At 39.5% G+C, this 72,089-nt stretch overlaps 1 protein-coding gene across 3 annotated transcripts; it reads left to right on the forward strand.

Moving 5' to 3' along the window:
- The first annotated feature begins 7,856 nt into the window (after positions 1–7,856).
- On the forward strand, positions 7,857–28,273 carry LOC102685164 (tyrosine-protein kinase STYK1). Of its 3 annotated transcripts, XM_015336767.2 has the most exons (11): positions 7,857–7,982; positions 9,466–9,584; positions 11,936–12,024; positions 14,249–14,389; positions 15,835–16,053; positions 16,627–16,808; positions 20,878–20,961; positions 22,180–22,397; positions 23,837–23,877; positions 25,978–26,074; positions 27,036–28,273. In XM_015336767.2, exons 3-11 carry the CDS (start codon positions 11,973–11,975, stop codon positions 27,205–27,207), a joined length of 1,206 nt encoding a protein of 401 aa, XP_015192253.1. In that variant the 5' UTR covers positions 7,857–7,982; positions 9,466–9,584; positions 11,936–11,972; the 3' UTR covers positions 27,208–28,273. The 3 variants fall into 3 exon arrangements, with proteins under 3 accessions (XP_015192253.1, XP_069040020.1, XP_015192254.1); XM_069183919.1 differs by lacking the exon at positions 23,837–23,877 and having other exon boundaries at positions 27,036–27,126; XM_015336768.2 differs by lacking the exons at positions 7,857–7,982; positions 9,466–9,584 and adding an exon at positions 11,805–11,836.
- The last annotated feature ends 43,816 nt before the right edge of the window (positions 28,274–72,089 follow it).

Below are 72,089 nucleotides of genomic sequence, written 5' to 3' on the forward strand. Positions count from 1 at the left end.
CTTGGCACGCGGAGTCTTGATCCTGGCACAGACCAGGCAAGCTCGGACATACAGTGCCTTGCGAAAGTATTCGGCCCCCTTGAACTTTTCAACCTTTTGCCACATTTCAGGCTTCAAACATAAAGATATAAAATTTTTATTTTATGTGAAGAATCACCAACAAGTGGGACACAATTGTGAAGTGGAACGAAATCTATTGGATTTTTTAAACTTTTTTAACTAATAAAAAAATGAAAAGTGGGGCGTGCAAAATTATTCGGCCCCCTTGCGTTAATACTTTGTAGAGCCACCTTTTGCTGCGATTACAGCTGCAAGTCGCTTGGGGTATGTCTCTATCAGTTTTGCACATCGAGAGACTGAAATTCTTGCCCATTCTTCCTTGCAAAACAGCTCGAGCTCAGTGAGGTTGGATGGAGAGCGTTTGTGAACAGCAGTTTTCAGCTCTTTCCACAGATTCTCGATTCCACAGATTCTTGCGATTTGTATCGCAAGTTGTCCGATACAAAAAGCTTATCCGGGGGGCAGCACAAAGGAACTATAGCTCTTTTGAGGGCACGTCTGATCTGATCTTCAATAGAGCAGTGGATTGCCCCGAGGATTCTGTTAGATGAAATGATTGGTTCCGGTGTGTAGTCCAGATCCGGGGGATCATGGAGCCGAGAGAGAGCATCAGCCCTCCCATTCTTCGAGCCAGGCGTATAGGTGATAACAAAATTAAATCGAGAAAAGAAAAGAGACCAACGGGCCTGACGGGAATTGAGGCGTTTGGCCGACTGAATGTAGGCCAGGTTCTTATGGTCCGTGATAATTACAAAGGGGTGATGAGCCCCCTCCAACCAGTGTCTCCATTCCTCCAGGGCCTGCTTGATAGCTAAGAGTTCACGATTACCGACATCATAATTAACCTCGGCAGGGGAGAGCTTCCTCGAAAAGAAGGCACAGGGATGTGGAATGTGCTTATCCCCGTGGCGCTGGGAGAGGACTGCCCCAACCCCATAGGCTGAGGCGTCAACCTCCACAATGAATGGCTGAGAGGGATCCAGGTGTCGTAGAAGTGGTGCCGAACTGAAGAGTTGTTTTAAGCGTAAAAAAGCCTGGTTAGCCTCTCGGTTCCATTTACCCAAGCCTGGTCGATTGCGGGTTAGTGCTGTGATAGGCGCCACGACGGAGCTAAAGTTCCAGATGAAACATCTATAGAAGTTGGCAAAACCTAAAAAACGTTGAATTTGCTTTAAGTTACGAGGGGCTGGCCGGTCATTGATGGCCGCCACCTTAGCAGAGTCCATCTCTACACCAAATGGGGAAATGATGTAACCCAGAAAGTGAATTTTAGAGGCGTGGAAAACGCACTTCTCAAGCTTGGCGTAGAGTTTGTTTTTAATGAGTCTAGTCAGGACCTCCTGGACGTGGTGGACATGATCCCTAGGGTTGGCAGAAAAGATGAGGATATCATCCAGGTAAACCAAAACAAAATTCCCAATAATGTCCCTAAAGATGTCATTCATGAAAGACTGGAAGACAGCCGGGGCATTAACAAGACCAAAAGGCATCACCTGATATTCATAATGTCCATGGGTGGTCATAAAGGCCGTCTTCCACTCATCCCCTTCACGTATCCTGATTAGATTGTAAGCCCCCCATAGATCTAATTTCGAGAAGATGGAGGCTCCCCGTACGGACTCCAAAGCAGCTGGAATTAAAGGCAGAGGGTAACGATGTTTGACCATAATGGAGTTCAGTCCTCTGTAATCAATACACGGCCGCAAGGAGCCGTCCTTCTTCCCAATAAAAAAAAACCTGCACAGGCTGGAGAAGAGGAGGGACGAATGAATCCTGACTCCAGAGCCTCCTTAATATAATCTTGCAAAGCCTGATTCTCTGCCAGCAAAGGCTTGTTTCAGATGCCTGTATTGTGGTGGGATGGTAGAGTGCTCCTCCAAAGAGGTTACTGCAGCAGCAACCTTAACCGGCTGACGACAACAGTTGACATGACAGGAGTGGCTCCAGGCAATGAGCTTGTTCTTGTCCCAGGAGATGTGGGGATCGTGCTTCTTGAGCCAGGGAAGACCCAGGATTACCGGGTAGGCAGGCGAGTCCAGGAGAAGGAGTGAAATTTCCTCAACATGAGTAGCACCAACTGTTAGAGAGAGAGGGACGGTCTGCCAGGTAATCTGTCCAGGTGCAATCGGAGATCCATCCAGAGCTTGAATACAGATCGGGGGTGAGACCGGAGCCAGGAGAATATCCCACTTCTTAGCAAAAGTGACGTCTCTAAAGTTCCCCGCTGCCCCCGAGTCAACAAAAACCAAAAGGGGAAGTTGCACGTCAGTCCAAGAAATTTCAGCTGGGAATAAAGGGCCAGACGAGGTTTGAGAAAAAACAGTACTACTGACTCTAACAGTAGGCTGTGGAAGGGTTCGAGAGGGATAAGGGGGTCTCAAGGGACAAGCAGAGAGAAGGTGATCAGGTGCAGAGCAATAGAGACACAGTCCCTCCCGACGGCGCCTTTCCTTTTCCTCCGAGGAAAGGGGTGCATGATGCAGAGTGGGCACCGTGGGGGTAGTACCTTCAGGACGGCCAGGACTGCTTCCATCAGGACTCTCTGCTCTCCGCAGCCGAATGCGGGTGTCCAGTTCAACTACCTGAGCGATTGCTGATTCGAGAGAGTGGTTGTGAAGTGGTAAGAGCACCAGGTGGTCCTTTAGATCTTCAGAGAGACCCTTATAAAAAAGGCAAATCAGGGCTTCGGGGTTCCAGTCAGACTCTGTGGAGAGGGCTTGGAAGTCAGCCACATAATCATTCAGAGATCCATCACCCTGACGAAGCGAGGCGAGCCGGAGATGAGTCAGGTCCGGGTTGACTGGAGAAAAACGAGCCTGGAGCCGGTCAGCAAAAAGCTGGAAATCAGCAAACTGAAAATCTCCCCTAGCAAGCAACACAGCTGCCCAGTCCAGAGCCTTGCCAGTGAGCAAGGAAAAGGCGAAACCGATCTGCTCCCGGGGAGAAAAAAAATGCTCAGGATGCAACTGGAAAGCCAAGGAGCATTGCGCAATAAAACCCCTTCAGCCCGCTGTGTTGCCGTCATATCTTTCCGCGAGAACAAATGGTGAGGTTACGGGAGTGGTGGGCGGGGTAACAGGGATCAGAGGAGTGGTCCGTGCTGGAGGCGAAGGGACAGGGGAGGGCGGAAGGCTAGCGACGTGATTGGAGAGAATGTGGAGCGAAGATTGAAGCTGGCTGAGAGCTTGGGAATGGTGATTGAAAAGTGAGCGAAAAGCTTGTGCGTCCGCGGGATCCATCTTTTGGCTCGGTATTCTGTTAGGAATCCCTGGTGGGAAGATACTAGGATCCTGTGCAGACGCAGGCATGGGTAAACGATGAGACAGGCGAACAAACCAAAACGAGAGGCAAGGTCGTGGTCAAAAGGCAAAAGGCAAATCGTAATCCAGGAAGATCTTCGGTAGTAAACAGTCTGAGGCGAGAGGCGAGGTGCAAAGTCGAAAAGGATGAAGGGGAATCCAAAAACCAGAATAAACAAGGTATGGGGGAAAAACGCCAAGCAGAGATCTCAAGGAGTAGACTCAATACCGAGCAGAAGGAAGCAGGTGAAGATGGTATAAATAGCACTGCGCACCGCACGGTGAGTGTGAGCAGGTGGTTTAACTCGTGTGGCAGCATTTGTTAATAATCACCCGCTGCTGGGGCTGATTAGCTCGCTTACGAGTTGGTCTTGACTGCCTGGTGGTCGTGACACCTGTAGGTGTTAAGAACTTGTGGATCCAAATTTGGCTTCTTAAGGAGTGGTTTAACAATCACTACTTTAAATTGATCAGGTACAACGTCTGATACAAGTGACATATTCATCATACTAATTATACTGTAGGTCCTGCTTATTTACTTTGAGGGAATCTTTGACTAACTGAGTGGGGATTGGATCTAGGGGACATGTGGTTGACTTTGTCTTAATAATAAATTTCTTGAGTTCTTGTTCATTAACTAATTAAAAAACACTAAAGAGGTGCTCATATTGTTTCTGTACCAGACTTCTTTGCGGCTTATTCGATTGTGTTTGAAGTCTGATGGTGTTAATTTTGTCATTAAATAAGTTCATGAAATCGTCACTACTAAAGTTAGATGGTGCTATAGAATCGGCCTTATTTGTTAGATTAGCTATTGTCTTAAATAGGTAGTGAGGGTTGTTTTTATTGCTTTCTATAAATTCAGAGTAGTAAGCTGAACCAGCTCTATATACTGGAAGTGTTTCTTATATTGTTGCAGGGTATCAGTCCATGCCGACTTGAATACTTGCAAACCAGTAGACCTGCATTTGCGCTCTAGTTTATGGCACTCCTGTTTAAGGGATCGTGTGTGATCATTATACCATGGAGAGTGTCTAGTGGTTTTGACTACCTTAGTCTTCAAATTTCATCATGTGCCTGTCTGACCACTGTATTATAATTATGTGTGATTTCATGAACTTTACTGGAGATGAAGCTAGCATTATTCATCATGTTCATGACATTTAATGAAGTACTCCCATTGATGTCTCCTGTTGTAATAGTCTTCTCCTTGGCAGCTATCAAGGGCATCAAGGGCATCAGCTATCAAGTCAAATCTAAAAAGTAATTAAAGAGTGGCCAGAAAAAGAGTTAAGAGTTAAGAGTATCGGATGGACTAGTACATGATGAATATCAGCTCTATGAGTGATAATAAAGTCTAGTGTATGATTGTATACAGTATGTGTGTTGGTCCTTTTATATGCTACAACCTAGAGTCAAGGAGAGACTGTCTGTATGTCCATATGTAAGTTAAAGTCACCTAATATTACAACTTTGTCTAAATTAACAACTAAATCAGAGAGCAGTTCACTATATTCGGCAAGAAACAGTCTTGGGGATCTGTACACTAAAAGAATGTATGTAGATGATTCGGGTGCTGTTTTAAGAAGCATTGCTTCAATTTTGTGAAAGTCATTAATAGGTTTTAATTCAATTTTCAGAGACTCACTGAAGATGACTGCTAGGCCACCTCCACGCCCTGAGCAACAAGCTTTCTATTAAAAAGTATAGCTATTAGGTAAGGCTACAACTAAAGGAATAGTCTCAGTGGGTCTGAGCCAGGTTTCTGTTAGTAGGCACAGGTCAGAGTTTGTGTCAAGCACCATATGTCACGCCCGACATCCCTCCCTAGAGGGCGCTTCACTGCTCTCATTATTGTTCGTGTCATTTAGCTCTCCAGGTGTACCCTTTTAGTGTTATTATTTAAAGACCAGCTCTTCCAGTCCTCGGGGCTCATCATTAGGGAAAGATGTCACGAGGCCCGCCTAGCACCAGGAAACCCTACGTCCGTCTCCTGAGGGCATAGGCCTCATCCCCGACACCTCCCGTTTCCTGAGCCTGGGGTCTGGAGGATCTCGCCCCATCACCCTTGGACCTCCATGTTTCGTTTGTCTGTGTGCTCCCCCCTCCCGGGGATTTTAACTTTGTCGCGTTCCAGGATGGATTTCCAGTTTATGGACTTTCGGACCGTGCTTTGACCTGCCCTTGGAACCGTTTGGATTTGGATGCCGTTTTGTCTTCCCCGTACACTGTCTCACGGACGGTCACTATTATTTTGTGCACTATTAAACCCCTGTGTGTTCCCTTTTACCACGCCTCCTGTTTCCTCCAGCTCTTACCGCATCGCATAGGGTCTTCTATAAGATCTGACACGGATTCCAGTCCGTGTCCGTTACACCATATCATTAACCAGAACTGATTTGTTGCCTAGTGAGTGAACATTTAACAGATTGATTTAGGTTTACCAGTGGAATGGAGATTAAATTGTCAACACAGGAGCCCCTAAAGGAACGTCTGAATTCTAATCAAGGTCTAGTGAAAGTTGCAATACTCTGTCTATTCACAATCATAACTGGTTCTGAATAGTAATGTGATTGATGGGATGCCGTGTGGCAGAGAATCAGGCACTATAGTTACAGAAAATAAGCTAGATTAATCTTCAAATGCATTCGCACCCTACTCGGGAGTTGGAGCCTCTGGTGTGAATTCCTTCTCAAAATAAACTTCTCAGCCACTTATTTCTTAAACTGTTTTTTCTCTGTTTCTTTTTATTTCTTGTCCTGCACATCAATGTAAGATTTGGTATAATTAATGGTGTATCATAGTCTGGAGCTGCTTTGCTGCCTCAGGACCTGGAGAGCTTGCCATCATTGACAGAACCATGGATCTGGAGTGTCATAAAATTCTGGAGGAAAATGTCAGGTGATCCATTTTCACAGGAGTCGAAAATGGGTCATGAAGCAAGACCACGATCCTAAATACAAAAGAAGATCTATAACACCATGGCAAAGAAGAAAACATTTCAAATACTGAATTGGACATGTTGAAGACTGGACCTAAACACTGTTGAAATGTTATGTCAGGACCTGAAGTGAATTGCTCAAGCAAGAAAAACCCTCAAATACCACCAACCTGAAGCAGTTCTTTTAAGGAAGAACAAGCCAAAATTCCTAAAGGCCAGTCTAAGACTTATCTTTGAGAGAACGAATGGAGCAGCTACGGGAAATGTCTGTCTGAGATCATAGCTGCTCAATGAGGTATCAAATAGATATGGGTATTTATTGATTTCCAAACAATGCATTTATGAATTTTCACTACAACAAAGCAAACAAATGTATACCCATTTTCTGAGTATCCTACTGAAGGCAGAGAAATACACTTCAGTACGTTGCATAGGTCCAAGCATCCTTACATCATCACCACATTCATATTATGAATTTTGCTACAACAAGCCTGAGAATTTATATACAGGATTTTATTAAATACAGACCTGTTTTTTTAGGTTAACAAGGCTTCAATGGTCTGTAATTAACATTTTGTCACTTTCGGTACAGGTTTTGTACTACAGAAGAGTAAGTCAGAAAATTATTGTGTGATTTTTATGGAATTTGGAAACCAGTTGGAGGAATTTGCCTACTGTATATTCTTAAGGAAATTAATTTTTAATTTTCAAATTATAAACTTTTTCCACCTTAAAACAATTTTCATGGAATAAATTACATTTGTAAAGGTATACAGTATCTGTATATACAGTAATTATTATTTTTATATTTATTCACATGAGGATATTTATGAAGATCTAATTACAAATGAGATGTCTAATGTCTAAAATGTACGAGAATATGTGCCAACCTTTAGGGTGCACAAACCTTTTCTCTACACTGTCTTTGGTGACTGTTTCTCAGAAATATTGGCTTTATGTTCTCAAAATTGAAAAAGAGGATCCTACAGTTTCCCTTGGGATGATCATCCATAGAGCTTGATAGAATGTCTTCAGGGAATTGTCACTATGGAAAGAAAGATTATCTTTAGATTTGCTGCATATGGGACAGTCCTTTATTCTACTCTATATTTTCTTCAACAAATATTCTGCTTTAGCTACTAATACCACTTTTCAATCAGTTCAAGAAAAATCACCTGTAAAATTACAAAGTATGAAATAATTAAATGCAGTAAGTTACTAAGCTGCAGTCAGAGAACTCACTTCAGAACTTCAGAACACTTCAGAACAAGGTTTTTCCTGTAGTTGGCTAGTTTTCTACCATGGCTGCCCTTTCAGATTCAATTTAAGGGGAAAGAAATGTGGTCTAATTGATTGTGTGCAAATGGGACACAAACAGTATTCAGCACAGTTTCAGGTTATTCCTGCTACTTTCCCATATGATTAACTATTAACTACTGAACTGTATATGTTAGATTAGCCACTCCACACAGCTCTTTGGTTAAAGTGTAACGTCAGCATCAGGCAGGGAAATGATAATAAGGCAGTTATTTTCAGCACAAGAAAAGCAGCTTTGCTTCTGTGAACACCTCACAGCACTGTGCTGAGATAAGGTTTCTTAGCAACTATTGCGATCAGGAGCTCGTTTTTAATCATTTTGTTTCCTTTTCTATTTCACAGTCTTGTTTCCTTTTCAGTTCCAGGTAGGATATATTTTTCTTTGTGTTTTTTTTAATGTGTTTTCTTTTATTTTGAGGGTGAAGTGTATTTTTCTTTTCCCATGCATCAGTAATAATATTGTCTAAGCACAGCAGTGACAGCTGCTTGTAGCTGCCTTGTTCCTCATTAGACTTGTTAACAGTTCCTATAATTCAGCCTGATTTATGATAAAAAGGCAAAAGTGCTGTTGATTTCCAGCTGACACCTGAAAGTGCTGATAAGGCCTCCCATAAGTCATGTTCAATTTGTCTTTTTACTGTTAGATTCCTAGTTGGTATATACTAACCATGTAAACTCCCTTCTCCTTTTTAGATCTGTAGCAAGCATTTTAAAATGAGCCATTTTGTAAGATGTAAATGCCAGTGTTTTTTATGGTTAATTATTTCTATTTTTGATTTTATAAATATGAAAAAAAAGGAGTCATGACTTCATATCTAAACAGATGCCAGACTCCACTGCATCATTTTCTAGCTAAAACTAGAGCATATAGCAGACAAGCTAGGTTTCAAGCTAGGTGCTGTGAGGTGAGTCCAGAGCTTGATAAGGACTCTAGACTCTAAATCAGAGGGTCATAGGATTAAAAGTGACAGTATAAATGGGTCTTCAGGCTATAATTATAAATGAAAATCTGTTCCCAACTGACTAACCCGGTAAATAAAATAATGAAACATCATTGTGGAGAGTTTGTTTTGGAATTATATTATTCATAGCAACTTAGAATAAACAAATACTGTACATACTGTAGTTGACTGCTACACAGAGTCTTATAGTGCAAAAAAAGAATGTAGTAAAGTAATGTTATGACAACTGTGTACACTACCAAGCTGAAAACAAACTACAAGAATTATCACAAGGTTGTAATAAACTATGAAAAACAGACATATTTAGCTTCTTACCATACAGTTGTTACTATATTATAATCTAAATGTGAATAACTGTAATTACTACTAAAAATAATAATCTGTATCTTACTTTTGAAAAAAATCTTGCTACTACCAATAATAATACTAAAACTACTATATATAATATTACTTATTTTAGTATACTAATAATAATGTATTATTACTGGTAATAATAATTATTCAGTGATTATTACCACGCTTTTCTCATAATACTTTTTTCACCTGGACTTAAACAAGAAGTGTAAATTGGCAAGTAAGTATTCTAATGGATAAATCTAAACAGGAGAACAAAAATGTCTGTTCCACGTTGGTCTGTTAGTTTTATCATCATTATTTTAAATAATTTAAAATTAAAAATTATCTTTATTGAAGGCAAGATACATTCAAAAACAGGTATTTATCACATAGTTCTAAAGTTGCAACATTTTAAAAAAGAATGCAACATGAGAGAGTATATAGTACAGTTCTTATAGAACAGGAGATACAGCAATGTACTGTAAAGCACATGAATAGTAAATATACTGGAACCTACTAACTGATTTTCCATGATCCATTTTTTTCACAGCACAAACTCAAGATGCCTAATGTGTGAAGTCAAAGACTGGTGTCTACTTTGCAGCTCCTGCAGTTTTTCTGGTTTCCTTCTGGCATTTTTTCGGTTGCAGTGCCACCAAAGGTCTAAAGGTAGATACTGCATGCTGGAGTACACACAAATAGAAAACAAGCAAATGATAATCTTAAATGCACACGCTAATTCTCCTGGAACATCTCCAACATTTCTCTACATCTGCAAAAACTATCCACCACACTTACATGCAGGTTTTCACTAGTATTACTTAAATTACTGTCAGCCACTGTTTTCAGCTGCTGTTGAACTGGAGCACATAAGGCAAATAATGTTTAAAAACAGTGATATTGAGAAAGTTTGATTAATAATCTTTACCTGTCTTTTCATAGCATTACAGTATATATGCATTGTAAGCAGTAAGTTCCTAGATAAAACTGAAAATCACAAAATGCAAAATGTCTCACCTGACTGCAGCTTCATTTCTCTTGAATTTAATGAATGGAAAAAAAGGTATTACTTTGTCATTTTCTGTTTAAACTGTTTGAAGCATTGGTCTTAACAGAACCCTATTCTTAATGAAATATTAAAAATGTTATTGATATTTTAGGTATTAAGTGTTTTAATAAACTATAAATAAAGCATAAGTTGGGCTGAGGATATTTTATAAAATACTGTATATAAACGTATACAGAATTTCTATTTAAAAAATACACACTTACAAGTGCCTTACAAATGTATTCTGACCCTTCCTATATGTCCCATGTTATAAAATTACAAAATTATGCTGGCACATTTATCAAACTTTGAAGCCTGAATCGTCTTGGGTTGAAGAGTTGGTGTCAGTCAGGATTTTTTGTATCAAAAGTAACGCCTTGCATTTAGACCAGAATGTTCCAGTTTTGTCTTATTTGACCACAGAACTTTCTGCCACAAGTCTGCAGTATCACTTAAAGTTTTGTCTCACATGTTTTTGTGTGGAGTGACTAGGATATTGTCCCATTTCAGCCAATAAACTATGTAACTTTGTCAGAGTTGCTATTGGCTATATGGTTTTGGCTATATTTACATATTTTTTTGTAAATCCATTGATTTTGGTTAAATTGTGAATAAATGTATTTGAATATATACATATATCTTGTAAATATGTATCGAGGATGTTTCTTTCAGCAAGGTTACCACAGGATTCAGTTCTTTATTTCTTTTAAACACCATATGAATAAATTAATCTGCATACAATTATAAACATGACCTTTTGGGAACTTGACTCTTATTATTATTAAAAATAATAAATACATTCAGGTTTGACAGCCGGACAGAATCACAGAATACACTGGAGGGGGTAAAAGTACATATGGGGTGGAGCGGTGGCACTGTGGCTAAGGATCTGCACCTGTGGCTGGAAGATTGTCAGTTCAAATCCTGTGGCTGGCAGAGGAATCCTACTCTGTTGGGCTCCTGAGCAAGGCCCTTGACCCCACCTGCTCCAGGGGTGCTGTACATTGGTGACCCTGCACTCTGACCGCAAGGTTCTCTCCCTGTCTGTGCGCCTCATGGAGAGCAAGTTGGGGCATGTGAAAAGACAAATTCCTAATACAAGAAATTGTATATGGCTAATAAGTGATCTTATCTTATATAGAGAAAAGGCAGCCACGATATCCAGTAACAGGACAAGTGGCGCCAGAGAGAAGACATTGAGGACCTGTGCTGCTTTTCCAAAATGTCGTTATATTTGCTGAACTAGTATGAAAGCTAGGTTTTGCTGACACTTTCTGTTCAAACATTTTTCAGCCCCCTTAACGCAAAAAAGTAGTTTGCATTAAAATCTGCCAGGCCTTTCTTTGTTCGTTATATATTGTTACAGTACTTGGTAATGAGGACATATGAATTCTATAATTAATGAAAGTGCTCAAAGCTCAAAGATTGTCTTTAAAGTAATCTAAGTAAGCTAGTCATGGTTTAGTAATGAGCTACGTCAGCTAGGATGAAAGTGTTCACTATCTCCCGTTATTTTCAAATAATATCGTTGATATTATCGTTATTATTGATCCTATGTTAGAGGGAACTTCAATACCCTCGTCTGCTTCAGCCGTAAAACGCCCGCAGAGATAATGCGAGTACGACAGCATTCAAAGCCCACTGCTTACTGTATGTGTATTTTGCCGCGGAGCTGCTCCAGCATATATTAATCACTGCAGGTGGCCTAACAGTTTCATACAACGTAAAAGACAAAAGTAATAATTATTCAACCTAAATTGGAGCACTTCAGTCCTGCATTAGTGGTAATTAAAGTCTGGTGTTGATATACGAAAGATCAGTTTGATGCATTTGAAAAATGCAGCTCGCAGTTTTCTGAAGCTAGTTTAATGAGGTTTGTTTCCCTTCTCTAAATGAAACTTTGCTTTGCATGGCACTAACCCTGACAATGGCTGGAAACCTTTAACTGTGTGCTCTCTGGTGTGTTCCCCAGATATGAATGCAGATGACACATACAGTAGCATTTCCAAATGGACGACCTGACTCCACAGTGTAACAGCTCCAGTCAAGAATATCCCTGCAGTAAGTTCAGTCGCCTTTGGATTTTACATGTGTGGCTAAAGGCCATGGACTAGATACAATTTGATTCAATCTGGACCCTGCCTGTGTCTGCATTATAATATCCAGGCAAAGCAATGCTAAATGTTTAATTTCATAGGATTTCAAAACCCTGATTATAAAACTCAGATCCTGTGGAATGTCTTCATACCAGTAACGATTTTTAAATGGGTGTAATTAGGGTTGTCATCCTTCAGCCCTAGACTCCCGGAACATGAACAGGTTTCCTAAATTACTAATAATTAGTGTATGAGGTGAGGCACATGATACTTTAATTGGAATTCTCAATAGTATTTCTTCCTTTAAACATGCTTTAAGCAATGGTTCACCAAATGGTCCTGAGACCACTTATTTGATTAGTCTTATAGGCCTTAAAGATCTTGTTCCTCAACCACTTCTAAACATTTAGCATTGTTTTTTTGTTCTCTAAATTACCTAACATCTGGTTTGGTATATGTTATATATGGGCTATTTATAAAGTGGTAATTCCGGTGCGATTGGCTGACGCTTTCGAAACCGTGCTATATTCTCTGATATACGCACACCCCGGAAGAAATTCTGAGTTTTTACTGTGTGATAAAGAAACATCAATGCGCTGACTGATAAATAACGGTCAAATCAAATCAATCGCATAGGCTTTTAAAGATTACTCAGGTATTTGATACATGTATCTTCTTCTACTTTATTTGTTGCGCTGGTGAGTTTTTGTGCTCTCATTGAATGATAGAGTCGCGTAGTTTAAATCATTTTCATTCTTAGAAATTATCAAACGCTCGATTAAAAGCAAGGGAGATTATGTCTTTTATAGATATAGCGAGAGTTCGCTACGGCATTACTGGAAACCCAATTTTAACGACAAAGCGCTGGAGTGATATCCTGACAGGCACCGAGGCCAGCACCGGTGGGAGCACTCCCGCAGCGAAAAAAAAATGCCTGACGAACTAGGGATTGGACAGTTTTTCAGTGCTTGTATGATCAATGGAAATGTTCAAATAAATTTGCTAAAGAAATAAATAAAAAACAAGTCATTTATTCCTTTATCATATTGGCTAGGGCTGAAAAGCATTGTTAATGTCCCCTCTTTAATAGTTAATGTTATTTATGGCTGTGTTTCTGCGTTACGTAGCAACGAGGGACTATATTCTCAGGCGGAGGAACGTAAAAGCTTAATTTTTTATTTTTTTTTTAATTAAAGTTCATTCTATACAGCAATCGCATATTTTGGGACAGTTTATAAAAGCAATAAGGCACTCGAGGCCTGTGTTATATCGTGAATATAGCCACAGTTAAAAGGGGTAACGCCTTTTAACTATGACTATATTCACGATATAGCACGGCCTCCCGTGCCTTATGGCTTAAATATCTTTACCCACTCTCTTGTTAAGCTGTTATTCACTTTGAATGTAGTTGATTTTAGTGTAGCTCGCTGATAATGGAAGTATTGTCAGCCAATCAGTAACAATCACTTATGTTTTCCACCAAATAGGATACTGTATGTAACTGCTCATTGGTCCATGTACTCTATACTGCCACTAAATGAAATGGATTTACCCCACAGTAGGTCATGTTGATGAAATATGAAGTCCTGTACCCCTCAACAGTGTTTGGATAACAAAGTCAAAACTATTTCATAATGCAGTCAAAATCTGCATTTGTGATTACAGAATTAATATGAACAAGTAAAATACAAACTTTTTATTTCATTTTTTATTTCAAAATTTCATTTTTGGGGTGATTCTACGCAGACACTTATTGTAACTGTATGAGGACAAAAAATACTTAATGTTCAACCAGTGGTTTCATGTTAGTTTTAGATGCATTCACTTAATGTAAATTTGAGAATTAAAAGTGAGGTTGACTTTTTTTTTAAACCACACTTTCCTTCACTTTTGTCAAGATTTGTCATGGTCTCTGTCCATTACACATTATTATTAAAAAACTTTCCTGGCTCATCTTTGTGCTAACAGGGACATTCTAAAGTGTTGGACACACATATCCATCTTTGAAACTGGCTTACTTGTCTTTAATTAAACTTCCTGAGACAAAAAGTGAACCGCACAGTATTTTGTTTTGGTCTTCATGTTGATATGATTGGATGAACTTTTAATTTTGTAATTAAAAAAAATACATGTTCCTCTAATTGATGTGGTATTAATAATATAGTTTTGCTTTGTTTATGGAAATCCAGATGACCAAGGCACTCAATATGCATTGATCATCATCCCAGTATTCTTGGGAGTGACTACTGTCCTCACCATCACTCTGATTCTCTGGAAGACATGCTGCAGGAAATGGGAGCAGGAGAGAGCTCCTATTGCTTCCCTGCAAGGTACGTCAAACTGTAATATTTGTTTATGACTTAAACTAGGAACATGCTTATATTCTGCTCCCAGATGGTAAATACTTACTGTTTATATTACTTTAGCTAATGTGAATAGAGTATCACATTAGCTAAAGTAATATAATGTGATATTACACAGTACTATAGGAAAGTCTCTGCACTGAACTGGCTAGCTGTGGGTTCAAGTCCCTACTGCAAAGTGAGATACTTTACTCCAGTTGCTCCAGTCCACTCATCTGTATAAGTGGCAACCAGCATTGATGGAGGGTATTACCTTAGAGTTGAGACTAGGGTCTCATCTCTAAACATCATGGTAAACACCATGGAAACCAGGATGTGTTCTGTGGTTCAGGTATGGAAATTCCTTACCTATCAATTTAGAATTCCAACTGATGTCACTGGGAGAGTTGACTTTTCTTTGATTCTCTAAGTTCCAGTATTGTTACAGTGTTATTCTATATTGTGAACTCAAATCACTGCATTTAGATGGGATCATACATCCATGTTACATTTTCAAAATCACTTTTGTAAAAAACTGAAACTCTGCTGAATGTTATTCACTGGGTTAAGCTCTAAGTTGATGCAACCAACTGCTCCACTAAGATAATGTGAAAAAAATAACAAGTAGAAATTAATTCCAAAAAATAATAATGCTTTAACTATTGATATGTCCTAATGTGTGTGAAGAAGAGGAAGACAAGGTGGGAATAAGAGAAAGATAAATGGATAATGTAAAACAGCATTTACAGTACTACAACTCATCAGAGGCAAAAACCTGAATCATTTCTTTATATAACCTTGATTTCTCTGAAAGTTAGGTCACTAACTTGTTTGATTGCTAGTAGCTGTTTCTTGTAGGAAGTCAGAGCATTAAGTTGATAATACATCTGTCTGATTTATTAAAACATTTAAAGATAGGTTAATTATTCCTTTGAGAAAAGGAAATGAGCTGCACAACACAATCTTGATGCATTTTATAAGGTAGTGATAAAGTGATAATGGTTACCACCAGCTTTTATATTAACATTTGTGGATGTGCTCAATAATATGGTAGGGCCAATACCAGAGTGCAGCCAGGCTCTGCCCATAATTTCAATAGCTTATTTAGCTGCTGGGAGTGTTCAATAGGTTCAATAGGTGGCAGCTCCTGTTAACTGTAAACAGATTCACCACTATCATCATTATTTTATTCACTCCTACTACACCAGGTTTTCTGTGATTTAATAATTTGATTGCTTCCTGTTGGTAAAATCTAGCCACATAATGATTAGTATTTAATACTAACTTGACATTCACTCCTGTGGTTTGTACCCTTTTGCCTGTTCTGTTGAGCAAGTCTGTAATACTAAAAGGCCTTTGAAGCACCAAAGGGAGTGATGATGACATCCAGCACTTCCTCTCTTTACAAGCTTCTTTGTTGCCTGCTATTGTAGACAAACCAGTCAGTTCAGAGAGTGGGTATGTGGCCATGGCCGCTGTAGAACACACCCTGCTGCCTGTCAGAGACCCCGGGCTGCGGCAGTGGGAGATACCAGGGGACACTGCCATCGAGGACCTGGAGTTCCTCCGCAGCGGGAGATTTGGGCCTGTTTGCAGAGCGAAGTTAACCCAAGGGGGCAGCTCTACTGCCGTGGTTATTAAGACTCTGAGGGGTATGTTTGATTTCCTATGTGGGCAGAAAGAGCACTGTTTGTATCAGGAGTCTCAAATTTCTTGACTATGAAGGATTTTTGGATGTTCATTCTAGCTTTTGTCAGAATAGCTCATTATTTGAAATGTTTTTTTTACCCTCCTTCTCTTATGAAGCCTTAAAGAGAATGATATTTTAATTACAGCTAATCCTACCCGGTTAAATACCTTTAAAGTGCATTTATCTGCATTTATTCACAGAAATTGATCTTATGGAAAGAAGTACAGGTAAACGACTGTACATTTTACTAGTGCAAAATGCTACTTTTTCCCTCAAAAGCTATTTCATTTGTTTGGCCAGTGAGCGCCTGTTTTGTTTTTTCTTACGTGATTTTTTTCATTTAGTGAACAATAAATTATATGGATTACATAAAAACATTCTGAAGATTATTCTAAAGACTGGGAAACTGACTTTATTCATAGATCAAGGATAATATTCACCCCCTTACATTCCATGAAAATATCTAAATGAATCCAAATTTATCTTGAATTTCTACTGAGGTTATTTTTCTTGACTTTTGTCCCTGTTGTTTCAGACAACAGTACCACCAGTAAAGCCAAAGAATTTGTAAACTGGATCCGTTTCTGTGCTAGAGTGTGTTGCCACGACAACCTGGTGAAGATGATGTTCTGCCAGACAGAGCTCTGGCCGATGTACCTGATCATGGAGGCCTGCAGCCCAGGGAACCTGCTGCACCTCCTCTGGGAGCTGAGGAAGGTAAGGGTAGAGGAGCAGAAGGCCTAGTGCTGCAACACCTGCCCTAGCTCCAGCCTCTGGAGGGAATATGACAGCTGCAAAGTAGTTAATTCTTTTCTTTGAGAAGTATTGACATTCAAAGTCCTAGGAAATCAAAATTGTGTAAAGCAGTAAAATTCCTTGTTTGTGTCTTTTAATTAAATCTAACTGAGTTAGAACCACAAATACACAAAGTCTACAAAGAGTCTTGAATTAATGAAAGCTGGCGGTTTGAGATTTATAATTAGTACAATAAATTACAATTGTTTTTTATAATTATTGGGGTGGGGTCTGGAAATTAACTGTGGAAAATTGATTGTATTTATCTCTTTGTGGGGGCTTTGCCAACAACTCTTATTCTATTGTATTTACTATTTCAAACTCCACTCAAATTAAACGTCATTGAGGGTGAAAAGAGACATGAAACAAATATATGTCACGCCCTCTGCAGCCAGAGGGCGCTCCTTCTCTGTCCTGTCTCTCATTTCCGGTTCTTTGCTGTCCTTCCGGTGTTTCTCTCTCTCTGGGGCTATATATTTCTGGGTCTTTCATTCTGCCTTCACTCAGCATTGACGTTCAGATGTCCTGAGACCCGCTTAACACCAGGTCACCCCACGTCCGCTACCTGAGGGCATAGGTTTTTATACGGCATTCCGTGAACAGCTGAACCTGGGCTAACCCCCGTCTCGCCACTACGCATAGGGTCTTTTCGCTCTCCTGTCATTCTACGGTTCGTCCCTTCCGACATCCGTGACAATATATTGGCATTTTTAGATTGAAAAGAAGATTCAATTTTCTTGATGTACTATAAATCGCTTTTATATGGTCTCATTGTCTGCTTGTCAGGAGATCCTATGTTTGTGGGAATGCAATCCCAAATTTTGTACCTATATTGATGATGATAATATACAATATACACACACTCACATATAAGATTGTTTTCATGAAGAAGCAAGTAATATAATGAAAAGAACAACACATGATTGAAGATATTATTTAAAAAATGAGATACTACTTTCCTTGACTAACTTCACTATAAAAAAAGATAAACTCTATTAGCTGAAACTTTGGTATATTGTATGTCATGTTATATTGTGATAATTTATAGCCATAATATGAAATCAAGGAAAAAACTACTTTTATATTAACATCCATCCATTTGCAAACCACTTCATCCCATTTAAGGTTGTGGGGAAGCTGCAGTTGATCCCAGCAAGCAACAGGCACAAGGCAGATCACACGCTGGACAAGATGCTAGTCCATCCCAGCACAGACACACAGATAGACACACACGCGGGCACAAGGTAGGGTACATCTTGGACAGGATGACAGTCCATGACAGAGCACACACTGACATAAAAACAGACACTCACTCATGGCCAGTTTTCCTAGATTGGATTATGGCAGGGAACCGTTGTACCTGGAGGAAACCTAAGGGAACACTAAGAGAACATACATATGGCTCTGTGGCTAAGGATCTGTACCTGTAGCTATAAGGTTGCTGGTTCGTATCCCGTGGCTGGCAGAGGAATCCTGCTGTACTCTGTTGGGCCCCTGAGCAAGGCCCTTAACCCCATCTGCACCATATAAATGGCTGACCCTGTGCTCTGATGCCCAGCTTCTCTCCCTATGTGTCTCATGGAGTTGGGGTATGAGAAAAAGAGACAAATTCCTAATATAAGAAATTGTATAAGGCCAATAAAGTGATCTTATCTTATCCAAACTCCACATAGATAGCACCCCATGTCCAGAATTGAACCCAGGGCCCTAGTGCAGCAGTGTAGGCCTTCAATTAACATAAAATTGTTAAAAACTGCCAGGTCAGTAAAGATGGCTAGAATTCATCTGACTTTACATGATTTATTTATTTAATTTATGTGTCACCCCACCTGAACCCTAACTTTATATAAAAAGTATACTTTGTATACTCATTATACTTATACATTTCAGTGGAGGATGTGGAGTTTCAGAAAAGTACTGCAAAACACTCTTTCGGTTACTTAACTGAATTGTCATACTTGATTTCATATATGACAAAGAAGCAGTTTAGAAAACATTTTCAAACTTCAATTACTGATGTTTTTCAGTAGCCATTTTTAAAATGATGATCTGGTTTAGTTTATCCAAGTTGTTGAAACATGAGATGAGGCTTTTTAAATCCTTTATCCACAGGGAGTTTAAAAAACTGAAAATGTTGCCTTACTCATGTGATTGAGTCTTTCTGTGCCAAATTCAGATTCAAAGAGCTTTATTGTAATAACCAATGAATTACAGTGCTGCAAAGATTATGCAAATAACACAATGTTTACAGATGCTGGAAGTACAAACGTTACATAAGTACAAACAGTACATATGTCACAGGCTCACAGTCTGTTTCTAATGCAGTGACAGGAGATCACATACTGAGCTGTGGCTCTATTGAGGCTCCTTCCCAGCAGGATTGGAAGCTGTCCTGATTCTGGAAAGTGTGGAAATTATGGAATTAGATTTGTTTTTTTATTCCAGCTGGCTCATCTAAAAATAAGGTGTCTTTCAGGAATCTTCAGTCCTGTTTTAATCCCAGAGGAGAGCTTGTGGAAGCAATGTGGAAAGAGTTTCATTATGTGTGTGATGAAGAAAGGCGTTACATGTGTGTCATGATGAGAGAATAGAGATTTATCATAATGAAGCATGTTGTACAATGTTAGAGACTAGTGTCTCTCTAAGACAGCTGGTAGTCCTACACCCAGTCTTTAGAAAAGTATTGTCATCAAGTAATGAAATATAAGTTCTGAAATATTTTCAGCTCAGTTCCATCCCATTCTCTAACAGGGTTGTGATGAGAGTATGGTGTGTGGGATTAAACTACAGTACATATGATCCACTGGTCCCACTAGTTTCAGTTAGTATTGTGATGTAAGGAATTTTCCACGCCAGGGAAGATGATACAGTAGAAGGTGTACTGTACTGGTGATCCCAAATATTTTGACCAGAGAACACCATTAAATTGATTCTTCATGCATGTCAAGATGTACAGTATATAATTAAAAAGATTTAAATTTAATTATGAGCTCAATTCTAGGCTCAATTAGGCAAAAACAATAACTTGAACTGCACAGTGTGAGATTCTTTCCTTTTAACCATGTTTGTATTTTGAATATAAAGAAAATTAATCTCTTGGCTAAGTGTTTATAGAATGCAGTTATTTGCTTAAGTAATATTGTACGTATGCCCAGCTAGTTTTTGTCAAGCTGAATTGTTCAGATTGTTCCAGTATACAGCATATAAAGCTTTAGATTGGAGAAGTATTATCATGATGGTTCTTATTTGTCCATAACAATTACTTGTATGAGGAATAATCAAAAATATTGGTGCAGAATTTTAGATTACCTAAGAAATGTTAAAGCAGGAAAACTACAAGTACAGTATCTTTGCTGATACTTTTAATTATTCATCCATCCATCCATTTTCTGACTCTTTATCCAATACAGGGTAGCAGCAGAGCTGGGGCCTATCCCAGCAACCAACAGGCTCAATACAGGATACACCTTTGATGGGATTGCAGTTCATCGTGTGGCACACAGAGACACAAACACACACACTCACACCAGGACCGGTTTTTCAGAAACCAATTAACCTACAGTACCAGTATGATTTTGGACTATGTGAGGAAACCGGAGCACCTGGAGGAAACTCACATCAACACAGGGAGAACACGCAAACCCCAGAAATTGAAACCAGACCCCTCCTTTGTGAGGTTGCAATGCCAACCACTACACCACCATGTTGCCGTTAATTATTCAAAATTAGCATTATTAAACGAACATGTAGTTTTATGTTTGAGCAACAGTATTAGATCTCCTGCAATTTGTTACACAAGAGTTCCAAAAAAGTTTGTCATTCTATTTGCGTAGTTGGTGTACATTAATATATTCTGTGATTTTTAACCTGTGTTCCCTCATTACTGCAGGATATGGCTATCCCAGATCATACGTGATATGAAGATATCTACCGTACTTCTTGCCACATGATTTAAACCATCTGTCCTCTGGATGTTTTGTATGTTTTCCAGAGTGATGGTGAAAGTGTGGATCAAGTCCATGAATTCTCTGAGACGTCCGTGTATTGCATTGGCAAGCAGGTGTTAGCTGGGCTCGTAAGTTGGACCACTGGTTCTCTACCAGTAACAATTCCAAAAGCCAAAAAAGGTTGAGCTTCCTTTAGGTACTTTATATGGCTATCGGCGATATCACCCTCTAGCTCACAACTGATAACCCACTGCAACTAAGCAGGTGTGATTTTGGCCAGTACCAGGATGGGAGATCTCCTAGGAAGAACTAAGGTTGCTGCATGATGAGGTGTTAGTGGGGCCAGTAGGGGGCGCTCACCCTGTGGTCTGTGTGGGTCCTAATGCTCTAGTATAGTGACCGGGACACTGTACCGCATAAAGGCACCATTCTTTGTATGAGACATTAAACCGAGGTCCTGACTGTCTCTACTCATTAAAAATCCCAGGGTGGTTCTGGGATTCTGGCCAAATTTCCCATTGGCCTTTACCAATCATCAACTCTTAATTCATTCTTAATTTAATTCATTACTCTGTTCTCCTCTCCACTAATAGGTAATGTGTGGTGAGTGTACTTGCGCACTATGACTGCCATCGCATCATCCAGGTGGTGCTGATTGATGGTGGTGGGGAGTCAACATTACCTGTAAAGCACTTTGAGTGGAGTGCCCAGAAGCGAGCTATATAAGTATGAGCAATTATTTTTATAGATGCTGGTTCCATGTCTGTCCTTGACTGTGGTCTCAGTGACAATCCAGGCTGGCCCAGCCACCCATCAGCAACATCTCAATTCTGACACCCTCCCAGCTTCTCATGAAACTGTGAACGATCTAAGATTCATCATCAGGTTTGAGGCTCACATGATGTCTTTAATCAACTTTGGCTACTGGGTCATTTAGGAATGAGTTTGGATGTTAAGATTGTTTAAAAATTCCTTTGTTGATTTCTATTGGAAATCCAAGGATGATGAAGGACAAATCAAAATTGATGTATCACAATATTCAAAATAATAATTTTCTTTCTTTGTGTTATGGGTCTCCTTGGTTTCTTTTTACTAGAAAGGTTTATGTTTGAGACCGAAACAATGTCTAGGAAGATAACTTTATATATCCCATAGAGGATTTCAGTCAGGAACACCTGAATTTTTTGCAGAACTGTATTTAATTTTGCCCACCAGGTGGCAGTACCACCTAGAAAATGCTACTCTAAATAAGTGACATCATGGTTAACATTATAAAAGAGCACCATTTTATATACCATCAAGGGTTTTAACATGGAGGTTAAAGAGGCCTCTTCTGTTGCTTTTAGGACTATTTGGCATCAGAGCAGAAGCTAATACATGGCGATGTTGCAGCGCGTAACGTGCTGATCAACAGCAGGCTTGGTGTGAAGATCTCGGGCCTGAGCCTGGCATTCGAGGTCCAGCAGACTGGTTGTGTGTCAAGCAGGAGCGCAGCAGTGGTGCCCGTGAAATGGCTGGCACCCGAGAGGATTATGAAGCTGCCCATGACGGTAAAAAGTGACATGTAAGAACCTTTCTACTTCTCTGTTAACTAGCAGTGTACATATTTGAAGACATTAGTGATGAGGTTAAACATCAGTCAATTGCAGAAGCTTGTATGGTCACATTTTGCAGTGATGTGAAAAAACAATGTTCTTCAGACATGAGATTTATTACAATTCACCAGTTAAGAAACTTTGCACTTCCTGTATATTGTGACATCATTAACAAACAATTTTACATTACATTATAATATCCCTGAATTTCAATGCATTTAGTACACTTCTCTTCCAAAGCAGGCTCTTCTCCTGAAAATCTTTTGCTTGTGACTTTTCTCAATGCCTCTATGTGATCAATAATAATCATGTTTGGCAAAGGCTCCTCTGCAGATTTTGGTAGTAGTAATTTGATAGTAGTAGGTGGGGATGATGTCCCAAGGTGTAGTTTTCAGAAACTGAAACCCCACCTATTGTGAAGACCAAACTGAGTTCTCATTCCAAAGTTTCAAAGATAAGTGAACTAAATATTTTGAAGTTAAGGGACAATACATAAATTGAAAAATTTCCAGTTTCCAATTTACCAATTCCAATATTTTTCACAATTCCCAAGTACCTTGTAAAAACAGATACAGTATGGATTGTGCAATATCAAATCTTCCAAACACTTCTGAGATTGCACAAATGTGTTCTGAAATTTATATTAAAGGTAGATGATGGAGGATATGTAGTAAGAATTGTAGACAAGCTTTCAGTGTGGCTATGAAGCCCAGTGCTATAGAAACCAAGTATCATGCATGCTGTTACAGTCTATTACTAAGCAGGTCAGTATACAATTCTCCTGAAAATCTCTTAATTGTGACCAGTATAATATTCGGTATAATATTATCTGTACCCTAAATCAAAATAATTGCCATCTTGCCTAATTAACATACAATCCAAGTCACCCAAGTCTAGTGCTAGAACAATGAACAATGAGCAAGTGACTGGTCATTTGGCACAAATTAATTATTGATGCACAATTTGCCCAAGTCCATTTTGTATTTATTGTCTTATTTCCCTATACTGCAGTGTATCTTTTCATAGGTTTGAAAAAAGACCAATTTTTAAATAAACCTGACACCAAAATGTCCTGCGTGCCTTAATTTCTTCCTCTTCAAGAACTCTCTGTCATTGTTTTAGCCTACAGTAGAAAAAATAAGAGACAAGGGATAAAAAAATGAGGTTCTTTAACCATTAGGATGTCTGTTCAGCCAGGCAGCTGAGACATCTTGCAAGTCTTCATTTTGAATGAGAAACTGAGGCTATAAGTCAACCTCTGTCATTCCATAATGGAACACGAATCAAGGATGTGACATTGAAATTCTTACTTGTTAAAATCAGGATTGCCTGTAATGGAAGAACCATCTAATACAGTGTATAATTTTTATGCTTATTTTTTATCGTTTTAATCTTTGCATCTTTCTAGATGGTCATTCGGAATCCTCCTTTATGAACTAATTACTTTAGGTAAGATATGTCTATGTATGTCTGTCTGTCTGTGCCTGTCTTAATTATGTAGCATCCTTCAATTCCAGTGTGCTGATTACTTTCCTTCATTGGAGTATGGTTGCTTTAAGAAACTTTCTCAGTATTTCATACTGTATTTTTACAGTAATACTGTACTTTCATTTCTTTCCTGAAAAGTCTTGTAGTTATCTGAACATGTACACGATTTACATACAAGTAATGTTATTCTTAAAAATATAGCAGTATCATTCACCACATTTATTACAATTATTTACTGTATTATTCCTGTAATTTTTGTTTCTATTCATATTCTAAAGTATTTCACATCATCTGCTTCCTAAATGCCATCTTGCATTCAGTGCAGGAGTGTGCCTTTGAGGCTGCTATCTATCACTCCACAGCTTGAAAAGCACTTACTACACCTGCCTCTATTGTACCCAGCCTTTTCTCCTGTGTGTTGGAAGTAAAGCATAGCTCTAGCGAGAAATATTCATGTTTAACATGGTATTAGTTGATCCAGACATCTGATTACAGTGCTGAAGAATCAGTTCAAGTTACACACAGTATGAAGAGCTGTTGGTCACTTATTTCCTCCTAAGAACAAGATCACAGTAGAGCAGGACACAGACTACAAAGACAAAATAGTGTTTACAGCTTGCCAAGATTGTCTGAATAACAAAAGGTAGTATACTTTTCTCTAGGCATTTATTCACAGAATTTATTTATTTTGCATTCCAAATTTCTTTCTGAAAAAATACTGTAAGGAACTTAAGTTGACAAAGTCATTAGCAATACACTATTTTTGTGTTTCAGCATAAGAATTATTAATGTTTTTTCAGATTTGCTTACTTTTTGTTGTTTTAATTTAATTACCTTACAAAACTAGAAAATTATATTTTCATGCAGTTTTATAAGACCAATTACAATATGAAATGGTAATAAAAACAACTCATAATATTTCTATCACAATATTCTATATACAGTACCACCTTTATGTACCTCAAGTCTCTGGCATTGCTTAGAAACATGCATAGTGTGATGATAAAGAAATTTGTACGTACAGTCATTTTAAGATCATACCAAGAATGAGTGGAGGATTTTCGGTATACCTTGCTTAGGCTTAGTAAATCTATATTTTAACCCAACTGCTTACTGAAGAAGACCAGAGTTTGGATCTCATTACTGTGACTAGGAAACCTGTTCCACACACTCACACTTCTTTGTGAAAAAAAATACTTCCTCTCTTTTTTTATCCTCTACAAATTCAACTAGTTTGCTTACTGCAGGCAGGTCTTAAACAGGTCCCTGCAGAATACTTCTGTATACTACTGCTTGCATTTGCCCATTTAGGGGTTATAATTCTAATATTGATTCTGTTTGTCTATTCATTAACCAGTTTTTGGTCCATGTACATACTGTATATGATCTGGGGACCACAAATATTGATATTTATCAATTTCTGATCTATATCCAATACTTGACGGTTTAAATTGTTTCCTGAAAAACTATCATAGTAATACAATAGTAGTGTGTCTATTGTGATCTCAAATAATCAATTTAATTTTTGAAATAAAGTATTCAAGTAGTTTTCTTAAACTTCAGTTTGAAATGCAGCATCCAACCCAAAACTATCCATCTCTACAGGTACTCTAGAATTAACTCATCTAGGGTTCAAAAACACGTTACAAGTCTAGTAAAGAACACAGTAAATCCAAACTAGAATTTAAAAGGTAACAATTTCGAGTCACCACTGTGGAAGTGGTGAGCACTGTGAACATCAACAGTTTTAAAATGTTTAAATTCTTCTGAAGACCTATGGGATTACGGAAAAAGTTACCCAGCCATTACATTGAAGTCAATACTTTTGCTTCGTTGATGAAACTGGGGTCTTTGGATCAATTTACTAACAAGCTAGATGGGCTAAATAGCCTCCTCACATTTGGAACTGTTCCCTGTTCTCACACACAGCTTCTTCTTATTGTATTGTGAACTTAATCATTTCTAACTCTACTTCAAGTGCACATTTTAGGCAATTTTGATTAGTAGAGACTAACCTGACAACAGACTTTTATCTGCTTCCATGGGATTGTCTTCCCTCAGGGTCCCCACCTTATCCGGAGCTCAAACCCTTGGACACGTTTCCAAAACTACAGCACTATTACAGAATGAAAAGACCAGACCATTGTGGGGCCCCACTGTAAGTCCATAATGAAGGAAAATAAAACACTTTAAACACTAAATCACTTTTTTCTAAATCACCTTTCTGAAAGTTAAGAAAGTTGCATCATCCTTTGTATCCTAGCCTGTTGCACAACTCTCTACATTTGTTTTAATATCTGTCATCATATGTGTAAAATGTCTTTATGTACAGAAAATAAATCACCATAACTACTTAAGGTGGGTCACTCTATACCGCTTTCTTAAATACATCCAATTAACTGCTCCATATCATTCTGTACATACAGTACTGTATGTTGATATCCGTTAATAGAGAAAAACTGAATTTATTGGTCACCTTTCGCTGTTACATCCTTCAAGCCCACTTTAAGAACTGATTCAGCCAGTCCCTCCCTTGCCTGTTTCCTGAGTGCCTGTCATACCATGTCTGTGCTGCATGTGTTTCTTCAAATATCTTAATCAGACATAGTATGGTGTTTTTTATATGAAAAACATAGTATGTCTTCTAGGACAAATGACTCCCCAATAAAAAATAGTTAGAATTCAAATGAGGTTCCATAAAACCTAGGGTTTCCAATATTGATGCACAAATCACCGTTAAGGATGAGAAAAGATACAGTAGGGTTTTAAGAACATAGTCATATCTTAATCTTTATTATTGGTTAATATTTCTCTGTGAAGACACATCTGGCTGTATAACACATCCGTGTCCTTTAGATCTAGTATTTTCGGCTTTTTATACACAAGTAACAAAAAGAATTCTGGGAAAGAAAACACTGATATAATTAAAGTAATTCATTATCCTGAACTACTGTTAGTGACAGGGTAAGTGTAGCACAGAACTGTTATTCTGTTATTGACTGCTTCGTTCTCCCTCACGCTGTAATACTGGTAAGAATAGGTGACGTCTCACAGATACTGAAAGCACTGCACGGTGCCCCTGTCCCTCCTGATTCTGAAGCCCTGCTGCTGTCTTCCAGGTATGACTTAATGAAGCATTGCTGGATGTGGCTTCCTCAGGACCGGCCCTCTTTCTCAGCAGTAATCAAGCATCTGGATTCCTACATGTATCTGGCTGAAACAAAGATGATTTGCAACAAGGAAAGCATGAATATGAACCAGTACAGTCTGATTGCAGGAGTGGTACTGTGAATTCTCAGACTGATAACTAACCACCAGGATCTGTACAACAATAAAGAGGTTCTTAGGAAAGTGTATTGGTATAAATTATGTTTTTGCACATTATAAGAACCAAAATAAATTGCTGTGGACGTTAATGCCTTGGGGAAAAGGTTGAATAATAATACATTACTTTCTCATGTGTAATGTCACACTACCTGTCTGCAAAATGTTGTTCTAAGTGGCAAAAAGAGAAAAAAATACTTATAATGTGTCTTTCCTGACAACTATATTCGATCTCAGAGACCCCCTTAAAAATACTTATGAAAATACAAAGCATCCCTGATACTTCTGGGCTTTGGTGTCAGAGACTGAGTACAGTACTAGTGTACAGCAGTTCCTGAACAATGAAGGCCAGAGCAGTAGTGAGTACAAGGAATACACAGCTTTCACCTGATAATGCCTCCAAGTAGAGACATGTGAGGGTTATGCTGCCTGAAGCAGGTATTCGTACATTTACACGTCGTTTCTGCTGCTTCAAAAACATACAGTATGAAGGAAGTGATGTAAAAAGTATTTGTTCTGTAAACATTACATAATATTAAAGCACATTTTAAAGCTTTCAAGAATGTATACTCAGAGATAATAAAAATGTAAATATTGGAATCAATAGCATTTCTGTAATGATTTTTAAAAGCGTTTAGGTATATTAGTATTATTTTAACTAAAGTGTATAGTATAGCCATTTTCCTAGAAAATAGAAGAGTAGAAGAGTTTATGTCTCATGCTTGATCTCATTTCAGTAAATGTCTGCATCTGTGATTGGGTGTGCAATAAACTGGTGAAGTTCATTCTTTAATCTTGGTCTAAAATCAGAGGTTCAGAATGTTCAATGTAATGTTTAAGGATTTGATGTATTTAAAAAAAATGTGTTGTCTTCTGAACAGCATGACTGCAAAGTCTTTCACCTTTTCAAAATCCTTAATTAACATTTTTGTTTTACAGAAATACACATATGAATGTATGTATGGATTAGATGTAAATAAAGGGCAGAATGTAATGAGAATCACCATCTCATGATATATAAACTAAGTATTGAGGTTGACAAATCTTATCTTGGATCTCTTTTTTGGTGTTTGTTTTTTGGATTCATTGCACAACTCACATGAATGTTTAGGACTTTTATTTTTTAGCCCTTGATTCTATTTTGAGAAATGGAGACAGCAGAAACTATTGTGTATTAAAAGGGTCATAGCCTGCCATAAAATATCACAGATGGCGTTGAACAGTGCAATGCAGAAACTGTACAGCAAATGTAAAGCGTGCATTTCTTCTTCTCAGTGTATAGAGAATAAGTAAATTACAAATACGTTTTCTTCTTAAGAGTTTTCACATTTAGAATCACTGAATCAGAACCACTCAATATGAGACACATATTAAAGGTCATTAGATGCCAGAGCTTGTCATGAAAGAATGAGTTGCAATTGTAACCAGAACCTATTGTCCATTACTGGACACACCTCCACACATGCAGGTGGAAACCACATGGATAGGGCGATTTACAGAATACATACTGTATATAGGGGGAATGTACACTCCATACAGAAGGTGATGCAAACTGGAACTGAACCCAGGACATATACAACAATAATCCAATACAACAATAGTACAATACCATATGCAAAAGAACATTCAAAGACATTACTCAATCAGAACTTTTCCAGAACCATATACTTTTGTTCAGTTTACAGGCACCTCCTCAGCAGTAAACGTACTGTAAAAGGTTAGAGTGCTCTGAATAAAACTCATAAAAAAGTGTCAGTACTGTGTTTTCTGCATTAAAACACCTTAACTCCCTTAGAAATACAAAGTTTGTTGCATCTTCAAATACCTTACCCTTGTATTGATGGTTTAAGTCAATTTACAATCAATAATAGTGCCAAAGTATTTAAATTAATTTACTGTTTCAATATTAGTTCTATTAACATAGGAATAGGGATCATAGCAAAACAAGATTTCTTTGTAAGATCAATTATAATTTCCTGTGTTTTATTTTGTTTGTGTTTCCATAAAGTGAACTATCCTGACACCAATTATGAAAAAGATTTATCTCTGTCTGCTCATTGGCTTCACCACTATGCTGCGCTATAGAAAACATACAAATGGAAAAAAAAATATTTGATCAAATATTGCAGGCAGCAGGATAGCACAGTGGTTTGCATTGTCGCCTTGCACTGCCAGGGCCCTGTGTTCAGTTCCTCTGTGCGGAGTTTGTATGTTGTCCCCATGTTTGAGTGGGTTTCCTCTGGGTGCTACAGTCCAAAGTCCATGAAGTCTAAAGACATACTGGTATTGGCTCCTGGAGTGTGTGAGTCTGTCTGCCCTGCAATTAACTGGTGTTCCATCCATAGTGTATCCTGCTTAACGCCTGTTGCCTGACAGATTAGGCTCTGGCTCCCCACCCCCCTGCCTGCTTTGGAGGTGAGATTGGCAGAATGAGAGGGTATTGATATGTTTGCACAGCCAGGGGTTAATAGGATCAGCTTAACAGACCCCATGGAGTGGAAATTTGTTCCACAAGTTTTCAGGCTGGACTTTTCCCAGTTTATCATTCAGGTCTGTCCCTAAGATAACCCCCTGCAGCTAAAGTGGTATAATCATAAAAGGGAGCTCCAACTGAAAGAGGAATTAGCTTTAGTAGAACTCCGTAAAAAGATTGCTTAAATAATGACATTATGGGCATTTTAACTGTATCAATGCATGCAAATTCAGATGCTAATTCCTCTAATATTCAGCATCTTTATTTGTGTGCATCTTTGCCCTGTGCCAAACTACCCTAGTGGAGACTTTAGTACTGTATGTGATGGGAGAAGTGGCAAGATGAATGGATGGTCGCATAATATTGTGGCCCTCAGAAATCCTGCCTCGCAGGGTCTGCGACTGGTTGACATTTGTGATCTGATTTATATTGTGATTTTGAAGCACCTTGGCTCCTTTGGGACAAAAAGCACTGGGAAACAGGAAAAGTCTTACGAATAGACCTAGGGCAGTCAGATTCCTCTATGAAAGCTACTTCTATTATAGCCGTAACAAACCAGCATTACACTGCTGGTTGGAAATATATGCCTGCTGTCTGGCACCTGTTTGCAGATATGTAGAATGCAATTTGTATTTGGTATATGATGCTTGGATTAGTATGCCTTTCCATTGCTTCCCTGTGCACTAGCAGTATGAGTATTTTATATGGAAAGAGCCACCTGTCTGGTGAAGAAACAGAACAGAGCAAAACAGATGAACACTCTTTCCATTGTGCTTGCTTTAATATACAGTATCTATACTCTGAGCTCCATACACAAAGAGTGCATGCATGGTCAAAGTCCACTTTGGCAGTGATATTGTTTCTTCTTTTTAAAAAAAATAGCAATAAAGAGAAATTATGTTATCCATAAGTCATTGACAGAACTCTTTTAGCAGTCTCTCAAGACAGGGGTAGTACTCATGGACTGGAGCATTGGTGATGATGACACATAATGAAAAGAGAAATTGTGTTATATTTTCACAGGGGTAATGACATTTGTACATTATTTATTTTATACAGAAATGTAAAAAGGATAGATGTTTTTGCTGGAGTTTATTTGAGTTTTTTTTTTTAGTAAAAAACACCTAACACCTAATAATACCTCTTAAAACTAAAGAATTCGAGTAAATCATAACTGGTTTTGCACTTTGCACCCTGGACTTACTAATCAGTTGTAGGCTATCAATCATGAGATTGATATAACTAAAGTTTAAGAAATAATGCCACTAATCAATGAAAATATTATTTGCACTGCTGTTGAGCTAGATCTGAATTAATTCGATATGTCTATGCTTTAACAAAATATCACATGCTGATGCAAATATTTAGACATACCATGCTGAATATCATACACCCACCATGGCTATTGTTTTACCTTGTTTTCTTTTTGTTGTCATTAAAAAGGTAGATAAAAGTGTTATGTGTCAGGTTTGTTTCAACATATTACACTCTACTTAAAGATTTCACTTTCTGATCATTGTTTATTGATTCTTAATAAATCAAATCAAATCAAATCAAAGTTTATTTATCAAATGCACAACAATACGGCGTGCAGCAGTAGTTGCTGGCAATGAAATGTCTTTTCTGCAAGCTCACAAAAAATCACAAGACTCACAAAAAATCACAAATTTCACAATAACACAAAAATCACAAAATTGAGGTTACGTTTTTTTAAATTGAATAAAACTCAATATGAGTAGAGCTGCTATGTGTCTATGGTGTATGCAATATATACAAGTAGTGCAGTTATGCTAAATACAGTGAAAACTGTGTCCATGTAGCCATTACAGGTGATTTGCTAAAGGAGCTGCAGGTTGGCTATTTAGCAGTCTTATTGCCTGGAGGTAGAAGCTGTTCCGTAGTCTGTTGGACCTGGACCGAATGCTTTGGTACTTTTTTCCTGGACGGTAGGATGGAAAACAGTTTGTGACTGGGATGTCTGGGGTCCTTGAGAATGGACCTGGCCTTCTTCAGACATCTAGCTGAGTAGATATCCTGGATGTTTGGTATCTCACAACCGGTGATGAGCAGCGCTGACTTCACCACCCTCTGCAGTACTTTGCGATTCCGGGCAGAGCAGTTCCCATACCAGGCAGTGATGCAACCAGTCAGGATGCTCTCAGTAGTGCACCTGTAGAAGTTGGTCAGGATGTGAGACGGCATGCCCGAACTTCTTTAGCCTGCGGAAAAAGAATAGGCGCTGCCGTGCTGTCTTGACCACGATGTTGGTGTGGTGTGTCCAGGTTAAGTCTTCTGAGATGTTAACTCCCAGGAACTTAAAAGTGCTGACCCTCTCCACTGGAGTCCCATTGATGTAGATAGGTGTGTGATCTCCTCCCTGATGTTTCCTATAGTCTACAATCATCTCCTTAGTCTTACTGATGTTAAGAGAGAGGTTGTTCTCCTGGCATCATGCTGCCAGGGTTTCAACCTCCTCCCTGTATGCAGACTCCTCACCATCTGTTTTCAGGCCAATGACTGTTGTATCGTCCCCAGACTTAATGATGGAGTTTGAGTTATGCCTGGCGACACAATCATGGGTAAATAAGGAGTAGAGGACAGGACTAAGCACGCAGCCTTGGGGAGCTCCAGTGTTTAGAGTCAGGGTAGAGGATATGTTGGTGCCCACCCTCACCACCTGGGGATGTTCCATCAAGAAGTCCAGGACCCAGTTACAGAGGGAGGTGTTCAGTCCCAGGTCCTGGAGCTTGATGACAAGCTTTGAGGGCACTATGGTAATGAATGCTGAGCTGTAATCAACAAACAGCATTCTCACATATGTTCCTTTCTTATCCAGGTGTGAGAGGGCAGTGGCAATAGCATCTTCTGTTGACCTGTTCTGGCGATACGCAAATTGAAGTGGGTCTAGGGTGTCAGGCAGTGAGGAGGTGATGTATGCTTTGACCAACCGCTCAAAGCACTTCATGATAACTGATGTGAGTGCAACAGGGCGGTAGTCATTTAGGCAGCTGACTCTGGGTTTTTTAGGAACAGGGACAATTGTGGTTTTCTTAAAGCAGGAAGGAACTATAGACTGAGCTAGAGAGAGATTGAAAATGTCAGAGAAGACATCTGCCAGCTGGTCTGCACATGCCTTCAGAACATGGCCAGGGATGGCATCAGGGCCAAGAGCCCTGTGTGGATTGGTCTTTTTAAAAACTTTACACACATCCGCTCTGGATATGATCAGTGGGTTTCCGTCTTGGATTTCTGGAATCTTCCTGACTGAATCTGCGTTACTGACCTCAAACCAAGCATAGAATGAATTTAGCTCATCAGGAAGAGAGGCAGACTTTTGTGCGATATAGCTGGGTTGCGTTTTGTAGTCTGTAATGGTGCGTATACCACTCCACATGGTCCGTGTGTTGCAGCCGTGATAATACTGTATGACTCTAACATAACTCTGTAGTTGTATTTAGCTATTTTGATAGCTTTCCTGAGGTCGTATCTGGATTTTTTGTATTTATCCATATCGCCAGAATTAAAAGCAGCTGTCGTAGCTTTCAGTTTGGCGTGTATCTCGCCATTTACCCACGGTTTCTGATTTGGATATGTGCGAACAGTAATCCTGGGAACCACGTCTTCAATACATTTAAGACATCCAGGTTGATGCTGCACATTGGTGGTGGTGGAAGGGAGTCCCCATTACCTGTAAAGCACTTTGAGTGGAGTGTCCAGAAAAGCGCTATATAAGTGTAAGCAATTATTATTATCATTATTATTATTTACTGATGTAGCCAGTAACATAGTCCGTATACAGATTGATATTATTTTTGGCAGCTTCGCAGAAAATCTACCAGTCAGCGGTATAAAATCCGATTCATCCGACCAACGTTGAATGGTTCTTAACGCTGGCCTCTCCTTTTTAAGCTTCTGCTTGTAAACTTGAAGTAGCAGAATAGAGGCGTGATCAGATTTGCCGAAAGGAGGTTGGGGGAGGGCTTTGTAACCATCCCGGAAGGGAGTGTAAACATTGTCCAACGTGTTTGTTCCGCGCATCGGGCAGTCGATGTGTTGATGTAGATTAGGCATTGTTTTCTTCAAGTTAGCACAGTTGAAATCACCCGCTATGATGAATGCCCCCTCAGGATGTGTATTCTCGTGTCTGTTAAGGTGAGAGTGTAGTTCATCCAGTGCCTTTGTGAAAAATAATAATCACCAAACACAACACTACTCTTAAATATGCATATTTTACAAGCAGATAGCATAACCACAGATTTCTCTCTGCTACATTACATCCTGCAGAGCACTGGAGTACAACAAGAAAGGAAAGAGAGCTCAAGTTTCAATTAAACACACATCTTGATGTCTCTATATAATGTACTGCTGCTGCTAGTGTGCATGTGATGGACTCTATTTTAATAAGAGTCATGCTGGCAGAGCACTCGCATACACCTAACATAAAAAAGTTATGCATTAGTTATCAACATATGTTGCAACCTAATTTCTCTCTCGGTTACACTATATAGTGCTGGAGCACAACAATGTTTCAAGTGCTACTTATAAATGCAATGACAGATTTGTCTGTGCATATAAAATACCAGTACTACTTGTGTGCATGTGTTGGGCTCAGTCTAGATACAAGATTAATCACACTGTGGCCATTACGCTCCAGAAGCCCCTCTACAAAACAGATCAAGGAGAGAAAGAAGAATTTTCATCATCAATAGAATAAACATGGAATTTCAGGAAAACCCAATTCTACAAGCCCAGAGTGGACTATAGACTACTCTTATGACCAGAGATGTAAAATGTTTAATGACAAAAGTATTTAGATTCTCAATTTAATATCTTATCCAACATATGGCACCTCCAATAGAACACTGTCTATTGCTTTAGATTGCTGTCCAGAGGGAAGTACTGGCTTACTTTCACCACTTGAAACAAAAACCCAGATTTGCTTTAAGGTCATTGAGGTTATTCTTACCAGTGAGGACCAGACATGATCTTGTTCAATTTCTGAAATGTAATGACATCAGTTTTCAAGATGATAATGATATTAACTGCAAATGCCATTAGTTAATGATATGGCCATTTCTAGAATCCAGCAGTAGTTTTGTGAATTTAACATAATACATTAATATTTTTATCAGTTATTGTTTTCCAACAAAATACAAGAAAAAAGTAAACTCAAGAATTGAATAAATGCAATCTTTTAAAACAGTTAGCTACCAAATGAGTGAGTAAGGTTTCTTACATTTGTATTGTAGGAATCCTCTCACGAGACACCAATAAATGTAGGAGTTTTGTGCATTTACTGGGACAATTATTGATTATAGCAGTAAGTCACAAAATGATTCTTTGATGGCTATAAGAAAACCGACCCAGCGGGATACTCAGCAACCCACACACACAGATACTAATACACGACAATACATTTATTAATGCATAAAATGTGCATATAAACATAACAGATCTTATCGTGAGGGTTAGCAGAATACAAAAGGTATATATTCAATCACGAAGAGTTACAAACCAAGAGGGACATACATTCAGTATATCATTCATTTAGACCGTTTCGTAAATGAACTTAGATTACAAGTTCTACACTAGATACTCAAAAGCAAGTACTGTCACGCCCCACACTCTCCCTCGCAAACGACGTTACGTTCCCGGAACCTCTGCTTCCCAATCTCATCCCTGATTGAACCCAGCACATTCTCACATGCATCAGATTCCTCAAATTCTCACTCCCTAACCAATCATCCAATCACACCCCTTTCCTTTCAGTATTTAAACCCCCTTCGCACATCTTCCCATGCTCACTATTGAGAAGCCTATCTTAGTATTCTCCAATGCGCGTTTCTTAACCTTTTGACTGATCTCCCGTTACGAATCTTCTGCTTCCGCCTCTTGTCCTCGCCTTCTGGATTTTGCCTTTGAATTGTTTTGACTATCTCTCGTTACCGGACCCTTTGCCTCCCTTATCGACCCTGCCTTTGGATTTTGTCTTTTGGATTGTCCCTTTGCTACTCTGTGTCCTGTGGGATTCCGGTCACGCATAAGGATCCTCCTATTCCACGTATTGGTTCCCTGACAAGTACATGACTCATAGGAATTAAATTGATATCAAATGGGGTTGAGGTAACAATTGAATTCTCGAGCTGTAATGCAAAATGTTGAATACTTATCCGATCTGTGTGGATTCAGATCTCCCGCAGACACAAAGGAACAGTGGCAGGCTGTTGCTATGTCCAATCGGCGTTCTCTGGCCTGGTGCCAAGTAGTTCTTGTTCGACGAGAGAGAAGGAGGGAGAGATTCCTGCTGCGATGCTCTGGTAGTAGGCTCTCCAAAGTTGGTGTTGGCTGAACCTAGTGAAAGATTGTGCATAGGAAAGTGACTGCGGGTCCAAGCAGATCACACTCTTTAGACAGGAAGAAGACCGTCCCTGATGTAGCGCTAGTCCTGAATCCTGAGATTCAGCTGTCCACAGTTCTGACCGTAGTTCACTTGTTGATCAGGTGAGCTTTCACGGTGGGTTCATGAGGTGTGCTGCTGGGCTAACCTTGGGTGGATCCTTTGGTTACGCGCTGGCGACCTCCGGTCTCGACTCTTAGAACAAAGGAAAGTCCTGGCACTGGGACACACTGGCCATTACATGATTGTCCAAGCTGAGTCTGAAAAAGTACAGGAGGAGTCCTGTGCTGCCTGTTTAACCTGAAGGAACTACGGTCGTTCATTGGTTGAAAGTTCTGTGGGCATCTGAGACCCATGTGGGGTTACCCTGCCCTACCAGTTCCTGATTGGCTGATCTAGGTGGAAGATGAGTAACCATGCTCTCTGACATTAGGGTTGTAAACAACTTGGGATGAGACTCTCCCTTGAAATCTCCCAGACAGTAAGGCGCCAGAGATGACCATTTATTAGGGTTGCTGGAGAATCTCAGCATTGGGAGTTGTTCCTTATCAGGACACTCTATCAGCTAGAAAAACACCTTAATGTGAACCAAATGGAATGGCCTCTCTGTATCCAGCTCCACTGAGATGAGAGACAGAGGGACTGGCAAGGGAGCAGCAAACTTATTTCCTGTATTTTTAATAAGCCTTGCAATACAGTACAGTACACAGAATAAACTTAAAACAGATAAACTGTGCACAGTTTACTTTCATTCAGTTTTTTCTATTTTTTTCTTCCAACTAGATCCATGCAGCTTGGTGCAAACTGTAATACTTTGACAATACCTTTATCCCAAATCAAGAGATTCAGGCCTTCAGCAGCAAAGCAGATAATGTTTTTTGAAGGGGAAGCATAAGATACTGTATCTGAGACAAAATAAGATATCTGGAGTACTTTCTTAGAGCAATCCAAACGTGTCTTAAACATTGCCTTATTTTCCAATATTTTAATGGAGGAGGTTTACTGGTGGTGTGAAATGACAAAGAGATTTGAGATTATTTGAATTCCCTGGTTCGCATGCAAGTTGCTGTTTTGAAGCATGAAGCAGACATTTCATGTTGCCTCTAAACTGTGAAATGTATCTGAAACCTGCTTTTTGTCACGTGTTTATTGTATTCACTTTCTGGAAGTCCTCTTGTGCAATGTTAGGATGTGGGCAATGTGCAATTTGCAGATCTAAGGGCCAGAACATGGGTACTCAACAGAATCATACATTTCACATGAAAAGTAAGCAATTGTTAAACAATTATTAAATTTCAAAATTTAAATTTAATTAAGCCACACCATGTATGTATACTATACTGAAATTATATTTTAGAATTAGTTTATCGTTATGTTTATTGTAGTTTGTAATTACTCAACAGGTGGCATAGGGGTAAGCATTGCTACCTTGCAGCACTGGAATGGGTTCAATTCTAGATCTATCTGCATGGAGTTCGTATGCTCTTCCTGTGTTTGCATGAGTTTGCTCTAGGTACTCCAGTTTCCTCTCACAGTAGGTTAATTGTCTTCTGGGATAATTGGCTCTGGGTGGCTATGTGTGTCTGCGCCTGCTCTGCGATGGACTGGCATCCTGTCCAAGATGTATACCATCTAGCTCCCATTGCTTACTGGGTTAGGCTCCATTTCCCTCGCAACCCTGGATTGGATGAAATGGTTCTGTCATGATTGCAATGTGTAATTACAATGATTACAATGTTACTGTGGAATGTGAATCTAAAATAGAAATTCAATATTATTAAAGACCTTCTTCATATTGTCTTTTTGTTCATCAGCTACTTATTATTTCATACCATATTTTTAGTGCGCTCTAAGCAACAAAGTTGTTGTACTGTTCTGACATAAACAGCTATTTAATTATGCTGAAAGAATAGAAGTCTTGGAGTGTAATAGTTGCACTCTATGTGTAATGGAATGAAAACCGCTTAGAGCTCATTTTCTTAAACAGCAGCTCAGGAGTGACTGAGAAGGTAAAGCATTTTCATACTGTACACTGGAAGATCTGCTCTATCTCACATTTAAAGTGCTGTGCTCCTCTTAGACCCCTCACTTAGACCTTATCTACCATTAAAATTCTGTCTTTATGTCTCACAACCCTGAATATTAATGACTATTCTTTATCCTTATTGACAAGAGCTCTAATGACATTTCATTGCCAGCAACTACTGCTGCACGCTGTATTGTTGTGCATTTGATAAATAAACTTTGATTTGATTTGTTTTGATTTGATTTAATGAATAGTAAAATATGTGTTCCTTTTTGGGATGGTGATGATATCTGCTATGCATCAGAGGTCCAGCAGGGGGAAGACTTTCCTTACAGACCTCCAGAATAGCACAGAAGATTAGCATCTCTTGGAACAGCATGACGATGCAGTACATGTAATGCAACTTTGCAGCCAATGTTGAACTTCTTAAAATCATGTGAATTACATTTGCTTGCTGGTGTAAAAAATAAAACATTTTAAAATAGCACCATAAATCGGCATCTTGCCTGTTCTGTTTCTAGGAGGTAAATGAGGTTATACTTAAAACAAGAGAATGGCACCTTTAAAAAAATGTAAGCAAGCCAGTGACAGAAAATGTGTTCTACATGTCATCATGTTTTCAGATAAGATACATTGATCCTCAAAATTCTAATAAATCTAGTAACTTTTCTTGATATAATAATTATGATAACATAACAGCTAACACACTTTATTTACACTGTCATTGTAACCTCCTCCTAAAATGCAAAATATTAATTTCATCCTACTCTGCCCAGGACCTGAATAAAATTTCACTAGCTAACAGTTATTCCCTTTAAGACTTCATCTAGAATTGCACCACGCCATTCCTTCAAGGATATAATTTCGAAAAATTTACAAAATGGAGTACAATCCAAAGTTGAGGAAGGATGGGGACAGCCGGTTATGCTCAGCTGCCATAAGTAAACCTGGTGTAATTTCTCAGATTTCCATGTATGTCACACCCTCTGCTCTTCCCTGTTCATTTTGCATTCCTCCTCCATCCCACCTCCACCTTTGCAGCCGCCCCTTGGTTACCTTTTCAACAGGCATTGGGGTCTTATACTCTGCATCCTATGACTAGATGATTGGCCCTCAGTCAATCAGTTTTATTGTCACAAACAATAAATGTTTCTACTTCCACACAGTCTTCTGCTGCCCTCATTCCTCCTGAAAAAAATCAATAGCATCATAGATTCCTGTCTTCTAGTTAAGGGAAGATGACAGATGCCCAAGGATCTATTACAAACTCCATGTTCTGTGTCCTCTGAGCAACTTTTTAATAACAGTATAAGTTAGGATATGGCAGCCTGTGTATGAGACCCTGCTCATATACTGGTTACATGATATTAAGATAAATACATTGATATTTCAGTCAATCCAAGATAATAATAATGAACATTCTGAGTATCAAAAGAAACATACCGTATCACTTGCAACTGCATCTGTATACAAATATTTTTAACATTGACAAACTGATTTTGCTAATTAACATGTGCAATCAACAGGATTTATCTTTAGAGAAAGACACAAACTAGTAGTGTGTGGTCACCAAATAATTCAAGTTATACATCTGTGACGCCTGCTTTGTGCCATTCTGGATAAGCTGTTTTAAGGGATACTCCCACAAGCCCTTGGGTAAAGAAGTGCCACTAGTTTTGCATGACCACACAGAGCCCAGATAAGCATTTACCTGTACATTGGTCTCTGAGCTCCAGATGTCACATGTTATCCCAGCTCATCCCATTAGTGTTCAATGGGGCTCAAGTCTTGTATGGTAATCTGTTGATGTCTGTTGCACTAAACAATTAGTGTGTTGTGCACATCTACCAACGGGAGTTTCTAACAAGCAAGTGGACAGTTGTCCACCAGCTCAAACGCTATAAAACAATCTGCGTTATTATGAAACAATGTGTTTACAGTTTAGAGTGTAACTACAGAAACAAAAGAAACCCTGAGAAGTGGATAAAAAGAGGACATTTAGTTCACAAGCAAGCGGAATTGTGAAGGATTTCAGTGAAATGGCTTCCATATCCCTGTATCCTGGCTCTGCTGTTTAATTACATGCATCAGTAATTCTCTATGTACAAGGCAGACATACTAAAGATTACCCAGGAGTGCATTTATAAATTTTATGATGTGTAAAATCTTAAAATGGTTAAATAACTAAGCCTATTGTCATCTGGGTTAATGTCTTATTTTAGCTTTTCTAAGTTAAGAATTTTTATCCATGTACAAATATTGCTTTGTAATTATCATTTATAAAGCGCTCTAAATCAGCTGAGCAGTTATTATAGCCGTACTATGACTAGGTGTTGCTTAGTTACTGAGTGTTGCTGTGACTCAGAATTTGCAAAGTGACATAATGCTTCCCAGGGCCTTTGTTGGTCCTTCAGTTTCTTGCACCGTATGTGTTCTCATCCTGAAGGTGTAAATTGGCTACAGTGTAACAAAAAGAGTAGTTTGTCTTTTCTTAGCTTTGTTTTTATTTTACACTTGCTGTTGAGCCTGTTAATTTAGGTGTGTTTGCTTCACAGAAAAAAAAAGATGATGTAGAGGAAGTTCTTGAATTTATATAGTGCTTTTCAACCAAAAAGATCCCAAAATTCGTTTTTTAAAGAGAAGAGGATACACTTCATCCATCACTGAAGCAGCCTCACCTGAGTGATACACAGCAGATGCTCTGCACAGTAGATCAAGGGAGTTGTGAGAAATTCTTCACCAATTGAAGGGAGAAATTTACAGAGGTCATATTTTTCAAGTACAGCAGCCAAAGTGGGGCTTAGACCAAAATATTGAGGTTTACACTCCTACTGTTTTGATTAGTCCCATGGAGTCTTTAATGACGAAATATACAGGACCTTAACATCTCACCTGAAGGATGGCACCTCCTTCACCACAGTATCTGCTGCAATCATACAAGATTATTTGTTTGGAAATTCTGGTCCAGAGTGAAAAATGTCACCTACTGGCCCACTTTCAGAATTCTCCTAGTTTTCCTTAGAGGTCTTATCCCAGTACTGAGGAGGCCCAGCCTTACTTAGTTTCTAAAATGTGAAGAAATCAGACTACACAGTGGAAGTGTTGCTGTCAAAGTGACAGATTTCAGGGATGAAGTCATGCTATAATAGAATCAATGCAAATGAAATAACTAAATAAATAAGAAGTCTTTTCTCATCATTAGCTGTTCTTATGATCTAACATACTTTCTACCTCCTGTAGTATTTTAGGATGTCTCTGTATTCAGAAACCTTTAATAATACAGTAGCTTTGTGTGTTCTAGATGGATCTGGCAGTCATTAGCAGTGTCCACTGCTTGCAACATTTCATAGGATCTGAGGATATTTGTGAAGTGAAATCAGTAAGAGTAGGCAGGAAAAAACAAGTTGGTAAAGTTATTTCAACATTCAACAAGTGAATTTAACAACTGAGAATGAGAGACATTTCTTTTCACTAAGTGTGGTTGGTGTCCGGAACTAATAATAACAGATTGGATGGACTAGGTCCTAATCTTGTTGCTAGTTAGTTTACTAAACTAAGCTAAATTTACTAGATGTTTGGAAATTCTGACCTCCTCTCATTTGAAACTTGTCTTATGTTTTTCAATATGTAGGGTATGTTGTGTGCACCAGGATGTTGGACTTGACTTGCAATGACACCCTTGCTTGGGTTGATGTTTGGGTGAAGCTCACCCAGACAGGAAAGGAATTGCAGCCAAAGTGGTTAACTGATTTCTTTATTAACATGCCAGCATGCCGCAGGGCTGATAGAATAAATGATGTGTACGATGATATGCATGGCTGTAGCATGCAGATGTATGGTGGTGCTCTCAGATTGAAACCAATTTAGAAAAGATGTTTATGCAGGATATGTTGTGGAATAATGTGTAATGCTGCTTGTCTGGCAAACACAAAATAGGGTCAGTCCATGATTAATTGCTGTAGTGAGTAGAGAAGTGAGATGAATTTTGAAACACTTATTACATTTTTAATTTTGTTTTACAATTAGTGCATCAGTGTGCATTTATAGGATAAACACAGCAAAACTATCATTTATTGATAGAATCCCTTTATGTGTTGTTTGTCCCGGGAGAAATTAAACAAGGCCATTGCAAATAGAGAGCCAATCTCATATTTCCTGTTTTGTTTTAAGACAAATAGGAATATTTTATTAAATAATAAAAATCATAGCTACAGTATTCAATTCTCTGCTTCTTCACTTGGGAAAACCAAAGCACTTCCTCACTCTGACAGTGAGCGATGCAGTATTAATTAAACATAGATTTAAAACTCCCAGCTCTGCTTACAGAAGCTCTGTACACTGACATTGGCCACATTCCAGCTCAGAGAGATAATGCAGACATCTACTGCATTGCTTCGGTAGCAAGACCTGAGATTCGAAAAAATATCAGCCCTTGCAGGAAGGGTGTATAGTCCATGTGGAATATTGATTTTACCATTTGTCTGAAGTCAAGCCCCAGTAGAGCTTTGTAGCCTGCACTGAAGAGTAATTCATCTTTCAAATGTATCAAACCTAGTTTGAAATTGATTATACTGTATAACCCCTCTATTGTTTACATTAGAGCTTGAAAAACATATTCAATTGAAATTTAAGTGAAAGGAATTTTCAGGAAGATAGATCTGTTTATTCTGCTCGCTTCCTGTTGTAGACAATGGTGATCACTTAAAGAATTCATCAAAAACTAAATACTATTTTCCCATCACGTCCATCTCTATGCTGAGTAATAATAATACGAAATAATAATTCCTTACAGTTATACAGTGCTTTTCTGGACACTCCACTCACAGCACTTCATAGACAATGGGGACTCACCTCCACCACCACCAATGTGCAGCTTCACTTGGATGATGCAACAGCAGCCAAAGTGCGCCACTATGATCACCACACTTCAGCTATCAGTGAAGAGGAGAACTGAGTGATGAAGACAATTCAAATATGGGCATTATTAGGATGCCATTACTGGGACAGGTCAGGGGGAATTGTGTACAGGACACTGTGGTTAACACCCTACTCTTTTCAAGCAATGCTCTGGAATTTTGAATGATTGTGAAGGGTCAGGACCTTGGTTTTATGTCTCATCTAAATGATGGGACCTTTTTTCAGTATAGCGTCCCCAGCACTATACTGGGGAATAATATATTAGGACCCACACAGACCACAGGGTGAGCGCCCCCTGCTGGCTCAACTAACACCTCTTCCTGAAGCAACCTTTGTTTTTCCCAGGAGGTATTGGCATCCATCCAGGTACTGGCCAGGTTCACACCTGCTAAGCTTCAGTGGGCTGCCAGTTGTGAGTTGTAAGGTGATATACAGTAGCTGCTGGCTATAATATGAGTAATGTATGGAAAGTGATTTGAGAGGTTATAACATGACCATGTACAGCATTGATGAACCCCAATGTGACATGTGTTCCTTGAAAAGACCTACAGAGAGCCGCAATGCTCATATCCCTTGAACGCTAAATAAATCAAATGAAAATAAATCAACATGTTTTTGCTTCAAAAGCTGGATCTCTAAATCACTCTTCACTTCACTCTTCACAGGCTGGTTTTGTAATTAACCTAAGTGTCAATGTTTTGATGGAATCCAGGCTCTCATTCAATTTAATGGAAAGCTGAGTGTGACAGAACCTGGCCTACCAGGGCAGTCCCAAGTGTCTGCACACACAAAAAAATCACAAAACTGAAAACTGCTCTAACGTGTGCATTGGACTAAATTTAAACTGCAGACTGGAGGGGCTGTGGGTGTGGGGAAAAATTGACCCACTCATGCTGTGGGTGTCATGCTGTGGGTGGTGAGTCACTAGAGGTCCAGAAGAGCACAGGTTACCAGGATTGTTCCTGACAACCTCAATTATAAGTCGGAATGAAGAGCCACACCTCAGCTTCTGTCTTTCTCATGTTTTATTGTACAGATATGTGAGATTGAGTTAACTAGACATAACAGCACATCTGGCCAGTCTCAGGGAGGAAGCTTCTTTGTTCCTGAATGAGAAGCAGTCACAGACAGCTGCCTTCTCCCACTCCTTTCAGTAATCAATCTGCTAATAAAAACCTCCCGCTACGGGAGGGCTCTTCTCTAGCTTTATTAATGGCCTCTGTACATGTACTCTGTACTCAGAGTACATTGTACTCTGTACAAGCTGTGCTCCTCTTTATTGTATATGCAGGAGACAACGGCAGGCGGGGTGTTTAAAATGGCTACCTTTATTATATACTGTATGAAGCAGCATGCAGAAGAAAGCCTCTGGTTTTCTTTAATTAGAGAATGTCTCCAGTTAAAACACCACGTTTCATAACAAGATGGTAACAGACTTGCCAATAGTAGAAATTGCTCATGAAAGGGGCTTGTTGGGCTGGAGAGGGGGGATGATTAGATAGATACTTTATTGATCCCGTGAGGGAAATTGCAGTGATTAGGAGCTATTTAAAGATATTTTTATACACTGATATTCTGTCTAGAGTTATTCAATATAGAAAAAGCAGCGTGTTTCATAATGTATATAGCCATCCATTCAATTTTTGGTTTATCATATCTTTTTTGGGGTTGCAGGGGAGCAACAGAGGGAAGCACAGGCACAAGGCAGGTTACACTCTGGACGGGATGTCAGTCCATCACATGGTACACAAGACTTAGGCACAAACACAGTCACCAGGGCCAATTTTCCCAGAAGCCAATTAGCATACAGTATGAATATGTCTTGGGCTGTAGGAAGAAAGTGGAGTATCCTGCGAAAACACACATGAACAAGGGGAGAACTGTGGTAGCAGCCCCAGGAACCCAGTGCCACAGTGTTTCCAGGGACTAGTGCTGCCAGGGACAAAGCTAACCTCGGTGCGACCTTGTCACCCTCTAATTTACTGTAAATACATATAAGGGAAACACTGAGTCTCTATCATGCCACCTTGAGCCAAAAGAGTAGATTTAATAAAATATCACTTAATGGTGGCCTACAGTGCACTGTGGAGTCCTTATCTACAGAGCTGAAAAGAGCTCTAAAGTCTGCCAGGTTTTGCAATTGATAGAGTTGTCATCCAATGTATTGGAACACAGAGCAATTTTACCATAAAAGTGATTCATGTGTTCCAGTTAACAGTTCATGAGGCTTACATAGCAGAGCATACAATCTCTTAAAGGAAAAATGAGAAATGACACAACAGAATTGCGTCAGGGTACAGATGCAGACATTTAAAATGTGTGAAGTATCATGCGATGTACTGCAACAAGGTCCATGGTATGGTGAACAGCAAAGCGTAACACCTATCTTATTTGTTCAAATAATCTGATTCAGGACTGCACTACTGTGTTATACTGAAAATTTGAATAATAAAGTAAAATGTTTATTAACCTATTAGTGCTTTCCTGCACTAATCATACTATAGAGAAACAGTAATTCAAGGGGAGAAGCAGGGGTTAGTGAAGTACAGAAAACAGCCTCCGGACTGTATGGGGGAACCTAGGTGGCCGACTGGGTTGGCTGACTCAGCAGCTTCTGGGGCATGAAAACATGAACACCCCTGTTTGCGGTGTTCAGGGTTAGGAAGTAAGAGGAAGGCTCCCCTGACTCGTCTGATATCCTTTCGAGCGTCAGCTGATATAGTAATGTGGGCATTGAGAGACGACGGTTGTACGAAGCGAGAAGATGGGAGAAAGATTTGGCTTGAGGCATAACGCGGATATCATAATTTCAGTGCGTTGACTAGGATAGTAAGTTACATTAGTGATAATTTTAAAATCTGAAATTAAAATAGAGAAAACAGTTGGGAGGAAGTTGAGCTGCAAATTTAACCATATCTAAGTTTTCCGCTGGAAAAATTACAAAAAGCAATATGAGAAGACGATTCCACTACTCAGATCTGGTCTGTGGAAACGAAGAGCAAAAATGAGTGTGGCCTGAGAGCAGCATAGAGTCTGAGATTTTAGTTGTGCTGAGGGTGAAAAAAAAGAGACTGGCGATGGGTGGGGCTGAGGAAAGTGCTCAAACTTGAGCAGACGGGAGATGATATCGGCCACAGAGCAAGAAAGTGATTCGAGAGCTTGAGAAAGCTGCTGGGAAATCTGAAAAGAGAATCTGCTAGAGAGCTGGGTAGCTGTGGAGGAGGAGAAGGTGGAACTGGAGAGTTGAGGATGGGCTGTTTGATTTGCAGAAGGCGGAGCTGCAGGTACTGCTGTAGAGAGAGAAGGATGGAGGACAAGTAAAGCTGAAACAGAATCGCATACAAGTAGAAAAAGGGGCTAAATGGTCAGAGTGAGGTGGAATGGGAATACATCTGTCGAACAGTGATTTGAGGAGCTTTGGAAGAGCCTTATAAAAGAGATGAGTTGGCAAGGTGGTGCAGAAGCATTTTGAACGGCATAATGCAGGAGGTTGGATGGGAGAAGCAAAAGCATCGATGACGGGGGAGAGGAGGATTAGGTTGAAAATTAGAAAGTCGTGATGGCGAAACAGCAGAAAATGGACAGCGTGGAGTATGTTCAAGGTGCTGGAGGAGAGAAAGGCGGTCTAGAGATGACAGAGAATTAGGCCTGCGAGCCATTATACAGTAGGTCTAGCGCTCTGAATTCAAGTAAGGGGAATTAAAAAACTCTAGACGTTTGTGTTAGCAGGGTTAGGGTTTAATTAGGAAAGAGATAATTGAATGATAGAAGAAGGGGTGGAGCACCCCTCGCTTCTCTCCTAGAAACCCACATATCGGTTTCCATTAGAATTTTCATTTTTTTAAATTACAGACAATATACAGAATTATTAGTAATTGTGTATGAATAGTAACTTGACTAACAAATAATTTTAATATAGATTGTGATTGTTAAAAATAAAATGGGTTTCAAAAACTTGCAGTTGCATATTGTAAATTGCATTAGAGCTGTTACAGCTCTACATTATATAAAAAATCACATTTGCCACAACAATACAAGATAAAATGTTTTTGATTTATAATCCAGGTTTTTAGTGTGTTTCTCAGTTATTTTGCAAATTAGTTAAAACAAGTTAAGTGTTAAATCCTTCCAAAAGTAACCACAGCAAGTGACTTAAAAAATGATGATACAGATTTTTATGAAGAAGGTGTAATACTGTTTTTATTTGGTGTAATTTATTTTTTTCAGCAACCACTATCAAATCTATAAATACATAATAATTATATTAAGGCATTAATAGTGTTAATGGTGTTCAGAAATACTTTTTAATTTTTATTTTTAGCTACTAAAATGTTCTATAAGTTACTGTACATTATTCCAAATAATACTGAGATTTGATAAGCAGTCTAAGGAAATGGGACTGCAGTTCCCCTTTATCCATAATCTTGTCCCTGCACTGCTCTTGCTTGCTTATATTTATCTTTCTTTTCTCCCATAATGCAGCTACATTATTTTAAATATCCTCGTCAGTTCAGGAATTGGCACATCATCTGAAAGGGATTCAGTTCCTGGGAAGTTCCCTTTCCCCAACAGTACTCGAACATTAATGATGACTTACTTTTGGCAGGAAAATATTTCCTCAAGCTAAAACGTCAAAAGATTTTTTACTAAGATATATTGACAAAGGGACTGAGCATTTAATTTAATAGCCATGCTTTCATTACATTTTTCATCCATCCATTTTCTAACTGCCTCATCCAATTCAGGGTCACAGGGGAAGCCAGATCCTGTTTTGCTAATCAGCTGGCACAAGGCCCATTGCAAGGCACACAAGGGTCAATTTTTTCAAAATCCTATTAACCTACCAGTATATTTTTGGACTGTGTTAGGAATCGGAACCCCCAGAGGAAACTCACGTGAACAGAAGCAGAACATACAAACTCCACACAGACAGTACCACAGGTCCAGAATTTAACTCAGGGCCCCAGTCCTGCAAGGCAGCACTGCTAAACATTGCACCACTGTGCCTTCCCACAGGTTTCATTTTTTTTTACTTTATGTAAATAGGCACTAGCTTCTCCCCCCCCCTCTTTTCTCTCTCCCCCTTTCCAGATTTTACATGGTGCTGTCGTAGCAGTTGTGCACTGCAGTGCAATTACTCAACCCTGCTGGAGCTTTATGCAGATGTCTTTCTAACAACATGTAATGCAAGTTTTATTAAAGGGATACTGAGCACCATATCATAAAACCTGAAATAGTAACAATAACTGTTTGCCTATTACTATTCATATTCTTTGCCATGTGTTTTCTGTGTCATGTTTGGAGCTCAAGTTTAAATGATTTAGAAATATAAAAGGGCTTAAGACTGAGAGGGTTGATCCTTAAAGCATTGTCTTGACCTTGTGTGACATCACATTAGGTTATTGGGATAAAGCCTGGCCACCCTGGCCACCAAGCAATCAGGCCTGGTCCTTGTGACCAGCAGGTAAGCCACTGAGCTGGAGGATTTTCTTTAGTCAGTACCTTAAAGGTTATATTGACCCCAATACTTATCATTTAAATAATTAAAGAGAGAACTGTACCAGAATTCTGCAGTGGGAATCCTTGGTCATTTACCAGCAATGGTGCGCAAGTGGCCGAGTGACTGGACAGGTTATGCTCAGCTTGTTGCACAACAGTGACATGCCAGGTGTCATTGCTCTTGTATTGTGACATCAGTGAGACACACCTTATTACTTCAACAGTGTGTGCTCTCTTCTGTGGCACTCACAGAGTCAGTTGGCTAGCTGTTCAACAGTGGCATGTCAGGGGAGTGTATCCACCAAGCTGGATAAGAGTTGGTGATCTTCAATAAGTGAGGGTAAAGAATAAAATAAATTGTCTATTCTAATTTATAAAGGACACCATAGTATAAGTAGAATGGCAATCTAAGGTGCCACTTGGATAAAGAACCCTTTGCAGCTTACAGTACATATGCTGATGCAGCTCCGTACTTGAACTACATAGTTCAGTAAATGTAGGTAACCTGTTGTGTGTTACTTAGTTTCTGTTATTGTTAATAAATATTCATTTACTCTACTTCTGCCTCTGATTTATTACAGTTTTGGCGCAGCTGTGCCAGTGAATAAAGAACTTGGGTGCCTCAAATTATGCTACTCTTTTCGTGCTTAAACCCGTTATTATACTAAATTGCTACACATCTTAAGATGGCCACTGTCTTATAAAGGTTTCTATATAGACATCTCTGGTCTCGGTCTAAAATATTGGCCTAAAAGGTCCCTCTGTTTTATTGGGTTATTAAGACCACAAGACAGGTGTCACGAACACGGACTGAGATCCGTGCCAGGTCTTGTAGTAGACGCTATGCGATGCAGTAAGAGCTGGAGAAAACAGGAGGCGTGGTAAAAGGGAACACACAGGGGTTTAATAGTGCACAAAATAATAGTGACAATCTGTGAGACAGTGAATGGGGAAGACAGAACAGCATCCAAATCCAAATGGGTCCAAGGGCAGGTCAGGGCACAGTTTGAGAGTCCATCAATGAAGAATCCATCCTGGGACGCGACAAGATTAAAATCCCCGGGAGGGGGGAAACACAGACAGACAAAACATGGAGGTCCAAGGGTGACCCCGGGCTCAGGAAGCGGGAGGTGTCGAGGATTAGGCCTATGCCCTCAGGAGACGGACGTAGGGTCTTGGTGCTAGGTGGGCCTCGCGACATCTTTACCCTAATGATGAGCACCGAGGACTGGAGGAGCTAGTCTTTAAATAATAAAGCTAAGAGGGTACACCTGGAGAGCTTAACAATCACAAAGACAATAATGGAAGCAGTGGAGCGCCCTCTAGGGAGGGATGTCGGGCATGACAACAGGTTAGAAAATGAGAGAAAGCCATTCTGCCTGTCTAGCTCATTTAGTGCGTTGTAGCTAACTGACCCAATGATCTCATCCAGTTATATCTAGGAAGGTTATTGTATGAGATTTAACAACATGGCTGAATACCCTTACTTTCTAAGTGTTTCGAAGTGACCTGTGATATTAATATATGATATTATCAGTCACAGCATCTCTTGCAAATCATGCTGTATACCAGCAGGTTGTAGTGATAGAATTAATTCATTAACAATGCAGGACACAAGAAGGGTAAGGAATTATTTGTTGCAAAAGTAATTAAATTCAGTTATTGCATTGTGGGTGAGGAATCACTTTCTTCAAAACTGTCACCATCCTTGGACAGATGACAGCCTGCTATGGAAGAAACCTCATCAAGCAGAAGACAGAACCTGTTGGAGCATAAGGGATGAGAATGAATGGTTTTCTGATTTGTATTTGATTCAGATTGCTTTCCTTTGTGCTGAAGGACTCATTAGGTGAAACAGAAATGTTGTGTCTGACATCCCTCCCTAGAGGGCGCTCCACTACTCCTGTTATTTAGCTCCGCAGGTGTACCTTGTTAGGTGTATTATTTAAAGACTAGATCCTCCAGTCCTCAGGGCTCATCATTAGGGTAAGGATGTCACGAGGCCCGCCTAGCACCAGGAAACCCTACGTCCTTCTCCTGAGGGCATAGGCCTCATCCCTGACACCTCCCGCTTCCTGAGCCCAGGGTCTGGAGGATCTCTCCTTGTCACCCTTGGACCTCCATGTTTTGTCTTTTCATGTTTCCCCCCTTCCCGGGGATTTTAACCTTGTCGCATCCCAGGATGGATTACTTGCTACTGGACTCCCGGACTGTGCCCTGACCTGCCTTTGGACCCGTTTGGATTTGGATGCTGTTCTTTGTCTCCTTCGTTCACTGTCTCACGGGCTGTCACTATTATTTTGTGCACTATTAAACCCCTGCGTGTTTCCATTTACCACGCCTCCCGTTTTCTCTAGCTCTTACCGCATTGCATAGGGTCTACTACAAGACTTGACACGGATCTCAGTCCATGGCCATAACGAGAAACGTCCAAACTGTACAACGTTATGAAAAATGTGCAATCCAATTATATAAGGGTTGGAATTGAATTCAAGAAACATTGTAAATGGTGTAAAGCTGTGTTAACATTGTTAACAGTGCTACACTTATTCTAAGAATTCAGCTGCCTATCTTTGTTATCTCTCTTTAAAGCCAAAACAAGACAAAGAAAATTTTGCAGAAATAAGACTGGATCTAAAAATGCAGTGTAAAGATTCAAACTGCTTTCTGTACTTATGTAACGGCAGTCACCCACCAGCTCAAACCATCAAATCTGTCGGGAGGATGAAAGGTTATTGTTACCAGATTGTTTTTTTTTGGTGTTCTTATAAATGTGAGTGCTAGTGCTCAGGCTTGTATCCTTTGGGGCTCATCTTACTGATGGCACAAAGCCGTCACAGATGGCTGATGGAAAAAGTCAGGCTTTTGGGTAGACTTGAATATGTACATAACTTCACACAGTAAACAATGGGTCAGTTTGTCATTATACTGTGAAAATTCTGGTTGCAAATTGCAAAGGCACTTGAATGAAGTCGTATGCAAAAAAGGGGTTTTAAAAGGGTATATTTTACCTTTGATACATCCTGTACTGTACATCCTGTACTGTGTGTGTTTGACCGGAAACATGCGGGTCTATGCTACTTTTAAGAGAGGAGGAAGAGCATTTTTAACACTGTCATTAATCAGTCAGAAATTTGTTTTTCTGCTTATACTCCCAGCGCTGTCACTGGCACAAAAGCATCTCATTCCTCAGGCAGGCAGTATGAGAATCCATTCATGCAGGCACGTTTCATTTATTCCTGCCTTCTCTAAATTTTGTCACAGAAAAGCTGTCTCATCTCAGCAGCCTTATAATAAATTTAGTCATGAAAAGGTCATTGTCTGAACAGGATTCTTTTTAAGATATGTCCCTTCATGTATGAGAAATTTTATTTCTAAAAGATTCTTGCAAAAATCCATTTAAAAAAGCCCTAGCCTTGAAATACTCTTGAAAATCACTCATGTACTGTGAAAACTTCCAAGGCTCTGCAACTCAAGAAAATTTAATATACCTAAACACAGTTCCAAGAAACTTGTAAACTACAAAAAAAACAGAAGACAAATAAAAGAACTAAATAATCATCATTAGTTTTTAATAAGCTTCCAGTTAAGCAACTGAGAGACCAGAGTTGGAAGGACTCAAGATCCTGACCAGAAAAATGAACTGTAAAGGGTAATTTGAACTTGAACTTGAACTTTATTGCCATATGTAACCGGTACATGTATTGGTACAATGGAATTCTTACTTACAGAAAGTCTCTCGATGGTTAAAAAAGAAGTGTAAAACACAAACTGCAGACAGTGCATCAAGACAATATACAAACAAACAGTAGACAACGTACAAGTAAACAAGTAAGCAATTTGAATGTAAACAATGCAGACATGTAAACAATGAAAGCAGATGTGCAATAAATACAATTATAATGAGGTAGATGGTGTAGGTGTGGTCCGAGGGGCATGGCCAAATGTTTTCGACAATCGCACTGCTTGTGGGTAGAAGCTATTGAAGAATCTGCTGGTACAGTAAGTGTCCGTATGCTCTTGTATCTCTTGCCTGAGGGCAGTGGGGTGTAGAGCTCATGCCTGGGGTGGTGACTGTCCTCTGTGATGGCAAAATTTCTACCATGGCAGCAGTCCTCATAGAGCTGTTTAATCTCTGTGAGACCACAGCAGATGATCTTCTGGGCCACATTCATCATTCTCTGCAGTGCCTTTTTCTCTCGAGAAGAGGTGTTGCTGTACCACACGATGATCCCGTTGGTGAGGACCCTCTTGATAATTTTGTTATTCAAGTGCAAGATACTGTAAATCACACTGAATACTTAGAATTTTTTACATGCAATCAAATTGTGCCTATAAAATCTAATAATGCAAAGCTGCTTTTTCAAAGTAACTTGTATTCTCCTACATTTTATAATAAATTATAGTGTCAAATTGTCAATCTGATACACAAATATAATATTAGTTTTCCTGTCCTTTTGTCCAAGATCCTGGGTAGGCTTTCAGCACACAGAGCTAATTGAACATTATGATGGACTCCTATATCAGGCCTATATCCCAGAACATCCATAATGAAGTCCTTGAGTGGCTGCTGTCCCAACGATGAACACATTTTACAGATTCCAAAAAGACAATAGACAACAGTCAGTTTGCAGTAGTACAGTATGTTCTCACAAAAAGAAAATCTAATCTAGAGTATGGAGATAGTCTCAAAGGTAAATAAAAACAAACTGTTTAATTAACTGGAAATACAGTATGTTCAATTACTTTCACTTCCATTACCATTATTATCTATATTATCAGATTTTTAAAATGTATTATAATCAGAATCACCGTTGTTTTGTATTGTTAATGCTGACTTGATTCTATACTGTAGGCCTGTGTCATTATAAGCCTTGTATAAACAAGCCTAATGGTACAGGGCCAAAAGGTGCTGGGTAGGTATGGGAAATACAGCCACACAGAAAACGTGGAAGTCACTGTTCCTGGTTTGGATTTAGAAGGAAAAAAAACAAAATGTCGAAATTCCAGAGGACAGAAAATAAACTGAGCTTCAAAGTCTTTGGAATTTGTAACTGCTAAAACTGTTACTATACATCCTACATTCTCCTTCTGGAGAGTGTGGAAGGATTACACAGCCTGTTTTCCCTCCAAATAATTTGACTTGTAACAATTCTACACCTAAACAACAGCCAAGAGGTTACACAATGGTGGGCCTGCAAGTTTTTGTGAAAGTGATGCTTTTTGTACCAGCATACAGTGTATTGAGGGACAGGACATGTGTACAACTTCATATTAGACCTAACGCAATGCCATAATTCAAACAGAAACTTGTGTGAGTCCATGAGCCAGCATACAGAGGAAGGAGCTGTGGAAATCCACCAAATCAGCCTGGCAGGGGGACAGCCATGTTGCTAAGCTCATAATGGAGAAGCTCTGCCAAGTGCAAAACCAATGCCAGTTACCAATAAGTGGGTGGTGGCATTTTGAAATATTTGCATGAATATGTTTAGTATTTACTAGAAAGAGATCTCACACCTCGTTTTTTTTTCTTCCATTTCTGTGATAAGCTAAGTTTTGTACTCAAGTGCATTTTTATTTGCAATAAATTAAATATTGTGAACATGAAACATAACAAAAATGACCCCGAGGCATTAAAAATAGAAATAGCAAACAGATGTCAATTGTAAGAAGTAAATTAAGGAATACTTGGCTCGCAAGCAACTGATCATAGATTTAAAAGTGAAGCAAACAATGGGTTACAGAGTTTATGGTAATAGTAATAACTTCTGATCTTCCCATTGTACTGTATATAGCCAATGTGACCAAGGATGGGGAAGACATACAGTACAGTACAGTAACTGGATCTTTAAAATAGGCAGGCCAGGGAAAACATAGTTACAATGTGCAAAACCAATGCTCTTTTACTTACAGTGCAAGCAAAATAGAAACCAAAAACAAAAAAAACCTTAAGATACTGGGCAGGAAAGCTGCTTACTGGCTTCCAGAACATAGACAGGTCTCTGAGACTCGACCGCAAAGCTCTTCTTGACATTAAGTAACTACGAGACTCTACTCACAAGCAGTTCCAAAGTCCAGTTGTGCTTCAGATGGCTTCTTCCTTCAATTTTCTTCCCTTGAGTAAGGGAAGAACACCACCTAGCCTCTGCCCTCTCTGATTTGTTAATCAAATCATGATTTGTTTCTCATGATTTGTTAATCATTTAGATTAACAAATCGTCTTTTCACAGTTGGTTGTCTGGTGACAGCAGCTCATTCTCCTCAACATTCTGGGGAATATGATTCAAATAGGAATCTCCATTTTGCCTTAACCTACTGCCTGTCACGCCCTCTGCAGCCAGAGGGCGCTCCTTCTCTGTCCTGTCCCTAGTTTCCGGTCTGCTGTCCTTCCTGTCCCTCTCTTTCCCTTGGGCTATATATTTCCGGGTCTTGCTCTCTGTCCTGGCTCAGCATTGACGTTCGGATGTCCTGAGACCCGCCTAGCACCAGGGTGCCCCACGTCCTCTCCCTGAGGGCATAGGTTTCTATACGGCATTCCTGAACTCTTTGCACTAATGAGCCCGGGCCTTTTTCCCGTCTCGCCGCTACACATATGGGTCTTTTTCCGCTCTCCTGCTCCCCATGGTTAGTCCCTTTGGACGTCTGTGACACTGCCATGGTCATATAAATCCATCTCAGCTTTCTATAATCCTTTGGATTTGCATTACTATCACATTAGACTATTGTACACTAAACGTTTATACATTATACTGTATACTGTACTGTAGTTGCAGACATAACATTTGGCATAATGTGCTTCACTTTAAATAATGGTGCTTATTAAGTCATATATATAGCATATCAATACTAATATGTATTTCCAACATTTATTGGTTATAAAGAGTCATTTTAACAGTGAGCAGGAAAAACACAAATTCTGAGTGAAGTGAGCTCAGAAAGGAGATGCCAGTTTTTTCCATCCTTCTTGTGTCACTAGCATACAGTAGGTCTGATTATTTTGGTGCATGTTACTGTACAAAAACAATGTCCCTTTAAAATTGTTTGTTGCAATTTATTGGCTATTTGGTATGTTGGTTATTTAATCTTATTACTTATTTGTGTGACTGACTCTTTCATTTAAAAAGACTAACATTTGTACACATTTACATTTTACTAGAGGAATCTGAGTGATATATTCAAGAGTACAGCTGCAACATAGCACTGCATCCAGGATTTGAACCCACAATCAGTCCTGGAGTCCAAACACCTATTATCCACTGCTGTATAGCTTTTGCTCATAGGAAATCGAGTTAAAGCAATAGATTAGTGGTTGATTCCAGGCTTGTAGAGCAAGTATTCACCTGTTGTAGGTTGTCCTTTGGGTGACTTCAGAAAGTGCTGGTGATTCACAGGTCAGATACAGTTTTTAATTAAATAACCTTCAAACAATTTTTGTGTTATTAATAGGGCAATGTTACTAAAGAGCAGGCAAACACCTAGCATATGACTTTTAATGTAGACAATAGCAGAGTCCTATATACAAATACTGTAACAGACAAATAAGTTGAAATACAGTAAGAAATAATAAGAAACTGTTTATTTTAAACACTCTGATGTGTTTAGAGATGAGAGGACTCCGGTGACAACCACGAGGAAGTGCCCCCTTTGTGGAAATGACTGCATGAGATTCCCAGATCAGTGAGCTTCTGCCAAATGGGATAGATGGGCCAACAGGAAAAAAAACAGGAAAAAATTAAATGTCTAGGTACTAAGACTGTTTGGGAAACTGTTTCGTTTTAATAAAAGCGGTAAAGCAGTTCTGTAACAGTAAGATGCTGTTACAGCCTTCTGAGCAGTGTCAATGAAGCTGAAAATGAAGCTTAGATTTGCTCTTACTCAGCAGCAGCACTGTGTGTTGGCTGAATACTTTTGAAGATATGAGGCCAGATGCTTCTCATTTTATAACATTATCTTTTGAGACAGAAATTCATCAGAAGAACTGGTGCAGTGAATTTTTCTATTTAACAATAACATTTCCGATAACTATGCAGAAATCCATAGGGATTCACCTACCACCCCTAAAAAAATTAAATGTGTTTTAAATACAATCAGATCAGACTTCTGTGAATGCACAGTTAGATTTGAATAAACATGCAATGTGTACATTGCAATGTACTTTATAGAATTGAGGTGTTAGAGTACCTGTGCATTACAGCCCAAGTTTACTACACTTCCTGTGTATTAGAGTACAGGATTACAATACCAGATAAGTACAGCAATTGTTCTTTGCAATACATGTGTATTGAAGCACAAAACTGATGAGTCAATGTAGCGCAATGTAATGAAATCAGGAAAATTGTGCATCCTGTTGACAAGGTCATTTTACCTTCTGAAAAAGTGCACTTTTAAATATCTAAAGTTTAAATAAATATATGGGTAGGCTGGAGTACTTAAGTTGCAGGGCTACACATGTAATATAACAGATGATGTCTGTGGGAAATGGAGAGGTGTTTTTGTCTTGAAGTCTGGAGTTTCATGCTTGCTTCAGATACAAATATTGGTACAGCGCTCATGAAGATTGACTTAACTATCATGACATCCCTTCTGTCTCAAAGCATCTTTCCTCTTTGTCCCCAAACCTCTTGCCTTTGCTGCAGTAGAACATTTGGCATCTCTTTTGATACACATTTAAGTTGTCTTGTTGGCTAGACAGCCTTGCCAAAAAATTGTTCATTTTCAGAAATGTAGACATATACATCAGACAGAATAAAACCTGTTGGTTCCATTACAGCTCTGGGAAATATGGTTTTAATCTTGAGTTAAACTAGCTAGAGGCAGAACAATACACAAAGGCAAAGCTGTGTGAATGACGAACTTGAAAGAAAGTGTTCCCCAAAGCTTTAGCAGAGATGATCTTTGGGAAGGCAAACATGTATAATCCTGTAATCTAATAGGTTTTCAATAGCTTTCAGAAACATTCTATAAACACAAAAAAATTGTACACAAAAAAAACATTCTTTAATTAGCAGTACTGAATCTCGAAAGGAAGCAATTTAGTTTTATTTCCTGATGTATCTATGATTAATGCTTATTGTGGCTTGATGACATTTTCCCAGGGAAAAAAAGCAGGGGGTTGAAAGATACTGTATTAAATTAAAGACACTCTAAGAGCCGACTAAACTGTTAACATCAAGTCTAAGAAATACAGGCTTGCCTGCTGTCTGCATACTGTGATGGAGCCCTAGGTTTCCGTTCCTGGCTGTCAACAACACAAAATAACTAATTTGACAGATGGTACTGAGCAGCAAAAATGTTTTTGAAAGTGTCTGAAAAGTTATAATATCTTGTTTAGACCAGGAAGCCAAAAAGACTTAATTGCAGTCATGAATACCTCTTAAGTGAAACGCAATTAATGTAAATTGCTGAACCCTACAAATTTGAGCAACTTCAACAGGGCTCCTAACAAACTAAGTAAAAACCATTGTTAACATTGTTGACATTGAGTAATTTGTAACAGTTATGGTTTCTTACTGTTTAATTTCTTACAGAGGCAGTAAAAGCAGTATTCCTGGCTACTCTGGAATCTTTTATTTCACTGGTAAAAATAAATGAGTTTATACAGTACATCAGCAATGTCAAATCTTCCAAATGTGCATATAAAGTACATTGTACATCTGTAATCCTGGTCTGTTCCAGGCAAGTCCTGGTAAAACTATGAGATTCTTTATAAATACAGATTTTTTTATCTCCTTACAATCACCCATATCTATCCAATAGAATCATTGCTGGTACACTGTTTAAGCTCTAAAGGCAGATTGCGGCCAACAGCATCTGGTTTCTGATATTTAAATGTTATAAAATGATTTCTGATAGCAATCTACTGACCAGATGTTGACTGCTTGTAAAGGGTAAACAAGTAATTTGTGTTAATTTCAGTCATTCCATTTGTGTAATTCTCTGATTTTCTATGCTAACTGAAACACAAACTCAGAATTAAGGCTTGGACTCGAAGCTCGTTAGTGTCATGGGGATTTTGAGGGTGAAGGGATGAATGACTGGAATCCATGATTTTGGAGACAGTCCTGGGTCTAATGGCAAGCAATTGTAAGAGAACACTTTGTGGGAGTTTGATCTATATGAGCAAATCCCCAATGTTATTGGCAAAGTTAACTCAATGGACTTAATCAGAATCAACAATGAAAATGAACCAGAGGACAAAGGAGGAAACTATGTAAAAATGCATTTTAAAAATGAATGCAAGAGGTCTTTCTTTACACAAAATGTTTTAAGGCTATGGGATAAACAACCTATTCAGCTGATTGTGGAAGTCAATGCCCTGGCTTCTTTCTAGAACTGGCTGCATGAGATTTTGCGGGTCAGTTATCCACTAGCAACCAAACGACACAGCTGGGCAGAAGGGCCTCCAATGGTTTGTAATTTTTTAAAATATTTTTCTACAGGGGTGATACAGAACAGAACTTCATGGAGATACAGACATTGGTGGTAACCAAGGAAGTGGCTTACTTGAATAACAATGTACTAATCTGTTTAGAAGACCATGCGTGTTCTCTAGGGACCATGCTCAGTAACTGACCAGTCCACCACTGGCAAAACTGAATTAAAGTTTGTACACAGGATTGTTATCAAGTTAGAAAGCAGTGACGTGTTAAGCATGTTGATGGTTAATAATTTAGTGTGTGAAATTACTCTTAGAAAACTGAATTGTCACTGTATACTCATTGCACTTACAAGAAGATGGAAACAGTGACAAGAAAGGTAAGATGACTTCTAGTGATGCTCTGACCTGCCAAAACAATTGTGCAATGGTATTCTGCATTTGTCATAAAAAGCTTGTTTTCAAAAGTTCCCTCATGCAGAAAACTCAGCAAGTTGTTTGGCTTGAACTACAGTATTTCTAAGACATTGAATGAATTCTTCATGATCGAGAAGTTAATGTTTTACACAGCCGAATCTGGAATGCTTCAGTGAAGTCTGAATTTTATTAACCCCCCCCACCACACACACACCACCATCAGTGTTATTGATCTGCGTTTAGTTTCAGTCAAAATAAGTTTAAGTTTTGGATATTTTAACATTTCAGATTAATGTAACCTTTGCCCCACGAAAAACGGGAAGTGATAGTGTTGAGTCTAGTTTAAAACCTGTCATTCCTGATCAGCCAATTACTTTATATCTGAACTGAGTCCCCAAACAATTAAAAGTAAGAAAACAATTATTTCAATCAGAGCTCTGTGATTAGTTATTTATGAGGAATTATGTACCACACTGCATTATTAGCCTTTGGTCTCAACCTTCAACTTCTTCCTCCCTGTTAGTAACTAATCATCCATTTTGCCTGACTAGGACAAAGCCCTGTGCAGGAAATCATGACAACAACCAGAAACTGACCTTTAATACTCTTGCAGTGTCATGCCAGTCCAGCCAGCTCTGTCATTCCTGACTCAGTGTTGAACACAAGTAGTTCTCAGGTCACAGGGCTAATAATTGTCACATACTGTTTGACTGAAATGTATTAACGTCAACCTGTGTTAACAACTGTGACAATTATTATCGTAAACAGACTCTTGTTGACAATTGTTGATAGATGCACTATTTAGGTTTAATGTTTAAGTATTTTTCTATCTTTGACTGAGAATATTTATTTTAGTGGCTTGTAGCTTTTGATGGTTTTATTTAAACAACTGTCCACAAGAATCCGTTTTTCCCACCTTCGGGAGTTGTGAATCAGCTATTGGGAAAACCACATTGTACTTTTCAGTACAGAACTGTAAAGGGACACAGTAAAACGTATTATTGCTTGATATCCTACTGACTATAGTATTTATTCTAGGCAGGTATGCCTGAAGGAAGTGGGGCCGTGTGACCTGACATTCCAGCTTGTGAAAAAGGGGGTTGGTAGGTGTTAAGGATTCGGTAAGAGGGACCGAAACCAGTGAGTGAACCCACTTGCAGGAGCGAACAAAGCCAAGCCATAATCCAAAAGCAAGCCTTAATCGAAGGAACGAGCCGAGAGTCCAGGGGAAGCCAGATATCCGAAAGGGAACGAGTACCGAAGCCGAAGCGTGATCCGAAGTCGTAGACAGTAGAGCAATCCGATAGTCCAGGGGTAGCCAGTGATCTGAAACAGAGCGTAAGTAACCAAGCCAAGCCGAGATCCGAAAAGCCGAAGTCCAAAAGGAAAAACCGCAAACCGAAAGCCAAGACGAACACAGGGTAGAAGTAGGAGTAGCGCAACCAGGAAGCTCGAAAGGAAAAACCAATACTGAGCAACGAGTTAGGGAAGGACTGGTGTTTAAGTAGGATGAGACGGGGGTGTGGTGGTGAATAGGAAAACTGATAGGTGAACTGATGGATAGGGGCTACGCCTACTTCTGCCTCCTCCGTTGCCGGGAGGCAGGGATCGTAACAGCAGGAAGGGAAAGTGAACTGAAATTTACAGAATGAGTGACTCCAGGGGTCTCTTTAGAAACCGTACCTTGCTGTCTGGCTGTTCATTGACATTTTGATTAATTATTAATAATAATTTAATAATAATTATTATGAAAATGTTATAGGGGAACTGAACCGGTCTCATTTGTTAGTGCCACATTTGTGCCAGTTTGTGCCATTGAAAGTAGCTTCCCAGCTGCTTTTGTTCCCAAGATATAGCGCCGCCTTTTTCGGGTCATCATGAGACCATGCACGGTGACGTTGACCTCAAGTGACCCCGTCTGTTAAGTTCAAGAGCAATGTCTGCAATTCTGTTCCTCTGTTTGCCCAGAGGGTTGGCAGGGGTTTATTTAATACCAGTATATTTTGCACATTTGTGTGAAAAGGAAAATTAAATTTGTCTCCAGAATCATACCCTAAACAGAAGAGTTGCGGATTTAGCCTTAAAAAGCAAACATTAGCAAACAATTGCATGTTCTTTAAAACGGCTTTAACTAGCATGTTTAAATACTTCATAACTGTGTCCTTTTTTAAATCTGAAAAAGTAACAAGTTTCTCATTATATTATTGTCTTCTTTATAAAGTAATATTTAAATTAAGGGACATCTAAAGATTTGACCAATCTGGACAATACTGAAATTGAAATTTAGAATGGCTGAAATGGTGAATGATCACCTCTTAATCCAATTTGTAAAAGCACCAACTACTGATATGCTTTTATTTGCCTGAACTTTACTAAAGCAAAAATATAAAAAAGGGAGTAGAAGTATAAAAAAACATTGTTGAACTTCAACCATATTATGGCAACTTTTGCTACAGTATATACTGTCCTTTTAAATGGTGAGAGTAGAATTGTGGTTTAAATTTTTAGAAAAGCAGATTGTGAAGGAATTAGGCAGAGCTTACAAATGGTAAACTGGGAACAGATGGATACAGCTTCAATAAGAGTGTGATCAAAACTAATTAATGATTGAAACAAATGTCTATGTATAAGTGCCAAGCCTAAAAGAGTTTAATGTAGAAACTGAACGAAAGGTAGAGTGCACTTACTTCAATTCAATTCATTTAAATTCAATTCAAATCAATTTATTTTTATATAGTGCCCTTCACAACAAAGTTTCCCCAAGGCACTTAACAAAGCTATGTAATGGTACATGACATTACAATACAGAAAGAGAAAAGGCCAGAAGACAACGAAGGAGAGGAACCAAAAACTCCTCTGTAAGAAGAATAAAAATGCCTAGAGGTCCAAGGTCAACTGGCTACCAAACCCCTCTGGGCATGCTAACATTATACGATTCTACAAAACTACTAAATGTACTAAATGTGTAGTATTAAGTTCTTCGTTATGTCCTTCTGTGTGCCAATACTACATGCAGTACTCTATAGTCCAGCAAATCCTTCAAAATGATAGCTGTATTCCCAGTATCCCTCTTGAATCCATGGCAGTGATGCAGCATCCAACTCAAATGGTAAATGTATTTACCTGGAAAGTCAACACTGAGACACACAATGGCATGTACAGCAACACCAGCAGCCATAGTTGTGACAAGCTATGATGTAAGGTGTGAGTTGGCTAGGCTGAAGTAATAGGTTTTCAGTCTTGATATAAATCCTGAAATTGACTCGGCATCCCATGCATAGGCTGGCGGACTATTCCATAAACTAGGGGCCCTGTAGCTAAAGGCTTTACCACCAGCTGTCTTTTTTATTAATATGTGGAATAAGAAGAAGACCTGCGTTTTGTGATCTAAGTGGGCGACTTGGATTGTATACATTAATCATATCCTTTGAATAGACAAGTGCCTGACTTCTGAGAGCCTTATAAGTAAGGAAAATAATTTTGAAGTCTGCCTGTACCTGACAGGAAGCCAATGGAGAGACCTAAATATAGGTGTTATGTGGTCGTACTTTCTACTCCTGGTAACAATTTTAGCTGCCGTCTTTTTGAATTCGCTGTAAAGTGTTGAAAGTGCGATAGGTGCACCCTGATAGTAGGGCATTACAGTAATCTAATCTGCTGAATACAAAAGTATGTATTAGTTTCTATGTGCCTTGAGTGGAGAGAAAATAACTTAGTTTTGCAATATTTCTTAACTCTAGGAAGCATGTCTTTGATACTACATTAACATGAGAGTTAACTGAGAGCCTTGTGTCTAAGATGATGCCTAAGTTGTCAGTACGTGCTGAATCTTTGAGGGAAAAACCCTCAGAGTTAAGTGCTGAGATTATAGCAGTTTAATCCGCACTGTTGCCTCCAGACAACAGAACCACAGTTTTATCAGAGTTGAATGACAAATAAAATTCACACATCTAAGACTTTACTTCATTAAAGTGACAATTGACGAGGTCTCATTGGGTGTAAATTAAATGTATATTTGAGTGTCATCAGCATAGGAATGAAAGTTAATATTATTCTTGTGTATTATCCTACATAGCGGCAACATGTACAGAGAGAACAAAACTAGTCTGAGTACTGATCCCTGTGGTACCCCAAATTTGACTGGTGACAGTGATGAAGCAGTACAAATATTAAATATTTGAACATAGTGAAAACGGTTAGTTAAATAGGAGGTAAATCACATAAGGACAGTTCCATTTAAGCCAACCTCAGACTCAAGCCTGTGTAACAAAATACAGTGGTCAACTGTGTCGAAGGCAGCACTAAGATCTAGGAGCACAAGCACTATTGCATTCCCTGTGTCAGTTGCTGACAGAATAGAATTTACAACTCTTGTTAATGCAGTTTCAGAGCTGTGGCCTGGGCGGAAACCAGACTGGAATTTCACAAGTATATTATTTGAATCCAGATAAGACTGAAGTTGGGCCGCAACTATTCTCTCAAGAATTTTAGAGATTTTTTGAGATAGATCTGTAGTAGTTGAGAACTTGTGGATTCAAATTTGGTTCCTTAAGCAACGGTCTATCAACTGCTACCTTAAATTGGTCAGGTACAACACCTGATGCAAGGGACGTGTTCATCATACTAATTATAGGTCCTGCCAGTACTTCAAGGGAATCTTTAACTAGTTGGGTGGGGATGGGATCTAGCAGACAGGTAGTTGATTTTGTCTTAATAATTAATTTCTTTAGTTCATGTTCATTAACTAATTGAAAAACACTAAAAAGGTGTGCACATTTTTTTTGTACTAGACTTCTTTGAGGCCTGTTTGATTGTGTCTGAAGCCTGATGTTGTACAGCACATTTTATTGTTAAAGAAATCCTTGAAAATGTCACTACCAAAGTTAGGTGGTACTGTTGAATCAGCCTTATTTGTTAGATTAGCTATTGTCCTAAATAGGTAGTGAGATAAATTGAGTAGTGAGATAAAGTGAGTAGTAAGCTCTATATAGGGCTTTCTTATATTGTTGCAGGCTATCAATCCATGCCAACTGGAATACTTGCAAACCAGTAACCTTTTTTGCATTTGCACTCTAGTTTGTGGCCCTCCTGTTTAAGAGATCTTGTGTGATCATTAAACCCAGGAGAGTGTCTAGTAGTTTTGATTACCTTAGTCTTTAACGGGGCTATTTCATTGAGGAACAAGTAATAGGTTTATTCCATGCTGAAAAAAAGAAGAAAGAGAACACAACATTTTGGCTGTGGAGCCTTCTTCCGGTGTGAGAGAGACAGGGCAGTAGGCAAAGGTAAAGTAGAGGGAGAACAAAGCTTGGGAGGGAGGAGGAGTGAGACGCGGGAGCAGGGGACAGAAAGAGAAGCCAATCAAGAGGTGTGAAGTCAGAATGGGTGCAGAGAGGTGTGAAATGAAACTTCCAATGAATGGAGAAAATTTAAAAGAACAGTAGTCTGTCAGTAAGAGAAGGGAGAATGTGTGATCCTAGCTGCAGAATAATTTTAGTTTCGGTGGTCTTTCTGACGTATGAGTTCGGAAAACCATCTTTGAGAACACAGACGGAGAGATTAGAGTGGTCATGGCCGTCAGAGGTGAAATGAGAAACAATGGGCTTGGAGAGATCTTTAATCTTCACAGCCCTGACGTGTTCTCTGAAGCGGTCTCCGAGTCTCCTTCCTGTTTCTCCAATGTAGATGGCTGGGCATTTACTGCAAGAGATACAGTAAATAAGGTTGCTGGAGGTACAGGATGCTGTCTGGGTAATCCGGAATTGTCATGAGGGGCCTTGAATGAGTGTGGTGGTGGATGTGTACTTGCAGGTGAGACAGCAAGCTCTATTGCAAGGGAAAGTGCCTGGCGTGGATGGTTGTTGAGGGCGGTCAAGGGAGCTGTGAACAAGGAAGTTACGCAGATTAGGTGGTCGGCTATATGAGATGATAGGGCGATCAGAAAAGAGGGCCCCAATGGAGGGATCATCCTGTAGGATGGAAAAGTTCTGGTTAATGGTCCTGGGGATAGGAAGTGTACTAGGGTGGTAAGGGAGCACCAAAGGAATGCGGTTGTTACGGCGGTAGTTCCTGATCGGTTTGATGGTCCGGGGGGTGTTTTTGGCTCAGGCAAGGGCCCTGTCAATCACACTGCTGGGGTATCCTCTGTTGATGAAAAAGGAGTACATTTCGAGGGCTTGGTTCTCGAAGTCGATGTCGTCGCTGCATAATCGTCATAGCCTAAGGAACTGTGAAAAATGAAGAGAGTTTTTAGTGTGGTTGGGGTGAAATGAGCTGTACAGGAGGTAGCTGTGTGAATCGTGGGTTTGTAATAAACTGAAGTGGACAGTCAGGGGTAGTTGATAGAGAAGTTGATGTCTAGAAATGGAAGAGTAGTGGAAGATATGATAACCGTATATTTGAGGGATGGGTGGAAGTTGGTGAAATGGTGCAGGAAGAACTCAAGCTGATCGTTGGAGCATGTGGCAGCACCGATGCAGTCATCAATATATCGTTTGTATAGGTCAGGGACATAGCCAGTGTAGGAAACGAAGAAGCGCTCTTCTACCCAGCCGAGAAAAATATTGGCATAGCTGGGTCCCATTCTGGTGCTCATGGCAACTCCACTGACCTGTTGGTAAAAAAGATTATTGAAAGAGAATGCGTTCAGTGTGAGGACCAATTCTGCAAGGCATACCAGGGTGTGGGTGGGTGGATCAAGCACTGTGCGTTTGTCCAGCGTGTGCTTAAGGGCTGTAAGGCCGTCATTATGGGGAATGACGGTGTACAGAGATGTGATGTCCATGGTAAAAATGTAGCATTCGGTACCCTGAAATTGGAAATCATTAAAAAGTTGGAGCGTGTGGTTGGTGTCTTTGATGTATGAGGGAAGATCTTCAACCAGCGGTCTCATGAGGCTGTCGAGAAAGGCTGAGATGTAAGTAGTTGGACAGTTACATACTGATACGATGGGGCGTCCAGGAGTGTCCGGTTTGTGGATTTTGGGGAGGAGGTACAATTGAGATACCTGCGGATGTTCCATGATGAGCCGGTTCGCCTCCTGGGGGAGCTCATTACTGCTGATAAGAAGAGAAATGGTGGATACCACTTCCTTTTGGTAGTCAGTGGTAGGGTCCTGTTGGAAAGGGAGGTAGGCAGAAGTGTCAGTTAGTTGTCTAGAGGCTTCAAAGATATATAGATCCTTACGCCACACTACAACAGCGCCTCCTTTGTCCGCTGGTTTGATGATGATATCATCCCTGTTGCGGAGAGACTGGAGCACCTGATTTTCTCCTTGGGTGAGGTTAGACCTATGTTTACTGGGTATAGAGAGTGCCTTGGGAGCTTGATTAGTGCATTGGTTGATGAAATAATCAACTGGTGGAAAACGGCCAGGGGAGGGAGTCCAACAGCTCTGTTTGGGATTAATGTTGTTAATGACATCAATAACCGGGTTGTTATCAGCTGCCTGTGAAAAGGAATTGTCGGTAAAATGTGCTCTGAGACGGATCCTGCGGTAAAAGTGGTTAAGGTCGACATTGGTCTGGGGGATGTCCAGCTTCCTGGGAACTGGTACAAAACTGAGGCCTTTGCTGAGAAGGGATCCCTCATCCTGTAAAAGGGAAAGGTCAGAAGGTATGGTGACAACAAGGTTCGGGTTGGTGAGGGTGTTCGCTGGACATCCCCAAGACCAATGTCCCTGACCTATACAAACGATATATCGATGACTGGGTCGGTGCCGCCACATGCTCCAACAATCAGCTTGAGTTCTTCCTGCACCATTTCACCAACTTCCACCTCTCCCTCAAATATACGGTTATCATATCTTCCACTACTCTTCCATTTCTAGACATCAACTTCTCTATCAACTACCCCTGACTGTCCACTTCAGTTTATGTTCAGGTGGGTAGCTGCGTCAGCATGCGTAGGCTGCAAAGGAACAAGTAATAGGTTTATTCCATGCTGAAAAAAAGAAGAAAGAGAACACAACGTTTCGGCCGTGGAGCCTTCTTCAGGTGTGAGAGAGACAGGGCAGTAGGCAAAGGTAAAGTAGCGGGAGAACAAAGGTTGAGAGGGAGGAGGAGTGAGAGGCGGGAGCAGGGGACAGAAAGAGAGGCCAATCAAGAGGTGTGAAGTCAGAATGGGTGCAGAGAGGTGTGAAATGAAACTTCCAATGAATGGAGAAAATTTAAAAGAACAGTAATCTGTCGTTAAGGGAAGGGAGAATGTGTGATCCTAGCTGCAGAATAATTTTAGTTTCGGTGGTCTTTCTGATGTATGAGTTCGGAAAACCGTCTTTGAGAACACAGACGGAGAGATTAGAGTGGTCGTGGCCGTCAGAGGTGAAATGAGAAACAATGGGCTTGGAGAGATCTTTAATCTTCACAGCCCTGACGTGTTCTCTGAAGCGGTCTCCGAGTCTCCTTCCTGTTTCCCCAATGTAGATGGCTGGGCATTTACTGCAAGAGATACAGTAAATAAGGTTGCTGGAGGTACAAGATGCTGTCTGGGTGATCCGGAATTGTCCTGAGGGGCCTTGAATGAGTGTGGTGGTGGCTGTGTACTTGCAGGTGATACAGCGAGCTCTTTTGCAAGGGAAAGTGCCTGGTGTGGATGGTTGCTGAGGGCGGTCAAGGGAGCTGTGAACAAGGAGGTTACGCAGATTAGGTGGTCGGCGATATGAGATGATAGGGCGATCAGAAAAGAGGGCCCCAATGGAGGGATCATCCTGTAGGATGGAAAAGTTCTGGTTCAGAGAACACGTCAGGGCTGTGAAGATTAAAGATCTCTCCAAGCCCATTGTTTCTCATTTCACCTCTGACGGCCACGACCACTCTAATCTCTCCGTCTGTGTTCTCAAAGATGGTTTTCCGAACTCATACGTCAGAAAGACCACCGAAACTAAAATTATTCTGCAGCTAGGATCACACATTCTCCCTTCTCTTACTGACAGACTACTGTTCTTTTAAATTTTCTCCATTCATTGGAAGTTTCATTTCACACCTCTCTGCACCCATTCTGACTTCACACCTCTTGATTGGCCTCTCTTTCTGTCCCCTGCTCCCGCCTCTCACTCCTCCTCCCTCCCAAGCTTTGTTCTCCCTCTACTTTACATTTGCCTACTGCCCTGTCTCTCTCACACCTGAAGAAGGCTCCACCGCCAAAACGTTGTGTTCTCTTTCTTCTTTTTTTCAGCATGGAATAAACCTATTACTTGTTCCTTTGCAGCCTACGCATGCTGACGCAGCTACCCACCTGAACTATTTCATTGAGGGCCTGTCTGACCACTGTATTATAGTTGTGTGTGATTTCGTCAACATTATTACTGGAGGTGAAGTTAGCATTATTTATTGCGTTCATAAATTTTAAAGAAATACTCCTATTGATGTGCTGTGTCATAATAATCTCCTGTGTTAAAGGATCCAAGATTCAAAGACAGATAAAGAACATACTGAACTACAGATGCAGCTGACTGTATTAAATTGTTTTGTTGTTGTTTGAAATTAAAAAATGATTTATAAAATTGTTTGAAAATATTACTGGAATCCAAAGGAATACATGTCTGTGGGTCAAGAATGATTGAACACACATAATGGATTAACCTTAATAGTGCAGTGAAAATGTTTGTGTGTTTGAGGAAAGTTTGAGTTAATCCCAAATCTTGCATTGCTTTGCCCTATTTCCACAGGAAGAAGGTGTCATCTTAAGCAATAAAAAGTACTCGGCCTGATCTGAGTATTTATTTAGATATCTTAGTGCTATATAATAAAAATGTGGAGAAGTCATAAAAAAGCAAAATGTGTGAAATTTTAATCCAGGGATGCTCAAACTTTATGCATTAGTAAGACCTCACTTAGTACCAAATGTATTACTGTTATAGCCTTATCAAACGTTCTTATAACCTTAGAATAGTAGCAAGAATGAATCACAATCCTCTCATTTGCAGACATGTTCTGTTTTTCATATATTTAGAATAGGTAATTATATATTTGTTTTGTGTGTTTATTTGGCATTACCAAACTTTTCTCAAGTCACTTCACCATTACAAACCTCGTAGGTTTTGGAGGGTCACATTTATGATCTTCGAGCAGCAACAAGGGCTACAGCACAACCCCAGCATCGCAATTGAGCAGAAATTATAAAAGCATGAACACTTTCCAAATTAAATTATTTCCTGTATCCTTTGACAGGAGAACTGGTGGACAACATGTTTCTTATTCACTCTACAGGCCTGTGTCACTGATGTAAAGTAGTTTGTAGGCATCACAGAGCACTGAAAGTGTATGAGGAGCAAAATGATTTACTGACCAGAAACAGACTTGCAAAGATGTTTGTGAAAAAAACAGACTCTGCTCAGGCATGGTGTAATTACAGATAATCTGAATTTAACTGTTACCTTGCAATAGCCAATGCAAAAGGATATCAAAAGAATAAACATTGATATTAGAGGAAAAATTGGAAATCCTTCCAGGTTGTCCATTAAGAGCTAGGGTGAGAATTGCAATGCAATATACTAAAGCAAAGATGTTAAAAAGGATAATTCAGGGGAATATGAGATCTGAATAAGGAGGATTTACACTGTAGTCGAGGATCCAGATGGGCATCAGCAGCCAAGTTCTTGAACTTCTGAAATTGGAAACAATAAAAAGAGACACCAATAGATTGAAATGTCCTGGGATGTGAGCTGCAATGAATTGTTAAGAGAAAATCTAGGGAGACAATCTTTCTTTATTGGTGATATGGACAACTGCAAGGTTGAATCAGAAATTGTTTGGAAGGTACTGTAAGATTGAGGAAAACGTGGAAAGCTAGGGATCTCTGTTCAGTATGCCAATGGAATGGGCTGTGGCTGTAAAAAGATGGAGTTCTTCAGGAGATGACAAAAACGCATCGTAGAAGAAGGATAACCTATTGCAGTTTTCCAGAAATAGGTGCCACAACCTCTGTTGTGAAATTTGAAGTGAGGGCTTAATAGTGATATAAGGAGGAGATTGATAATGTGAGATGTAGAAGTAAAATAAAAGCTTAATGTAGAGAATGATTTGCATTACACAATTGATGTGATTTATCAAGGACAAGAGTTCCTTTTTTGAATAAGACTTGGAAGACAAGTAGTGGAATACAGAACTTCACCACAAAACTCAAGATGTGAAGGAAATGGCAAGAAGAGGAAGAGCAGACTAAAATACATTTGTTTTAGATGTGACAACATCCACAAAAAAAATAAGATGGGCATTAAGATATTTAGATCTGCTGGGAGAGGACAAGAGGACGGAATGAATGCTGAATTGAATGCTGCTTAAATTTGATGGGAAGAGATAGTGGGGAGGGGGGGAAGGGGTGAAAGGACCATGGCCAATGTTGAAGGTGGCTACAGGGCAGAAGTTTAAAGTGGGAGATTGAGATATTCAAGTGCTGCAGGTGAGAGATCGAAGGCCAACAAAAATACAGCAGTTAACATTGGCATCCAGGGATCCCCAGTAGGAATGCTGATCCCACAGGAGCAAACAAACTGTGGCTTTAAAAGGAACTTTCATGTAGCCCTCAAGTTATTGGCAACAGTTAGGCAAGACAGAGCACAACAAATCTTTAAAAAAGCTGAAGGTGAGGCAGAATTAAGAAAATCATGAGAAAAGAAGAATGTAGGTTGATAGATTTACATGTGACAGGAAGTGCAGTCAATAGTTTTACTTTAAAATGAATCTTTAGAATTAGATAGATACTTTATTGATCCCGTGAGGGAAATTGCAGTGCAACAGCAGCTTAACACAGACAACACAGACACAGTGTAACGAATGATACAATAATAATAATACAAGTAGAAGAGTTACTCGCAGTCCAGAACACACAAAGAACAGAACAAAACCAGAACAGAACAGTACACAAAAAAAGTCGTATTGCACAATATGACTATAAATAAATATAAATCTATTGCTCAGGTCCCTGGCATATATTGCACAAAACGGTTTTAAAATGGGAAAAGAAAAAGAACAGATGTATCAGTTTACTGTTCAGTCCAGAAACAGGTCACTGTCAATGTTGCCTCTGCCCAGACGCAAGGTGGATGCGTTGTTCAGTCTTATGGCAGAAGGCAAGAATTACCTCCTGTAGCCCTCCCTGTCGCACCGTGGATGAATCAGTCTATTACTGAACATGCTCTTCATTTCTACAAGCATGGCATAGAGGGGATGGGAGACGTTGTCTATGATGGCCTCTAGAGAGGACGTTCACTGTCCCTTGTAAGATTTGCTGTCTGAAGGAGAGGGAAACAGGAGAAGGGGTCTACATCCAGGCAGTAAGAGGATCCGGATAAAGAAAAGCCACAGATAAGGATAAATCTTTGACAAAAGATGGATCAGTGGATGGGAGCTGAAGGGAATGGAGTAGGGGGTTGTAAAACTAAGGTTAAAGTAGATAGGAGAGATGAGAAGTGGAGGAGAAATGGAAGGAGTAGAAAGAGAAAGGGGTGGGGTGGGAGATGAGAACATCACTTAGTTATGTAGGACATCACGGGACAGTAAAGTAGGAAGTTATTTAGGATGCTTGCTGACTAACCTTAAGGTAGGATGAAGGAACCCCAGGCTGGGAAAGTTGCTATCAGGGACAGCAGAGGATAAAAGAGTGGACACTGATGACATAGAATGTGTTGGGATGGATTTGAAATTATTCATTCTCAGAAGTATTTCTTCTAAAATAATAGAGTCCAATAAAGTTTAGCTATAGTCTAGTTGTTGATAGGAGAATTAATGGAAATTACAGAGGAAGC

The sequence above is a fragment of the Lepisosteus oculatus genome, chromosome 25, assembly GCF_040954835.1.
Source record: "Lepisosteus oculatus isolate fLepOcu1 chromosome 25, fLepOcu1.hap2, whole genome shotgun sequence".
In the NCBI taxonomy this organism is placed as follows: Eukaryota; Metazoa; Chordata; class Actinopteri; order Semionotiformes; family Lepisosteidae; genus Lepisosteus; species Lepisosteus oculatus.

Excerpts from the sequence above, each read along its gene's own strand:
- LOC102685164 (XM_015336767.2), top strand. The coding sequence starts at position 11,973 with ATGGACGACCTGACTCCACAGTGTAACAGCTCCAGTCAAGAATATCCC. Across the intron at positions 20,962-22,179 it reads AGCAGGTGTTAGCTGGGCTC|GACTATTTGGCATCAGAGCA; the intron begins GTAAGTTGGACC and ends TGTTGCTTTTAG. Across the intron at positions 22,398-23,836 it reads ATGACGGTAAAAAGTGACAT|ATGGTCATTCGGAATCCTCC; the intron begins GTAAGAACCTTT and ends GCATCTTTCTAG.